General features: G+C 36.8%; 2 protein-coding genes across 7 annotated transcripts; one reads left to right on the top strand and one right to left on the bottom strand.

The window, feature by feature from the left end:
- Nucleotides 1–39,398: 39,398 nt before the first annotated feature.
- FBXO8 (F-box protein 8) lies at nt 39,399–53,890 on the bottom strand. 2 transcript variants are annotated; one of them, XM_008933107.3, is made up of 6 exons: nt 53,762–53,890; nt 52,114–52,447; nt 49,848–49,974; nt 42,549–42,667; nt 40,944–41,140; nt 39,399–40,155 (listed from the first exon to the last, which is right to left on the bottom strand). In XM_008933107.3, the coding sequence occupies exons 2-6, from the start codon at nt 52,437–52,439 to the stop codon at nt 39,968–39,970; spliced, it is 957 nt and encodes a 318-aa protein (XP_008931355.1). In that variant the 5' UTR covers nt 52,440–52,447; nt 53,762–53,890; the 3' UTR covers nt 39,399–39,967. The 2 variants fall into 2 exon arrangements, with proteins under 2 accessions (XP_008931355.1, XP_017926304.1); XM_018070815.2 differs by having other exon boundaries at nt 52,114–52,450; nt 53,762–53,875.
- Nucleotides 53,891–55,373: 1,483 nt separating this feature from the next.
- Nucleotides 55,374–68,839, top strand: CEP44 (centrosomal protein 44). 5 transcript variants are annotated; one of them, XM_029962156.1, is made up of 11 exons: nt 55,377–55,554; nt 57,551–57,694; nt 58,297–58,444; nt 59,441–59,587; nt 60,347–60,454; nt 61,909–62,040; nt 62,430–62,639; nt 65,390–65,459; nt 67,415–67,542; nt 67,801–67,838; nt 68,637–68,839. In XM_029962156.1, exons 2-11 carry the CDS (start codon nt 57,606–57,608, stop codon nt 68,743–68,745), a joined length of 1,179 nt encoding a protein of 392 aa, XP_029818016.1. In that variant the 5' UTR covers nt 55,377–55,554; nt 57,551–57,605; the 3' UTR covers nt 68,746–68,839. The 5 variants fall into 5 exon arrangements, with proteins under 5 accessions (XP_029818027.1, XP_029818021.1, XP_029818024.1 ...); XM_029962161.1 differs by having other exon boundaries at nt 55,375–57,694; nt 61,912–62,040; XM_018070799.2 differs by having other exon boundaries at nt 55,377–57,694; nt 58,371–58,444.
- The last annotated feature ends 3,250 nt before the right edge of the window (nt 68,840–72,089 follow it).

The following is a 72,089-nucleotide window of genomic DNA, read 5'->3' as shown; positions in this document are numbered from 1 at the left end:
TCTGATGACACACAGTTCATTTCCTGACTTCTGGAGAGAAGACAGGGGAAAAAAATTAGAAAGAAAGAAAACAACTCTTAATGCTAAAGAAAGAACATGTAGTTCAACTTGAAATATAGGGAAGACAGTCTTTCAAAAGTTGTAGCTGTATTTAGCATCAGAGTTCATGAGATCCACATGTCCCATCTTCTTTTTCTAAAAATCCCAGAGGGGAAAAAAAAATTTATTCTGATAGCCTGGAAAGAAAAAAAAATGTCTGTTCATCAATTTCCCCCTTTTTTAAGAGATAACCACTGACTCTACCCATATGTTATCTTTATCCTGAGGCAGCAAATTTATCATAATTTATTCTGTTATATTCTAAATTTACCATGTTGATTACCACTGTATAAACAACGTCTGGCATTTGCCTCAGTCGAAGAATTGAGGCTGGCGCTGATTTGGAGTAGAGATCTGTGGAAAAGCTTCAATTTACTGAAGTGGCTGTAATATCAGTACAAACACCAGAGATATATAGCTAAGGATATGGTAGTTTTAAAAGGAAAAAAGTAAGGTTTCTTGTCCTATGTGATGCTAATGAGCCACTTACTGAAATGTATCTGTTTGGAAAGGGAAGTCCAAATGACACAAGGTTAAAAAACATTAGAAAGTGGTCTGCAAGTACAGCTGACTGGACTCTCTCATGGAAAAGTTGCTCTTAATCCTTCTTAGGGATCATTGGGTAAGGGTTAAGGAAATCTTTATGTAATTACTGCATACAAATACAAGTAACATGAAAGGATTCTCATAAGGTTGGACTAAAACCAGTCCTAATCTTTGGGGGCTAAAAAAGGATTTAAAAGGAAGACTAAAAAAAAAAGGGAGAGAGTGCCTTAACTAGAGGTAAGTTTCTAGTTAGAAGGAAAAAAAAGAATTATTTGATCAATGTCCAAACTGTATATTTACTGAAAAAAACCTGAGACCCCCATGCAAGCAAGTAGAAGGAGCAAATTTTATGTCTGTTTGCTGACACGATTCCTTTCTTCACAGCTTTTTTACAGCTCTTCAACCATAATTCTAATTTACCTAGCAAATTCTGAAATTAAAGTAAATTTATGTACCAAATTTATAAATAACATGATGAGTTCTTTCATGAATTTCTTTTTATCATTCTTGAAATCATGTTTCTCTGTTGTTCTGTGCATCATACTTATTCTAGAACACCACTTTAGCATTAAGATTGTGAGTGAAGTGCTCCTGACGTAAATGAGATTGGAAAAGCCTGATTGACTTCCATGGCCAACTTTTTACTCTGGTCTTCTTTTCTTCTGTGAGACATACTCAGAGAAGGTATAATGTATATCTATATATTTATTTTATTAACTAAAAGTATAAAAGCTTTAATTACAATATTCAATAGTTTATTCCTGTTTCAATGATATGTCTTCTCTTCTTAAAACAACAACAACAACAACAAAAAAACCAGACACCAACTTGTCATTTTGGATCTCCAGCTTGTGTGTTAGCTGATTAAAATGAAAAATTAGCTTCTATGATGTGTGAAGTCTGCACTGTCATGATCTGTGTAATCATGAGAGCTTTTGGGCAAGAAGTGTGTGTACAAGCTTAGTGAATGCATCTTTGGAAGCATCTTAGAAAGTCTGTCTCTAATATTCTGTGGTTTTGTTTGGAATTTTTTATCTTTGCTTAATACTGTTAAGAAAATCCAGACATAAACTATGTTTCTGATTTTCTGAACTAAGCTAGAAAGATAATTTCAAATTGTTTTCTTCCAACTTGGCACTTTCTACTGATTCTGCTGTACTCTGCTCTTCTTCCCTGGCAGAGATTGCTTAAATTTAGTATCCAAATACAATTCTTTGCTAAAAAACAGCAAAGGAAATGGGTGAGGTTATTTACAGGGACATTAATAAATGTACTTTCTTCTGTTTTCAAAGACACAGTGCATTCCAAGAGGAATGTGGATGATAAATGTAACTTCTACACAAGAGATGTGGTGTCAGAAAATTCCATTTCCCCTTAGACCACAATTGCTCTGAGCTTATGTGTAAGTTCACTTACTTCCTAAACTCATGACATTGGTTACTTTGTGGATGAAACTGGATTGAATAAAATCTTGCAGGAATAAATATTGGAATCTATTTTTTATACCTCAACACTCATCATGGCTAGGCTTCGCAAAGTTGTGTCATTTCAGCTCCATTCAGCACCTTTGATTCATGCTACACACACAGAAGCAACACAGGTGTGTCTTCTAAATAAGAAGAGTAGGAAAACATGGGGATCTGTGTGTAAATAAAATCACATTCAACACAATTCCAAAGTCTCTTTTGTGGCAGTTACCATATGAATAGCAAACTCAAAGGCTTGACCCAGCTAAGTGGGAGCATGCACTGATGTTTGAGCATGTCACCTCACCTGCAACATTACATTCTTGTAGGTATACACTCTGTTTCAACATTTTACTTTGTTGGAGTGTATAACGTATGGTGGCTTTCCATATTAAATCCAAAGAAAGTTGCTACATTTGGTCTTTGCTCTTTACAGGGTTGTATTCTGATATGGAGCATTCTGCATGACACAGAAGTAGTATGAAATCTGATTTTTAAATTTTTTTTCACAACCTGTCAACCAGAAAATGAGATTGTTGTAAGAGCAGATGATTTTTTTTAAAAACTGTGAATTATTTGATGGTATGCTGAAAGAAAGCTATAAAGCCCTATAACTGCAGGTCAGATCAGCCTTCCACCTCTATGCATAGGCAAGGTAGGAAAGAAAACAAGAATGTCAGGACCTCACATTGGCTGTGGAGACTCCTTGGCCTCCTCTAGCACAGATTTAAACATCTTCATCTGCAGCAGGACAGAAGACACTTGGGACAGCCAAAGGCAGCCATGGGAGATGTTCCTTAATCAATCTGTGTAACCTTCTGGAGAGGATTTACCTGTGCAGCAGTCTGTGCAGCAACAGTATGACTGTGATCTTTAGCCTGTGTGTTTGAAGCACAGATAAAAATGAGGATGTATCTCTGCAAAGGTAGTTGCTTTATCCAGCCAAATAAAAAATATTTTTACTTTAAAGTGACAATAAACATCTTGCACTCAGCAGATGTTGCAACACTTGATAGGCCATATCAGGCTGGGCACAGAGTGGCTTGAGCGTAGCCAGGCAGAAAAGAACCTGGGAGTTTGGATTGACAGGAAGCTGAACGTGAGCCAGCAGTGTGCCCAGGTGGCCAAGAAGGCCAATGGCATCCTGGCCTGGATCAGGAACAGTGTGTCCAGCAAGTCCAGGGAAAAGATTCTTCCCCTGTACTCAATGCTGATGAGGCCACACCTTGAGTACTGTGTCCAGTTCTGGGCCCCTCAGTTCAGGAATGATATTGAGGTGCTGGAGCAGGTCCACAGAAGAGCAACAAGGTTGGTGAAGGGAATCAAGCACAAGTCCTGTGAGGAGAGGCTGAAGGAGCTGGGGTTGTTTAGCCTGGAGAAGAGAAGGCTCAGGGAAGACCTCATCACTCTCTACAACTCCCTGAAAGGAGGTTGTAGCCAGGTGAGGGTTGGTCTCTTGTCCCAGGCAACCAGCAGTAGGACAAGAGGGCATGGTCTTAAGCTGTGCCGGGGAGATTTAGGTTGGATATTAGGAAGAAATTCTTTACGGAGAGGGTAATCAGGCATTGGAATGGGCTGCCCGGGGAAGTGGTGGATTCTCCATCCCTGGAGGTTTTTAATATGAGGCTGGATGTGGCACTTAGTGCCATGGTCTAGTAACCATGGTGGTGTTGGATCAAGGGTTGGACTTGATGATCTCAGAGGTCTTTTCCAACCCAGCTGATTCTATGATGCTATGATTCTATGTCTGTGATCTCTGCTGAGGTAGAGGCACTGTCTCAGCCCATTCTGGAGCTCAGAGCAGCAACCTATGTACCACAGATTTGGGAGCACGCTGGTACACCATGTGTGCCTTGAGGCCCACGCTGCTGAAACCTGTGAAGATCAAAGAAATTAACAACCAGAAAAAAATCACTACTTCTCAGGGTTTACAGATTTCTGTCCAGCACTGTCTAACATTTCCACTGATAATAAACAGTGTATCCAAAGTATAGGATGAGACCTTTGAGATGGTAAGGTTTTTCTTGCTGATGAAATTTGGATCTTTTTCTCTTTTGCTTTTATATTTGTCTCTGTCTTTTTGCTCTTATATTTGTCCTTTGGGAGTTTTGAATTAAAAGTTTCTCTCTACAAGTGAGCCCATCGATTATTCGGACTGGATATTAAGTTATCATTAAATTTAGCACACCACAAGGTTGAAGTTCAGATATTACTTCTTGAGCACAGACACTATGTGGCACTTACACAGAACACTCCTACAGTCATTTTATTATATTGGACAGCATAGAGCTTTCCATTTGAGATACAGGAGAGAGAAAATCTGAGTTAAAAGTATGAACATAAGTCTCCAAGAACGCACAAAATTATAGGATGGGGACAGCTTTTCATATGCGTTTTCCTGTCCCACAAGAAAGTCAGTGTTGGATAGTTGTTACAAAAATTCCCTTAAAGCTTTCTTCTCATTCACTATTATATTATTTTCTCCATGACTATTGCAGTCCATAACAATCAAACTAATAGAACTTAGAGTTCATTGACACTTGGTATAGTAGGTAGCCTCGGTCCTGTCTTTCCATCAACAGAAAGTATAAAAATAATAGTAGAGAAACCATTATTTGAAAAAGCCTAGGTCAGTGCAATTTACAGAGAATCACAGAATTAAATCATTAATAAAACATTCTTTATTTTATAAAATTTTGATACTGAACTTTTCTTGCTCTGTTTTGATTGTAAGTCATCCAAGGAAAGAATGAAGAAGGAATTTAGTGTTTGCTTGTAAAAGCACTGGAAACAGAAACCTGAGCCAACTGAAGTCTTACAGTAAAAAAATTTACTCACTACCACATTGCTACTGTTTAATTGTTTATTACTTTGAAAATGTAGTCCCAATAGTAACATTAAAATCTGGTTCTAGGCCAACGCAGGCACACAAGGTAGAGCTGGAAAAGATCCAGTTAGTTTACAGCATTACATTTTGCAGTGTCAAAGCAGCAAAAGTTTACTTTTGGTTCAAAGACATCATAATATCTTGTTTCAATTAAATGCTGAAAACATAAACAGACTGAGATAATTCTTTCTCCTTTTTTTATGTTTAGACTCATCATAGTGGAAATAGCTTGCAATATATGGATAAAACTAGACAGATATAGTGATATTATTCTGGGAAACAAAGCTCTTCAAGAACCTATGTCTGCCCTGGTGAGCCAGTTGAGAAGTTCATCTGCTTAAACTTCTGTGACCAAATTTGAAGAAAAGCTTCCAAAAAGATAAGTCAGCAATGCAAAACAGGTGTGGGGAAACTTCTACTTTCACATAAAGAGCAATTTTCACAGGAAATGTAGGCTGTTCAGCTGCCAATTCTATTTATGGCATCTTCAGGTTTCTCCCCTCTCCATTCATACTAAAAGTACCCAGATTAGAATTTGGATGCCCAAATCAACTCCATGCCATTTTGGAATGTAGTAAAGCAGTCTCCTAGGAGACAGCTGTGACTTTTCTTTCAGATCTTGATCTAGTTACTATAACTCTAGTTACACACAGAGATGATGTTTCTTGCCTATGGCAACAATTTCTTCCCCAAGAAACTGATATTACCACCTCCACCATTTTCACTACTATGCATCAGAGCATGGTGGTTTGCATTCTGTATGCAGAAAGAGTTCTTTGAGTAATATCACTTTCTTCGGTGTATTTCATTCAACACATATTCTGCAACACATTCCCTAGTATTTTCATTGAGCTATGCCTTCAGTTAATTCTCAAGAGGCTGCTTTAGTCAGCTCCTCACTCTTCCTCTCCACCCTAGAAAAAAATCCCAATACAATACCAAAATAAATGCACAATCACTCGACAGCATTATTGCTCTTTTTCCTGACATATTATCACACAGCTGAGATGTTGACTGGTGCCCTCCTGGGAGGGGACAGTGCCATCCCCCAAAGGTGACCATGAGTCCGCATGAAAAATTGGGCCATAGCATCTCACTCAAATTCGCAGAGCAATGCAAATGAAGCAGCATGATCCATACTGCAAATAGCCATGATCTGCTCTGCAGCAATGGTCACCACTTGCATCTCTTCCAGCCCTATGTGCTCCTGTAGCAAGCAGTGTCTCCTACCTAGTCTCTGCGTCTCTAAGTTATTATGTAACCTTATCAAAAGCAATGAGTCTATTTCTGGTTTATACCTTAAATTTGCTAATGTACCTCTTTTCTCTGTTTTGTTAGCCTGTCTCCTAGCTTGAAATCTGTGAAGAGAAACAGAGTATATTCTTTTGTAGAAGGCTAGCACATTTTTATAGTAATTACTAAATTACAAGACAATATTAAATGTATTTTTAGGCTATATTATATTTTGTGAAAAAACTTTAGCTTTTCCCTCATGGTATTACTAGAAAAATGGTAGTATATGAAATGGAATGTAAATACCTGCTATTATTTTATGCATATTGTTTTTAACCATACCATTCTGAATGATCAAACTGCTTTTCAAACTCATGTACAAATAACATGGTTTAGCTGCTAAAGCCACAGAAGAAACTGCTATACCACAGAATGGATTAGCACAGTTGTTTTTTTTTCCTGGCAGAGTGTTTGTTCTGTCCTTTCAATAAAATATTGTATTTCACAATAAAGAACACATTAGCAAAGACTTAGTCTCTGTCTTGCAGCCAAAAAGCCCTCAAAACCATTCAGAAGGTGGTATTTTTCCTTGGTTACCCTGAACATGATATTTAAGAAGAGTATTATATAAGAGGTATCAAGTAGGAACAAAGGTCTCTGTCTTCAAGTCCCAGAAGACTAAGATGGCATAAAGAGAAATTCAGCATTTCAAACTGCTCTGTCAAAATCAATTCCTGTAAACATATACCTAACATTATAAGAAGTGGATATTTGAGGCTGTATAAAGAAACCACTCAGAACAGAACAAAGGACTGGCAGAAAGATTCTTCACAGCAACTACTGGCTTTACAGAAAACCAAGTTGAAGATTCAAGGAATAGAGAAAGAGGGCAAAAGAATCACAGTAGAATCATAGCATCATAGAATCAGCTGGGTTGGAAAAGACCTCTGAGATCATCAAGTCCAACCCTTGATCAAACACCACCATGGTTACTAGACCATGGCACTAAGTGCCACATCCAGCCTCATCTTAAAAATCTCCAGGGATGGAGAATCCACCACTTCCCTGGGCAGCCCATTCCAACGCCTGATTACCCTCTCCGTAAAGAATTTCTTCCTAATATCCAACCTAAATCTCCCCGGCACAGCTTAAGACCACGCCCTCTTGTCCTACTGCTGGTTGCCTGGGACAAGAGACCAACCCTCACCTGGCTACAACCTCCTTTCAGGGAGTTGTAGAGAGTGATGAGGTCTCCCCTGAGCCTCCTCTTCTCCAGGCTGAACAACCCCAGCTCCCTCAGCCTCTCCTCATAGGACTTGTGCTTGATTCCCTTCACCAACCTTGTTGCTCTTCTCTGGACCTGCTCCAGTACCTCAATATCCTTCCTGAACTGAGGGGCCCAGAACTGGACACAGTACTCAAGGTGTGGCCTCACCAGCACTAAATGCAGTGGAAGAATATATAGCTGCTTTCAGGTGTCCTCCTGTAATTACAGCACTGGTGAATATTACGCAAGGTATTTTGTTTCCTGTTCTAACCCTTTCTTACACTTGATCCAGTGCCACAAACTTTCAGTAAGCTTCATTCTTGCGCAGATGAAATAAAGCAACGCACATCCTTTTAAAACTGAGATCAAGACTGTCCCACAGGTAAAAATGGTATAAGATAATCCAGGAAGCCCTTTCCCTCCTCACTTCTAAGTAGGCCTTTTTTTTATGTACTTCTTTCCCAAACATTTTTTCAAAGCATCCAGCTCTAGTGTTACATTTTAAATCCTTGCGCAGTTGATGTTCTTTCCACTGACTTTAAAGAGCTTTGGATCAGGTCCTAAGTAAATAATGACAATTTGTTCCACCTTAATTTATGTTTAATTTCCAAACTAAGCAGTTACGTCTTTCATTTTTATTCTTTATATTTTTTCGTGTTTCTTCTTGTTATTTTAACGAAGTGGTAATATATACAGCATCTATATACACAGACTGCAATATAAGTATAGTCTCTGAAATCTAGTGGATTGTCTTAGTGAAGGAATATAACTATAAGAAGCTCTTTAGAGTTCATCCAAAATACATGGTTGCTTGTTACATTGTAGCCTGGATTCAGTCAAAGGTATATTTAATAATAATTTAAGATTTTTTTTTTTTTTACCAGTGCAAACCATGATAAATGGTTTAGAAAAGATGCATATTCTGGGAGAACAAAAGCACTCTGTTAGTATCCAGCTTGCTGCTTAAGCCTGCAAATATAAGGAAATGTAAATACATGTTCAATAGCAAGTTAAAAAATAAAGCCAGTTATCTTGTCTACTGCCCAATGCAAAGTTGTTCCCAACTGTACATTTTCTAGTGTTCAGACCCAAAACTAAGTGTTTTTAATTCCATTCCTGTGCATGTGTGCATTTATGTGAGGGCCTTTCAGTACAAAATCACATCACACTAGAAATATTGGCTTCTCCCTTCCAGTTTTCAAATTAACTGTTGTCTACAAATGATATCATCACTGGCATGCTGTCTGTTGGCTGTTTTTGTCATGACATGAAGTGGTTTGCATCATACTGTACATTTGATCACACGCTAGCTTTCATGTTCATTTCTTAGTAGAAGGATAAATATTGTCTTTGGAAAGAGTGGCAGCAGAGGAAAGAGAGCACCACACATCAGAGATTATTGTGGTTGTCGTGCCTCAGCAAAGAGTCCTGTGAGATGTCAGTCTGGATGCACCTCACTGCCCCATAAAGGTGGAAATTAAGTCCTTCATTTGAAGTAACCTTAGTTGAGACAATGTTACCTTAACTTTGAGCCTCACGACTGATAGAAATCTCCAGAGGCAAAATTGTGTTCCAGATGCCTATCCCCACTGCTGGTGGAGAGGGTAACAGATACCTCAGGGCCTATGGTTAGCTGATGTTTTGGCAAGGTTGGATGTATCAGAATTTTGTGTTACTGAGAGGAGCAATAACAATTTCAGGGAAAAAATAGTATTTAACTATCATCCATGTAAATGTGACCAAAGCATATTTAGGGGATACATATGAGAATCAGAGGAGGGACTGTTACTTTGGTACATAAAATCTTAAGTATATAGATCTTTTGACTATAAGGCTTAATGCTTTCTTTCACTTCTGTACTAAATTTACTTTTGGAATAAATTAGGACAACTTGTTAGCCTTTCCACTTCTTTTGATGACATGCTGAAGTGGTACTTGATATCCTTTTTCAGAATGTTGTTTGGTTGAGTTCTCTTCAACTCATAAATATTTTAATAACATTTTATTATGCCGCTTATGTGTTTTCCTAGTACCAGCAAAGCAAATAAGAAGATCAAGGGCTGGAAAATCCAGAGGACACAGGAACAAATGATTGTTGGAATACGTTCTTTGGATTTGAAATATGGATCTTTGGGAGAGGAATAGCAGGAAAGAGAAAATACTGCCGAGTGTACCAACTCTCTAGAAAGTAGGAAAGAGGGGGTATTAGCTTTTTAATTTAATTAGTATTAGCTTTTAACATGAGATCTGTACTGTCTGCTCATATGCTATCCTCTTTGTACAGACCTCAAGAATTCAAATTGAGTCACTTGGGGTTTATTTAAGAAAGGAATGAGACAAAAAAATCCCTCCTGGATTTGTAAGAAAGTGTTTAACTTTAACAATCTTTGATTTAAAATAAGGAGCAGAGGAAGCAACCAGAACAAAAAACCCTGATAGATACTCTGAATCAAGAGTGCACAGCAGCCTCTCTCCAGATGTGCCACTGTGCAGAACCAGACTGGAAAAAAAACTCCATTTGAATCCTCTTTGGTCAGTTTTGGGCTACAATTTTATTTCAAAAATAAACCAAATTAACAGGCGACTCTGCTCAAACACCCAGTGTTTAAATATTCCCCTTCAAATTTCACTGTGGTCTTTCTATGGGTAGGCTTCATGGCTTTTTTGTTCACTTAAGAACACTAGTGAGTGAATAGTTTCAGTTTGTGCATGAATTGACTGGGAAATACTTTGTTGCTACTGCAGCAACTACCTGTTCTCATGGTCCTGCTGAAATACAGACTTAATTCTATGCAGCTGTTGTTGTAGGCCAATATGCACTTTTGAAACAGTCCTTGTCCTGTGGCTCAAATGAGTTTCCAGTATTTGCTTTTCTGCTGATAGTACTTTACTAAGACATCTCATTTAACCAACCAGTGAACATATCCACATCATGCTATTAAGTTCTGGCTAGCTATAACTGTATAAACAATTCTTTATGCAAAATAATTGAAAATTAACACGGCCAGTGACTTAGTGAGAACATCCAGGCATCAGGTTTGAACTGCAAAAGAATTCAGTTAATCTGTTTCCATGCAGAATATTTATTAATCTACTTTTTTTTCTGTTATAAACCCAGAAGCTGGTGTGGCCTTCAGATTCAATATGTGTATGTCCATTTCTGATCATTCAGTGAAAGTAACTGAAAAATAGCAGACACTGTAAACAGTTATTTGAGATTTGTCCGAACATTAAACTGTAGCTAACTTTTTTAGACAATAGAGACATAGATCCTTGAAGTCATGCCCTATAGTATCTATTTCTTTTATTCAGTATAAAAGATAACCAGACAACAGCTTTGATGCAAATGTAACTGTGAACACATAACAAGTATTTAAATCTGATCAGACAAATCCCTTCTGGATAAGTTAAATTAATAAAATACAACACACGAGCAACATTTTTTGTTGTAACAAGGAATCTGAGTGAGAGGGTTTATGTGTTATTTTAAAACTGAAGAATTATAGATGATTTGAGGTAATGAGCTTCAGGTGGAAAGTATCTTGTCTGCAGGATAGCAAAACAGCAAGGATTAATTTGTCATGCCCCAAGAACAGACATGTTTGGGTTTCTGGAGCGTATACCTGTAGCTGCCAAAAATGAATTTTGCTGATGGGTGGAGTCACTAGAAGAATGTTTCCTATCCTTTTATTTGAACTGTTGCTGGACATGTAGGTAACTGCCTGTAACTCAGGTATGGGTCAGCAAAAAAGACTTCATAATTATTAATAGTAAGGTCTAAATAAATCTGCAAAGTACTCCATTAAGCTGAATGTGAGTGAGGCAGGTGAAATTGGGTATAAAAACATGAAATTCATAGCTTTGCATTCAAAGCTGGGCTGGAAAACCTGCCTCTGTCTAATGCTTGAGCATACAATCAATGCAGAAGACAAAAAATGCAGTATTATGATTTCACCAAATAATATAGGAGTTCTGTTGCAAATCTAATGCAGGATCATAGAACTAAAGTTGCATAAAAGTGCTCTTGCATGAAGAGGTAGCTAATGTGGGTAGATCACATGACTTCAGGCAATATTATTCTGGCATTTCCAAACAAGCCACCAGCCTTTGTATTTGTTAGGTATCCTCTGTATTTGTTAGGTATACCGTGTTTACTCATTTTGTACAAAGTGTTGTGAAGAGTTGGCTTTGCTTTTACCTATAATAGTTTGAATATTTAGATTCAGGAAAGGAAGGGTGATTTCAAGTAGAAGCTGATGCACATGATAAGAACTCCATCATTCCTTGGCATCCTTTGGTTATAATTAATCATTTTGCAGTTCCGTTAGAGATTATCTGCATCTAAATGCATAAAATATTTGTTAATGTTGAAATGTATGATACTACTATTAACACTCATTGAACAAATGTATAGACCTTTGAAATATTTAACTATCCTTGTATTGTACTAGGCCAAAAACTCATAATATACTGTTTGGGTCCTTTAAATTCCACTTTTGCACAGACTAGATACTGAATCTGAGACATTTGATACTAATAGGAAATAAACGGCAAAGCCTGAATCAGGAAAGCATCTGAGTGTCTCTGAAAGCCAACTCCAACCACATTCTAGCTTCTTTTGAAAGAAGGATCCTCCCAGTCCCTCTTACTTCTGTGACCTAGGAAGGGAAAACCCATACACAGAATTCAGATGAGAGCTACATCTTCCTTCTAGTCTTCCCTTTCAGATGAACAGGGGGACCTTACTGTCCCACATACTGCTCTAAACATATGTTACTATATCTGGTGTGACTCTTGTGAAATCTTGTAAAGGAAATTAGGGAAATTGTTTGTTTCCTATTTACCAGAATAAATGATTAATAGTCCATATGCACAGGGGAGGTGCGTTGTTCTTTATTTGTATTCTTGTAGTGCCTTAATTCTAAATGTTGGCCATGAGACATTGCAAAAGAGGATACTGTGTAAAACTACAGCACTTGAGCCAACTAATATACTATGAACTTGAAAATTATGTGGTTTCTTTGAGGTTGCACTTTTGAGAGTGATGCTTAAGTTCTTCCCTACAGAAAATTTAGCAATTCATTTTGTCACTTTAGAAATACCATATTTGCATAGAGAAAAGATTGAATTACTCTGAAATGTGCACGAAGTGCTTTCCAGCATGTGGTTTTGGCACATGATATGGTAAGTAAGTATAACACTACTGTTGTCTTGATTCTGTATCCTGGTGAAGTCAATAGAAAGTTTTTATAGTTACACAGTGCCTCAGGATTTGTATCAAAGTTTTCAAAATTTATCTTAAGAAAATTAAATATATGGGCGTACAAATAAAACATAGAGAACTGTGGATAGCAATATCTGGGTAAATCCAGACTGTGTTTCACCTCTTTCAGTTTCATTTCCATGCACAGTGTACACAGTATACTCCTTGGTAGTCACATACATAGTGGCCTCTTAAATTTACTGGTATCATTTTTACTTTCTCATAAACATGAGTTTTTTTCATGAAAGTAATTAATGAAAGTGAGATTACTTTGCAGAATCTTAGCTGGCAAAGAGATAAGAAAAAGGCTGCAAGATAAATATGTCAATATCATTCCTGAAGCAGAACAAAAATCTGAACTTCGGCAATGTCAACAAAAACATGTTTCTCTTCAGATTTAATTTCCATGAGAAACTATGTTAAATTAAAACCTTCTAGTGCAGTGTCCTTCCATTTTTCGCATTTTTACTACCTAGAGATCAAACAGTTTGACACAGCAAAAATTCTAGTGAGTTAGGAAGAAATGCTGATTGGTTTGTTGGCTGGTAGCCGGGGGAATGTTATGACCGAGTAATTATGTGTTCTGGACAGATGTATTAACCAGGCTTCGAGCTGGAGCCACTGGATATTATTTTAGTCATAAGACTAGAGGAACTGAATCATTTTCAAAGAGTTGGCTGGCTGACACTGCTTTAGTGATGCCTGTTCCAATGATTCTTTGGCAACAACTTCCAATGCTGCACTTATGACACAGTAAACAAAAACTACATTAAAGGTTTGTTTTTTAATCAGAGAGAAGTTGAACATTTCCACTGAGCTTTTTTTGCTATTTATCAAGAAGCACTGAAGGTTATTGTAAAGCTCCCATCCTTGTTTCTCTTACCAAAGAAGGGGAGCCATTTAGCAAAACTGTTTTAGATTTGGTGATAGTAAGAATACTTCAAAATGCAAGGTTTTTATCAATTAGTTGTCTTCTTATCTCTAAACCTGCTGTGTCATGTTCGTTAAATCACTCACTTTGTGAGGTGAGTAACAATGGAGGTTTTTTTATTGGACTGATGGGAGTAGGATGAGGGAGGCTTTCATTGTCAGCCTCAAGTTAAGAGATGGTGAGATTTCTCCTGTTCTGGTAAGTAATAACATTATTTTGCAAGATCCTGGAGTATTATATTGATAGATGAAAAAAGAAATTGGAAGGAAAAGAAATCTGTACTAAATGCAGTCTTTGACGAAAAAAAAAAGTAACTTCGACAAATAAAAAAAGGCATAATGTGTGCATATATCAATATTTAATATGTTCTAAATGTGATTTGAGATACTTCAGCCAGATTTGTCACCTGATAACCAAGTATTAAAAGGCCTTTGAGTATTGGAGAAAAATTGTTTTATCAATTTTTAAGCCACTTGATTTTTGCATTTTGTAAATGCGCATTGCCAAGATGCAACTAATTTGCAAATGCACATTGTCAAGGGGTTTTCTGGAGGCGGGGGTGTTCTGTGTTTTTCGTAGTTCTAAACTGACTTCATTACTGCTTCTTTCCCAAGGACACAACATAGAACAAGAGCAGCTCTTCATAATGAAGCGGGAAAGAGTCTGTTGTTTTGATTTCCCTGTGCAGTGATGGATTATGAATGTAAACTGTTATGTAAGGTCATTTTGAACATTGCCCTGGAGGCAGTATGTCAAAGAAAGCACAGCAAACAAGTCAAAGATTCTCTTTCTTGGAATTGCAATGGATTTAAATGAAGAAGGCTCTTTTCTGCCCTCAGATTCTAAGGGCACAATATGTGACTGGGAAAACACAGATCTCTACCTAGAGCCCGAGAAGCTGCCTTGAGAAGAAGTTTTATTTTTAGGTCTCCTACTTGCTCCTTTGACTGTAGTAAATGGCAGACTCTCTGTGTTTTCAGGTTCACCTTTTGTAAAGCACAGGTGATAAATGACAGCTAGCATAGTACTAAATGTGTGAGGCTTGTGCTTTGTTTGGTTTGGGGCTGCTATGAATAAATGAATAGTAAAAAAAACATGACAGAAAGTGTGCGCTATGGCAAAATGTAAAAGAGAGATCAAAACTCTCCCTTCAGATTTGTGCGGGGGTAAATTAACCCTGTCCCTGGTGATTCATGGTGTCTTTTAGTGGTGTGTGCATGCTGGAGTGCCTTATAATTTGTATACCCTGACAATTACTAAGGATCAAGTTGGTCTGCATGTTTTTCTTACTCCCAACTCCTGTTGGCAAAAGAGGGGCTTGTCTGCAAACTTCCTTCCCATATACCTCAGCTGCCAACACTCCAGAGTCAGCTTGCTAAGCTGACTGAAAACGTATTTGTTCTCTTTCTTCATCCGAGCAGTACAATGTTTCAGAAAAGCATGTTTCTCCATGAAAAAATACAAAAGAGGGAAAGATACAGTAACTGGGCTCCTGTACAAACACATGTTCTATAGTTGTTTTGTTTTCTTAATATTTTAATAAGCCATAACTTGCTGCTAGTGCAACATCAAATATTGCAAATTTCTATGGATTTTCTAGCTTGATAGAAACTTAACAAACAGCAGACAAACAGATGCTTCTTTAACATGTAACCACTGAAGGAAGACTCAAGGGATATCTACATACTTCCATTTCATTGTCAGTTCAGTCATGAATTCGGTCATTGCTCTGATTTGGGTCTCTGAAGAATCTTTTTTGTCCTGAGACTTGAAAGAAAGCAAATATTTTTTTCCTTTTCAGGGTCATAAAAGGGAATCAGAAAAGCATACACTTGATTTTCTAAGTAAGTCTTCATGCTCTACATCTTTGTGTATGTATGCGCATCTGTCTAGGTGTGTGCATAAATGATTCAGATGATAATCTGAAAGCCATTCAGTGGAAGACTAACAGAAAAAAATTAAAGCCTAAAGTGGCATTTAAACTTTGTTCAAAATTCCCAGTGTGCCTGGATCTGCCCGAGACAAAGTCTGAAAAGGTCTTCAAGACCTGTTTTCTTCAATAAGCCAAACCCAAAACACCTTAAGCCAATAGGAGACTCTCCCTTTGCTTTTGTCTGATTTGGAATGGGCCCAATGGATCCAGCAGGTTGATGTAATGAGAAGCTAAGTGATTGTATATGCAATAAATAAAATCCTACTGTTTTACGTGTCTAAATTATGCTAATTTAAATCCCCAGAATGCATCTGAGTGCTCAACAGTTATTAATTCCTTTTCCACCATAATGAGCTTAAATTGTGAGCTGAGGTCCCTGGAAGATTTATGCAAGTTTCTTGTTTTCCTTAATTGGAAGAATTTGGCTTTTTTTTTTTTTTTTTTTTAAGAGTAAAAATAAAACAAATCTTTCTGATTTAGTCATGATTTGTTTTCTTTTAGTTACATCCAAGATGTTAACACTAAAGTGTACAGTCCAGACACTGAAGTCTCATGAGGCAAATATGGTAATGGTTTATAGATTACAATAGTTATTACCCCATTTACTCTGGGAACAAGCTATGAGATCCAAAAAATGAACAGCATAATGAATAAATATACTGTAACCTAGACCGAAAGTTGTTTTCTAAAGATGAAAAGTGGAAGGTCACGGGACTTCAGGCTGGCACTATTTTAATAATTCGTGATGACAATTGTGTCAGTTTGCTATAATCCTTAGACTATACTACGCATTATCGTACAAATTGCTGTAAATGGAAATAAACAATGGTGCTCAGGGGGACTGGCTTAGCCTACGCAGAGTAAAATAACCCACTGACACTGCAAGAGAAGATCATAACTTTTTTCCTTCAATTAAATGCTTTAAAGTGTGTGTATACTACTAAGTCTATGAAAAAAAAAATTGAAATGTATTCTCCATTGGATATATGGGTGCACACACAGAAATGCCCTCAAGGATTAGGACCAGAAATCCTTGATTGTTGTGATTTTGAATGGTAAATGGTCCACTGGCATAATTCTAGGAGCTGAGAACCAACAGAATATTTAGAGAGTGTTTACCAAGAAGTGACATTTCACTGCTTCTTTGATATTTGGAAGTCAGCAGGAAGGAAAAAATGCTACCTTGAGAGAAATTAAATCCTGCTCATCTGCAAGTTGGTGATGTCTTTATTCCTTCAATCACAGCAACTCCTGAATCCTGGTTGGCTTATGATTTTAGTTTAAAAAATGTAATAAATACAACATTCAATACCAGCCTTAAAAGCCAAAGCATTTTCATCCTGTGCACAACACACAGCTGAAGCCAAGTGCCACCTCTGCTTGCCCTGCTGTGTGCTCTAGCTGTAACACACGTTAGTCTGGCTCTGGGCTGCTGCGTTGCTTTTGAGGGATTGGACTAAGTGTGTGATTTAGAGGCTGATTTGCTTTGCCCTGCTATCTTACAAACTAAAACACTTTTTTTGGTGTACTGGCAAAACTCCTGATACAGGTATGTTATGGATACAAAGGAAAGCAGACTGTGAATGAAGATGTTTTGTTTTCAAAACAAAGAAAAAATATGAATCTTGGTGCTAGTGGTTTAGGGATGAGGATGTTTACAGGGTAATTTGAGTGGGGACTAAAATAAAAGGAATGTTTTCATCCTTTTTGATTAATAGATGTTTGTACAGCACCATGAAGATGAGAGGCATGTTAAGTGTTATTAATTAATATTATTTCAATATATTTATAAAATATTTATAATATTTATGTATTTATGACAACAAAAACATTTCAATATCAAAGTGAATTATCCCAGAAAAAATGCCAAGCTTTTGATCTGCTTATACATAAGGTCACTGCAAACCTTTTCCTTTCAACCTAGAGTTACATTCAAAAGCAGAAAGATATACAGCTGACGTTTCAAACTGAACGACACTACGATAAACTAGGGTTTCTCTAGAAGATAAAATACATCATAAATCGGCGTAACACTTACCTCATTTTAAATATTACTGTCTCCTTTTATCAGGTAACACTATATAACCTCCCTTTACCTCCTTTCTTCCCATATTTTATTTGGTATATTAATTCTGAACAATGATCACAACCAGAATTTTTTTTTAATTAAAATCAAATATATGGCTTTGGAGGCTTAGGTTATCTGATAAAAATATTTTAATTAAAAAGATACCAATTCTTTTGGCTCCCTGATGAATTGATAATAATTGAAATGTACAGTGTTAATTTTAATCTGCAGCCAGTTGTTCAAAGAAATAATTCTTACTCTTTTTCAAAGTCAAAAATAAATAAGTGAAAAGAAATCCCTTAAGGGGAAAAGGAAACTCTTGGTCTTTTTATTGCAGACTGTCAAAAAATTACCCATCATTGGATAGAGCTTATTACATTTACTTATAAAGTTATTTTATTTTATTTTATTTAGTTATTTAGTTATTTATTTTAATTTTCTAAGGATAAAGACATAGTTATCTGACTACAGTTACCGAGTTGTTTCCACTTTCATTTCACTCTACCTCTAGAGGAGCTTTATATGTCTTGCAAATATACTTTCTTTACAAAATGATGATTCCATCATGATCAACTGGGAAAGATACTTCACTGAAGATTCACCCCTGGGCCTTGCCCCAAGGAGTATGCATGTAGCAAAGGACAAATTCCAAACTGAGAAAACTATCTGTATGTCAGGAACGTGGATATTGTGTAGCAGCTCTGCAATATCCGATTAGAGAAATGTGGTTTGACGATAGGAAATAGCATTCTAACACTCAAAGAAAAAATCAAGGTCATATAAAAACCAAGACAGAGAAAGGAAATGTTGATTTTAAAATATTTTTTATTTATTTATTTATTTATTTATACTGTAAACTGCTATCAGAACAACTTTTTTCAGGTATTTTTGGGAACTTCTGGGTCAAAATTCTATATGAAAATTGATTCTAGTACAAGCTTTTTAAGGTGGACCAGAAGTTTAGAAGTGGTTAATTACTATTTTAAGTGGACATAGAGTGCAACATGAATCCGAAAGTTGGGACTGAAGCAAAAATATAGATCTTGATTGGCAGCTACTATACAAGAGTCTCTATACAAGAAAAGTTGGAAAGGACGGATACATGTGCATAAGTAACTAAAGTTTTTTCTTTCCTTTTGAGATTGTTGAACTTAATTAGATATTAATTCCGGGTGGTATGTTTCCTGGAATTCTTTCATTTACAATGATTGATTTTTAAGATCTAATCCATTTTTATAAATCATTGTATGAGCATGACTCCATTCAGAACAGTGATTTAATTCTGTTGTGACTGTTCTGACCTTAGATATTAAGCTAATATGGGATAGTCAGTAAAAGCTATTATGGAATATTCTTTTAAATAAACAAATAAAATAATTTAAATTTTTACGGAAATTTCAAGTGTCTTTATTTTCTAAGGCTGCTGCTGATTACTCAAAATCAACTAACCACAATCAAAGTCAACTTAATCCAAATAAGCTATCATGTTTAGTTTAGGTTTCTAATGTATCAACTTAGGTTGATCTACACATTAAAATGAAACAATAATAATAAAAGTCTTGGAAACAGAGAGAATCTGTGTATGCCACTGAATACCACAGAAGAATGAAAACTGTTATGGGGTTACCCACAGAAATAATAGCATCAACTATTCACAGTAGCAGACCAAGTACAATGAAAGTGTGTGTGCAAGTATCAGGATATGGGGGGTTACTTTCTCCATTTATTGTGCCTTCTGCCTAATCAAGCTCCTTATTTAGGCAGTTTAATAAGTATTGCAATTTTCAGAAGTGTGGGACACTTTCCACTAATAGTAGTGGGAGTTGTTGACCAGACTTCATTAGGGGGCTAAATAAGATCCTGAGGGTCCAATCGTGGGCATATATCTCTAACGATTTTGTTCTGCAGCTTTAACTTTTAAAATTTAGTCATCTCTGTGTAGTTGATTACTGTCATTCTTTCCAGGTCTTGCAAATATCCCTGGAGTCAAGCTTATTCATGTGAGTTCAGTAGATAGCAGTTAAATATTTTCTCATGTATCAGTTTTCACTTTGCACATGTTTTGCCGTGATCCTGTAGTAGAGAAAGGAGGAAGATTTTTTTATGCATTGTATGGCTTATTTATATGGTATTTCTGCAAAAGTTTCATATGTTTTAATAAGATTTGTAATTTTTTAATATTTCCTGAACATGTAAGAGTAGTGTATGAGAGAGGATGAAACTTGAGTTGGTAAATCAATGAAATCAGAAAAGAGAATTTTAAAAACAGGTAACCAACTGATTTTAATTCCTTGACATTAAACTAAAAACTCTAGGTTTCTGAAGTGGTTGTGTTGTTTTCTCATCATTTAATGTTACAACTTGACACTTTTGCCTTCCTTACATATACCTAACTACCATTAGGTAACCATAATAATGGAATTAAGGAGGCATTCTGCATAGATCTTTTAAATCAACACTAATCCTTGGTGAATGGTATTCTTTCTTTGGGGTAAAATGCATTTGCTATCAGCTCTTCAAAAAGCATATTCAGTTGGTGCTTTTTAGTCCTTTTTATCTCTGTAGTAGGAACAAATAAATGCAAATCAGTGTAGAAAGCTTGCCTCCGCTAGGTCAAAGGCATGATTTAGAAACAGGTTTGTGGCAACCAGATATCAAATGGCTTTTACTTGTTTTTTATCTCATGTCTATACTGTTTGCTCCGTAAGACAACAGTAACAGACAATATGAAGAAATGTGGGCAGCTTAAATGTTATGTCAGCCTGTGCTTTTCTTGAGTAGCTTAAAACAACACATTTTTTCTCTCCTCTGGTTTTTTGTTTTTTTTCCTTTTTAAAGAATCAATCTTTTATTATCTTCCTTCACAGAAGGGTAACATTTGTTTCTTTATTTTTGTATATGAATTTACTACAACAGATAACAGGATATTGCAGTCTTTGTGATGATTTAGAAGCAAGGGGGGGTTCTTTCTTTTTCCTTTTTTTTTATGTGCTGTTTCTTTACCTCCTTTGCTTTTGGTTTTGCTCATGTTGGATTGACCTGCACATGTGCCGTAGACAGTCTTCTGGCTTGCATGCATGCACGCACATGTGGTGCATATACCAATAGGACCCACCATGAGAGTCTGCATGTATTCCTGCAATAATAACTGCTCTCTTTTGAAAAGAGGGCTTATTGACACGTGTCACTACAAACAAACAAAAAAACCACCAACCTCAAATTCAGCATATCCTGAGAGAAGAATGCTCAAAAGCAATGCTAATATCTGGGAGAGAGGTCTGGTTTTGTGACTGCTTTTCACTTCCTGTTTCTCTACAGGAGAAATCCTAGTACTGTGTGGGATAGTCTTCCAGCTTTGAAAAACACAGTGATCGCACCCTCAATACGTGCTTACTGCATATTTTGATGATGAATCAATACGTGTTGTTAAGACCTTTTTTGGTTTTCTGATATAGAAGCAGAAATAATCATATGGATCAGAGAAAAACAGTATTTCTAAAAATTTACATATTCACCAGTTAAAATGGCAGTGGAATAGTCTGCTAAATGAGTACATTGGACTGTTTATTCTTAATTTCTGTACATCCTTTTATTGTATTGGAAAAATGTCTTAAAAATTTCAGAAGAAAATAATACGAATTCTTTTGAGATAACATTGATCTTATGTAGGTTATATGTAGAAAAAAATGAAAACTCATTAAGTTATGCCTGAGTAAATATTTTGTTCAGAAATTAGTTGAACTAATGAAATAGTCTTTTTCTTAAGTAGGAAAAAAAGAACCCTTAAATACTACAAATATTGCCACCAAGCTTTGCATTCTGTAAGTCTCTATCTTTCTTTACATAATTTTACTCCCTCATCAAAAAAACAAAAAAAAAAGATCCACTTCTACCGTGCTTTACTCCTAAAGGTAAGAATTTTTTTTAAAAAAGAAGTATAGCATCAATTTACTGTTAAATGTATTACAGAAGCAAAATGTTGAAATGGTGCAATGGTATGTTGGAAGCATTTAATTTTGATAGGCATGATGTATAGCTAGGGAAGTAAATGTACTCAAATAATTATGTTGTCTTTGAAAGACTAGGTAATTTAAAAGTAGATTATCCAATGAGACTGAAGTAGTAGTTTTCAAATTTTCAGGAAGTAATTAAACAAGCAGAGGGTCTCTCTTTTTTACTGGCCGTTTCTGGATTACATAGGGATTATGAAGAGAGACAAGAAAAATGACAGAGCAGGCTAAATAGCACATCAAACTTCCCTTGAAGAAAGCTTTTTTTTTTTTTTCCCCTTAGTGGCTTTCTGAATCACAAATAAGCTAGGTAATGTTTTGTGATATTTTTGGTGCAGGTATCTGAGAAAACATGCCCTTTAGAAAAGCAGGAGACACCATAGGTAACTTATTTTTTTAATACCTCTCAATGAAATGTGTTACCTCAAAAGACTACTTCCCTGTTTAGAGTTTAGGATTTTTTTTTCCCCCTTTTTGTTGTTGTTGTTGGTGGTTTGATTTCGTTTACTCTAAGGTTTTTGTTTAGACTTCGGCTCCTCTGTTTGGCTGCCACCTGGCACTCTGCCTTTTCTTTCCAAAGGTAGGGCCATGATTGCTTCTCCAGGTGCTTTTGATATTACCTGAGACTTCAGACAGCTCCACACCCCTCACAGAGCACCTCAGTCTTTGTCTAATGAGCCCCACTTCATAATGCTCTGTTTTTTTCAATTTGCATACTGCAACATGAAATAGCTACCTCTGGGTTTCTCAGCAATAATATGTGAGGTAATGAGCTTCGGTCTCAGTTTCCCTGGCTAAGATATTTCAGTGTCTGCCCTTTGGAGCAGAAAGAAAGAGTCTGGAGTGGGGATGCAGTTAGATGACCAAAAAACACCCACGGGACAGTGGAAACAGGGAGGGCAGGGCTGTGTCTTTTTGTTTTGTAAATTCTTATGTAGCCATCTTAGGAATCAGCCCTCTAGTATCTAGGTAATAAGTGCTGTATCAAATCAAGAGGTTTTCTGACTTCAGGAAGTTGAGAAAAATGAGTGTCCAGCCATTAAAATGGCTTTCATGCTTATTCTCAAATTTTCGTCTGTCTTTCTCTAAGTATTTCAGTAGAACAAATACAAGAGGAGAAATCACAACAGTAGCATCCCAGAAAGTGAGAAAGTAGATCAGATCACTGCAGCAGGTTTCTTGGAGAAATAGGCAGTAAAAACCACTCCTGACCTTGCATGAGACTTTGGGAAACCTCCTGTAGTGCCCTGTGTCCAGATTCACCAACACAAAGCAGTAAGGGACCACCTGGGACCACTTGAGGTCAATCTGACTGACTCTCAGAAAAATGGGAGAGAAATCTAAGTATTTTGCATAGCCAGACTGACACTACAATTGCCTACAAGTAGTCACTTCTCTCTTGACTTTTTCCTGAGGCATGAAATTTCTCCTGTGAGCATTCTGCTGACCTTGCCCTTTTCAGTTGCCTAAAGAGTTAATTCTCACCCACACCAATCAGTGTTTCAGCCACTGTTTCCCCTAGTGCTAGGGCTAGTGTGGAAACTTTCCATATTGACAACAGAGTCATAATGCAAGATTTCTCTCTAAGACATAAGGATTTATATGTGTTTACCTTCCCCGTTCACTGCTTTAAACTGCAGGATGTAGACTCCTGATTAATGTTGCTAATTACTGAACAACTGCTGCTGTGCTCCCTTAGGAGGACTGAAAGTCACTGTTGGGATCTCTCAGAGTCTACAGTTGCCTGTGCAGCAAATAATCTGATAGCATTTCCATAACTAAACTTTATAAGTTAACTGTAAATTAAATTTACACTTTCATTTTAAAAGTGAGAATTTGAGAAATTGAGTAAGAATAATATTTTTTCAGGTTTTTTTAACAGTCACCTTAAATATTTTTGGCTCCACACCTCATGAATGGTTACATTTTTATTTAAATTACCTTTTTTATTATTATTTTATCAGCTTTGTATTTCTACATGCAAACCGCATTTTCAGAACACTGTATCTGGAGCTGGAAAATGGAGATAGTAGGAAATTATGACAATAGATGAATGTGATAGTTATTTTTCTTAAGACTCTACAGTCACAGATGCAATGGCCTGGAGTAATCTGAGACGCCATTGCTTTTCTGCAGTTGCTCTGTCTGATTAGCAGGGTATGCATGACACTAAATAGTGTTGATGACACTAAACAGGGCCTTTTCAATCTCTCCATTCCTGGTAAAACCAGATATGCACCTGCACATCGAGAATATTGCACACCAGTTTTAAGACACTTCTGACTGCATCCATAATGTACAGGACAGGTATTAGAAAAAGTACTGATATTTGTTAGATATGTGCATATATGTGCACATTAATTGAGCTTTAGGACAGATCTGTTATAACAGACTGCTTTTTTTTCTTAACTGAAACATTTGAATGGAAATGACTGTACTCTCTTTGGAGTTATCAGACAGATGGTTTTTGGGGAAATGATGCTGGAATCAGTGTCCAGTGAGAGGCCGACTTGTGAAGAGGCTGAATTGTTGCAAAAGGGTTTGGGACCAGTGGGGAAAGTATCCTCTTGATATCCTGGAGAGGGGTACCTGAAAGGTCACGTTTGAAAAAAGAAATGGTTGAGAGTTGTTCTGCATATAGTAGTAACACTGAAAACTGCATACTGTAGATAATCAGTACACTTTCATGTGGAAAGCACTATAAGACATTAAATTGAAGTTGTTAATCGCAGTTGTTATTAGTTACTGTGGGTGAACAAAGAATAAGGTTGATTTGCAGTCTGAAAGCATGTGTCCAGAGTGCCCATTGGTACTATGCACTTTCTCAAGTAAAAAAGACCTAATTTCTTCAAACAAGTGCAGTGTGAGTAAGTTCACAGTTCCAAGATGCATTATCCTCTACATTTGGGGAATTATTGGGCACGATTATAAATGTAGGGGGAAAGCTTGTGGGCATATGTGAGACACCAAAAAGCCTTCTCTTGAGATTCGTTTTCAGTTCATTCTCATATTAGGTCAGACTCACAAAGTATCAGATTTGTCCCCAAATAATTAAATATAACTGATTTTGGAGGCCACATTCGATCCTTTGGCTTCTAGGTACAGAAACGTGTACGAATACCCTTGCAGAGTCACTTAGTTTTAAAAAAAAATCCAAAACGCAAAACCCCATCAAACTATTTTTTTAGCCCGCTAAAAAGCTGTGTTCCTTCGTTAGTCCCGTTGCATTCCTGGAGCAGCACAGACTATTTGCAGATGGAAGGGGCGTCGAAAAGTGTTATTTCTTGTCATTGTGTTTTATTTACACCTTTCCAGCCTTGTTGCCCGTTTGCCACTGGTGCTGCAGGAGCCGCCCGCTCCCAAGCCTCCTCACCGCCACAGGTAATCCCCAGCTTCACTCCCCGCAGCGGGGGCAACTCTCCGTGCCGCTCAGCCTGTCTCCCCTGTTACTGGGCTTCTTTTTTTTTTTTTTTTTTCCCCCAGAGGAGACGGCCGGGTAAAGGTAAATCTCCCGTCGCCAGCAGGGGCAAGAGGAGCCCCTGAGCTCCCCCCGTGTTCTGGCTTTCCTCTTCGTGAAGCCCTGTGTACACAAAGGGCTCGCTTCTGCCTTTCAATTAGGTAACCGAGATTTATTTACTTTTACTCTTTCTCCCATCCCTACATGTATTTAGTGTCTGTAACTCCTGTCAGCTTCAGGATTGGGTGTTCTTTTAAATTTTTTTTTCCCCTCCTCCCTATTAAGTTATTTATTTGCATTTCCCCGGAGGCAGATTTAAATCAAACGTCCGTGTGAGGGAGGACTCCATCCAGCCTGAATCCTACATCCAGGAGACAGACGGGGCCGGCCGCAGTGTGCGGGCGGCGGGCAGCTGAGCACTCCGGCTGAGCGCCTGGGGCTCCCGCGGCTCTGGAGGTTCCCGAGGAGCCCCAGCTGGGTGGGAGGCTTCTTCTCAGCACGTCTGAGGGGCTCGCTGAGATCAACCTCAGTGCATACTCTCAGGGAAAAAAACAACAACCAAAAAACCCCAACACCACAGAACACAAAAAAACCACTAGGGTTTTGCTGAAGAAGGAGGGTTTCCCCGTGCTTAAGGACTAAACTGGCCGGGACAGCGCTTGGCACTGGCGGGTCCTGCGGAGCTTTCCCGAAGCGCCTTATATGGCGGGGGGAGGAGGGCGCCCCGGGTACGGCTGCGAGCGCCGATCCCAAACCCAGGGGAGCGTGTGCGTGGGGGGTCCGCTTGTGTTACACACGCTTGTGTCATTCTAGGGAACAGAGGGAGAGGCCGCCGGAGGAGACGGGGGATCTCCCAGGATAGACAGTCCCGCCAGAAGGAAGAGCGATAGCATCCTTTCCGGCCACAACAGGTAAATCGTATTTGGCCACTACAGGTTGAAGTTGTGTTGTTGTTGTTGGTTTGAGCTTTTTGTTTGGATTTATGGTTTGTTTTGGGGTGGGTTTTTTGGTGTCTTTGTGGGAGGTTTTAGTACAATTTTTTTTCATTCTCCCTCTTTTTCCCTCCTCTCGGCGTTTTCTGAATGGCATGGACCTGACCAAGGGGAGGCGGCTATTGGCAGCCCGGGGAGCGCCGCCGCCCTGTCCCCGAGCCAGCTGTCTGTCCCACAGCGGGGGGACGGAGATAACCCGGACACGCGGAGTGCGCGTCCCGCCCGCTGCCCCTCCCTCGTCCTTCGCGCAGCTCTGCGCAGCCCCGCGGAACTCTGCGGGCCCTTCGCTGCCAGCCACCGCGGGAAATGCCACGGGAGAAGACACTTCCCCTCTGAAGCAATGTGCGCGACTTCCATGAAGAAATGCAAGGGAGTAAAGCCGAGGGTTTGTCTATTTGGCACTAAAACGGGGGGAAAAAACCCCGCGCGGTTCGGTCACCTGCTCCGCGCCAGGACCGCATGAGAGCTGAGCCCGGCCCGTCCCTGGGGCGCGGCGGCGCGGCCCCGAGCGAGGCCTGCGGGAGCTTTTATTGCTCATAAAGAGTACTGGGGGAACGGCCAGTAATGCGATCAGGAAGGGAGGTATTAGGCAGAACAGCGCTCAGGCACTAAAAGCGCCCAAAAGCGTGCTCTCAAAGGACGCTTCGGGCCGAGCAGCAGTAAAGGTTTTATTGGTAACTGAGAAGCGCCTCGCAGCCGCAGGTTTGCCATTAATGACCGCTTCGGTGGGTAAGAATTACACTGCCGGGCTGATGGCGAGACCCAGCGGGCAAAGGGCACTACGCGGTAATAGCAAGTATTTACTAAAGGAGTTACTGCCAAATGAATGCCGGGATTCAGGCTTCGACTTGCCGGATAAACTTTTTAGTAACTATGAAAGGAGGCCAATAACATTTATAGAGGAAAGAAAAATATTTGAAGTCAGAAACTTCTCTAGTAGCTGAAAATTAACTTCCGACAACAAGCTGGATTCCCCTCCTCGTTAAATCTAAGAAACTCTGTCCTTAAATTTCACCCTAAAAGATCTACTATTTTAAAAATAACAGCACCCCGCTAGGCAGTTTTCCAGCTGTAGAAGAACCTTTAAAACCAAACCAAGTGCTGCCTGTGGGCAGACGTGTATGCTTAGAGCAGTGAGAGCCGAGCATCCACAATATTTTTGTTAGGATTTTCAGGTATGCAGGGAGCACACAAATGTTATATTTTCTTTTTGATCTGCTTGTTGTCAAGTAATCAGTAAAAGGAATTACCCGCTCTGGTGCTGTGCCTTCGGGTAGCAAAGGCATTAGAACTTCAAACTTCGCGTTTTCTGAAAGTCTCTGGCTAGACTGCCTCCTCCTTCAGCACCAGTCCCTTCAGGGGGGGTTAAAATTTTAATTCAGTTCGTTGTGATTATGAAGGGGTGGGTTATGTCGCTGTCTCTGCCCATTTGAAGTTAATGGACTGATTCCAGTGACTTTGCTTCTCCGGGCAAAGGCGGGGGGAGAACTTTGTGGAGAAGCGCCTGCTCTGTCCCCCCCGCTGCCTCCCGGCCAGCTCTGCGGCAGGGCTGGCGCGTATCGTGACACAGGTAGATAAATCAGATGGGGCGACAATCAGCGCAGCCTCCACTGACTTTGGGAAGGCTATCTCCTTTTGTCTTCGAAAATCTGCCACGCGAATTTCCCCCGTGGACTCCTGTATTTTAATATGCTCTGTACTGTTAACTCTACCTTAAAAAAACCAACAACAACAACAACAAAAAAACCCAACCAAAAAAAAAACCAAAACAAAGCAAACAAAAAGAACCCCAACAAAAAACAAAGGGAGAGAAGACGGCGAAGGCGCTTGTAATTAACTAATCCTTTTACCTTTTCTCAAACACGGATTTAAGCTCTAAATTTTATCCGTGCAAACGAAAACAGTAAATATTGAGGTACAGGTTCATAAAGATACCTAAATGAACACATAACTTTAGTGTGTGCATATGTATATAAGCAGTTTCGTCATTTGTTCAGTGCACTTTCATTGAAAAAGAAGAGAGGCTGATGAAATGATTATCCTTTCATCAGATTAAAGTCCGTCTGTTATTTTTAAATCTTTAAATCCTTTCGTCAGGACTATGGCTTTATTCGAAATGATGAAATAGAGGATTTTTGCTTGTAATAGGAAAAAAACAACGAATAAAGAAACAAACTACCCCATCCCCAAAAGATTTTCTCCACCTTCCCACCTCCAAAACAACAACAAAACACCAGAGCATCCGAGAATTCTTTAGTTTTATTTTGCTTGTATATTCAACGCAGAGACTTAACAATTACAGGCTAGAAAACCCATTTGAAAACAGTAGGGCCACGTTACGACAAAGGTCTGGCCAGCATTAAACTGTTTGGAAAACAGTTGACAGCTGCGAAGGTTTCCCCCTTTCCTTCCTTTCCTTTAAAAATAAACCCCTTCAAATCCCAGACCCCATCTCGGTTTCTCTGGGTAGAGTCCCTTCTCTCTCTTTCCAGTTGCATGAAGGGGTGAATTGAAAAATCATTTAATTATTTTCATTCTAATCGCCTTAATCCCCCTTATACTAGGAGCAAATGATGATAATGGGATCCACATGGAAAAGACCCCCGGGAGAGGGGGATTAGGGTAGAATATTCTCCCGGCCCTGCACCCCGGCAGGTGGAGACCGGTGGGGCGGGGCTCGCCACGGCACGGCTCGCTTCGGCTCGGCTCGGCTCGGCTCGGCTCGGCTCGGCTCGGCTCGACTCCGGCGGGGTTGGGGGTTTTAACATGCAAAAAAATGTTGGAGTAAGCCTTCTCAATCTGTGGGTAGCTTGTTTTTTATTATTTCGTTTTTGCTTCAGGTGACACAGCTGTAAAGTGACTCGGTTGTCACCCTGGGGAGACAGGGGACTCTCCTGAAACAGGGGAAGAAAAAACAAGACGCCGCTCCTCCCCCCCTCCCGCGATCCCCCCGCCTCTTCGGAGCCTGAGCAACGACAAACTGATTAATCTTCCCAGGTCGCCCTCGCAATCCCCGAGGGCCGCTCCGCTTAGCCGCCATCCGCGGTCCGCGAACGTGCAAATCCCCCGACTGCGGGGGCTCCGCTGTAGCCCAGGGAGGAGGAAGGGCAGGTCGCCGGCGGCACTATTTAGAACCACCGCCGCAACACTACTCCCATTGGAGGCTGCAGGAACAGAGCCAAGAGGGAGATCACCGGGCTCTTGGTTTTCTTTGGGTGTTTTCAGATCTGTACAAACACTGGGCCTGCCGGTTTTTATAAACAACTTTTGGGACGCAGTCAATCAATCATACTGGCAAGCAAACAGACCAGGAGCCTAGGATATATACAAGGCATAAACATATACATATAAATTTGTCTTCTTTGGAGTAGTTAGATTTTTGTTTTTTCTATAAGCCTTTCTAAGATAAACCCTATCTATAAAGATTCTGACAAAGTCAGGAAATCACAGTGAAAAAGTAGGAGGTATTGTTAGGCAGTTATGTTACATTGTATGCTTTAATACCAGCAAGGAAAATATTGGAAAAGAGAAAGAAAAAAGCATCTAACCAACTTGAAAACTTAAAAAAAAAATTATGCTTACAGTCAGAGAGACAATTTCAAGAGTACGTGGCTGAAAAACATGAAACGTGGTCATTTTAAAATACAATGCAATCGATACATCTGGAAAAGACATGAGTTTACCAGATTTGCTAGTCAGCAAAGTATTCTTTATGTTGCAGTCATTTCTAGCCTTACTTTTTAATTTGAAACATATTTGTATCCAGGGATAGGTTCTTGGGAATGCACTGTGTTGTTTTGGTTTGGTTTTTTAAATGATCTTTTGATAATAAGAGCCCTGTACAGCACGGAGTTTGTGCCCTCTCTTTCTGAGTCTTTCGCTTGCAAAAGGATACGAGTGAACGAGGAGTCCATAGCACAAAGAATGCAACAGGTCTAAACATCCCAGTAATGCAGAAAGAATAGTTAGGGGAGGAAAAGCTGATCAAGTGCCAGGACTTAAAAGAGAAGAGCTTATTCTGTGCTGGTGTAAATTAGGAGATTAACAGATATAGAGGACTGGTTGGTGCTGCAGAAACAGTGTGTTGTTCTTAATCTACCCTGCCATGATCTGAAACTGTGGCCCTTTCTGGATAGTGAGATTGAGGAAAGCCTAGGGAATGATGCTCAGAGAGGAGAAGCTGTGCTCTGGCAGAGAGCATCAAGAGAAGCTTTTCCCAGCTGGTGAAACCTTCCAAACAAGCTTGTATAATCGAGGACCGGTGTTGGATTTGCTTAGAAAAGACCTTGTGACTGCATCGCTTCTATGGAACCATCGAAAAGAATAATTTTCTCTTTTTGAACTTATTGCATTTGTTGTGCAAGTTTTCCTACCAAGAATAAACTTGGTGTTTGGTAATTTCACTCCATGGTTGTCATCTGTTAAAACAAATCCTATAAGGAGCCTAAGCCAAATACTACTCATGTCAGGAAAGTGGGTTTTGGTGCTGTCCTTCCAAGCTGACTGGGTCTTAGAGACAAAAATAGTAGGGGAGTTGTTTCATTGGCTTCTCAGAAAGATGTGTATGGTCAGCAGAATAGGGACTTACATCTAAGATCCCCCTTTTAACGACCTGTGTTTAAAACGGATTGGATTACTTGCTTGCTTAAAGGCAGTTCCATTTTCATATAACAATTTATACTTATCATCATGTAAGTGAAAGCTTTAGCAATCAAAGCTTTATTCTTGCGGACCTGAGGTATTATTTTCCACAGAAATGTATTATGGAGTCCTTTCACAGAAACTTGTCTTGATTTGTGATGTATAAGACTGACACAATGAGTGATAAATGTATTAAATGACAATTTCCAGTTAAAATAGCACATGAAATACATAGTCATTAAAACAGTATCTGAAGACTCAGCAAATACCTAATAATTTTGATGTAAGTGATTTTAATGTTATGGAAAAACTGAAAGCTCATATACATTTTTATCCTCGAAGATTCAGTCTTTCCCCCTCTTCCCCCAAGAGAAATTATTATTAAGACTGATATAAGCAAGCTTTTCTGGAAAGAAAGAAAATGAAAAAGGAGGAAAGGGGAGAGAATTATACAATACACATACCTAACAGTATAAACAACTCCACCCCTCATCCTCCAACCTGGCTTTCTTCAGCCTTTTTAGCATTTTTTCTAAAATTTATGATATGGCAAGTGACAAATGTCTTTCTGGAAGATCTGAAAACGCTACTGACTCACCAAAGACTGTTTGTGAGAAGTGCTGGCCAGAGCAGACAGGTTACTATTCATCAGCCTCTTAAAACACAAATTCTCCTTTGCTACATTATGTGGTACATCTATACACTGAAAACTGGCTATGAAGGGAGTGAAACCAAATGGACACTTCAATCATTGCTTGAGAAGATTAGATTTTACTAAAACTGAGACACCTTTTCTTTTAGATCAATATTCTGCCATACCTATAGAGGTGGGACTCTGCTTTTTGTTTTACAGATCTCCTATGCATCACGGGCATTGAATTTTACAATTTCTCTTTTTTCTGAGGTTAAATGCTTTCTGGCACTACTTGTATTAAGTATGACTTACACTACTTGTAGTAAGCATAAACACTCCAAAGAGTCAACCTGCTTTTGCTTCTCTTCTTTATTGAGAATAATTATCCCAAAAGATTTGAGAATACCGCTATGTTTCAATTGATAACACAGTGACGTTTATCAGCTTAAACAGTGTGTTGAGACAATGGATCTGTGAGAAGGTGAGGCATTAAAGATAATTCTAAGCTTTTGCTTCTTCCAAATCTCAATAACATCCTGACTCTACTCCTCTGAGTTACTGATTTGCTTTTGACAGCAGTGGGACAACAATTTTACTAGGGTGTAACTTGTTAGCTGTCTTGTAAGGATAAGGCAGATAAGCTTCTCCAAGTATTATCTCATATTCTGTGTAAAATTCTTCTTAGTTCAAGTATGTAGCGAACAACTTCTAAAATAGACTAAAGATCATCAATCGGCATTCATTAAATTAGTTTGAGGATGATTTTGGAATGGATTGACATAAAACTATGATTGGCAATACGACGAATTAGTTGGAGGGGGAACCTTCAGGCCCTGGGTGCCAGCCTGGAAGGTGAATGCTCTTTTCCCCTGCCCCGCCACATGGCCTGGCAACCCCGTAAGGAGCTCACACAGACCACCAGGGAGGGATGGACAAAAAAAGGAAGTTTATTGTGGGATAGGGGTTTATAAGGCTTTTAGGAGGGTCAAAAGGGGACCAATTACAGGTTCAGGGTCATACAGAAAAAACCAATCAGGTAAGGATTTAACAGCCAATAGGAAGGGGTTAACAAAGACCAATGAGAAACACCTCAGGACATCTTCCCAGGACACTCCTGTATGGGAGACAATAGTCCTTCACAGGGAGTGTTGGGAAGAAGGGGCAATGACTTTGCAGAAAAGCAAAAGCCATTTTAAAACCTGTTTAAACCACCTTAAAACCTTCTGTTTCTATAACATTTGAGCTGTTTTCTTCTTTTTCTTCACTAGTCCATCTCTGACAGGACTTCTGCCATCCTACATATGGCAAATCCATTGCCACATGGTAACATGGGCCTCCTTTTCTGTTCCTTTTGTATAATAGAACAACTGTCTGTTCTTAGAAAATATTGATACTGAGAATACATTTTAACTGCTAATTTCTCTTTTGTCCATTATTTAACCACTGTTAAGAAATTAAGAAATTACTAATTTGGTGGAAGAGGAGTAGACTGCAATGGAAGACTGCTCAGCCTCCCTGTGGACAGTTGTGGAGAGGTGAAGAGGTGTTGGGCAGGGCAGGAAGGCTGTTATGTTACTGCAGGAAAGAGGGAGGATGAGGTCTGAACAAGTCTGGGACCGGGTATCCTCTTACAAAAACCACTAATCTCACCTCTTTAAAACGTCTGTCTTCATCTGCATTAAAACCAACAACATTTTAGTTTTAATGAAAAATCTTATCAAAGAACATTTCTTCCCTTGGCTCTTTCCGTTTTACTAACTTGAATCTTTAGACTCAGATCATAAATCTTGATTTATGTTCGACAATTTATGATTTTAAATGAAATCTACCTTATATAGGAAATCAGAACGTCAGTCTATGTACCATTTAAAACTCCAAATTAGGCTTGTAAGTGCTGTGATTTTCAGTATATGTCATGCAGCACTATGTACACTGTGAACACTTAATAGCAAGAAAGGGAAATCATATACTAATGTATTTACTTTTAAAAAGTTGAAAAAGAATTTAACAAAAGCTGATTACTAATCATGTGACTTCCATATTTTATTACATATCTAAACCTTATATATAGGGAAAAAAGATTCAAGCATTTTTATTATATTTTTGCAGTGATAAATGAACGTTGAGTATTTATTCTAAATTTCTCTGCTATGCCAAGGGAAAAACCAAACCAAACCAAAAAAAGTCCAGCTTTTGCTAGTACAAAATCAGAAATGGCACTGTCAGACTTGACAGCATGGAGTAGTAGCAAATACATTTATTGATATAAATTCCTAAGTGGAATATAGAAACAAGAATTACACTTAAATGTAAAAAAATACATCATCTTGATTTTGACTAAGAAGCACACTGAGAGATGCACTTCGCCAGCACTGCTAATGCAGTTCTGTGATTTTCTTGCTTGTTTTTTTACGCAGGTGATTTATGCTGCCTGAAGGCAAGTAAACTTCAGAAGTTCTCCAGTTATAAAAATATGTTTCAATTCAATTGTGTTGCATGTAATGAAGACAATTAGTCTGAATTCTGGATAGGAAGACAGGGAAACTGCAGTTGTGAAAACAGTTTTTTTAACACACAAGAAATAGCTAAGATAAAAGTCATGCAAAGAATAAGTGTGCCATTGTGGCTCATAAGGAATATGTTCTGCCTAGTGTAGTAGAGCAGTACTAAGTCTTTTTCACCATCTACATCACTGTGAAGCCTCACAGGATTTTTGGCCCGCTGAGTTAATTGATAGAACTGGTGTATAAAGGGGTCCTCAGGAGTGAAGGCAAGGTCAGTTTGTTGATACAGCGTTATGTGACTGCAGAAAGACTTTTGCAGCACAGGCAGGAATGTGTTTCCTTGGAAGGGGAAGGCTGCTTTTGAAATTAAAATAGTCTTTTCAGTTTTTGTGTATTTCATGTGTTAAGGAGAACATAATGCTCAAGCTGTAGACCAACAGAACAAATTTCCACAAGGAAAGCAAAAAAGGCAAATTGTAAATAATTTTCAATATCTACCTTACATTTCAAAATAATTACTCATTTTCTTATGTTATGGTCCTGTATGAAAAGTATTGTGAACTTTTCAGATTCTGGTACACACGTGAACACAGATGCATTTGCCTTGAGTCCAATAGAGCATTCCTAGCAACCTATTGGCGTGTGTAGTGCTCAAAGGATGAGATTCTCCTAATGAAATGTAGATGGTCTTTCTCCAGAAAAACTTAGCTAAACAAGTTTTGATATATATTTTTCACTGTTAAAGAATTTCTCCTCTGCATGGATTATAGTATTTTCCATAAGGTTAATAATAAAGGCTGTGCTTGCTCTGAAAACTTCAGTTTACACTGGTATTCACTGTCAAAAACAGACTATTGGAGTAATGAATGAGGTTCACTTCCTCAGAATGTGTAAATGTCCCAACTTACAGTTAAACTTTCAACAGCTGAAAGACAATACCATTGACATGTATCTGGCACTAGTTACTCAGGTTTATTTTTTCCTGGAAAGCAGTTTAGGGCGACAGAGTGGCGTCCGGGTTTCCCAGGTTGTTGTGCTGACAAACTGCAGTGGTGGTAAAGGCAGGGAGTCTGACAAAATCTCATTAATCATTTTAAATTAAATCCAACATTCCTCTCCAACACTGCCAAGAAGAAAGCTAACTTTTACAAATGAATACTCTCTCTGAAAAGAACTGTTATCCTGACCATGTTGCTTTCACATAAATAAGCTTGATTTTTTTTAGGTACACATACTCTATTAATAAGCAGCATTTTTAATCTTAAAAAATAATGCATTTGTTGCATTTTTAGGAATCTGAAAAATACTTTTTGCTCTTTTTCTGTATTAGATACTATGAGTGAACCACATAGCTGAAAATTAGAGCCTCTTCCTTCTTTCAATGAATTGCAGTTTTTTGCTTTTGTAAAATTGTAAATACAGAAAGTTCCTTTTTAATTTAAGTAAATTTCACATATGAAACGGAAATATTCTGTGTAAAGATTTTCTAATCCATCTTTTCTCTAAGCCTATTTATATGAATAAGAAAGGAAAACTGCAAATCTACTAACATTACGCCAGCAAAAACAGAGGTGATGAAGGAGCAATGTGATCTCTTTAAAGTTTTTTACATACACATTTCTGAAACCAATCCTAGCTATTTGGGTATGATTTAATTGTGCATATTGTATTGCAAGTCTGAACTTTAACATCTGATAAATAATATCAGAATATCATCTAAAACTTTATCCTATTAAAATCATTATTACATGTAGATTATAAAAGTTTGGATATTATTTCTCTTTAAGGCAAAATGAAACCATAACGTGCCTATGGGAGACACAGGAAATACTTTAAGTCTGTTCTTTTTCCATTTTAATAGTGCTTTTGAGCTTTGTTACTCAAAAGGGCAGATCTTACAATGGCAGAGAACAAGTCATCAGCCTTAACGTTTATGAGATCTGATACAACCATGAAATACTTGAAAAAAATCCCCATCCAATAGAAGTCAAGTAAATTCGACTTTTCTAAATACTTATTATTGTTATTTTGACATTTTAACATGATCAAGTAGGTATACCTCAATTTTGTTTAAGTACTTAAAATAATTTAATACTTGTTTTCCAAAAACAGAAATATAAACAAATAGTGAACAATGACATCCTTACACAGAAAACAAAATTATTACCACTTCAAAAAAGAGCAATTCCTGTTGGCAATTTTTATCTAAAGAACATTAATAAACTGCAGAATACTGAAGAAGAAACACTAACATTTATTTGCCCAGCTAGTCAGTTTATTTTCCTAAAGCTGTATTTTTGAACTGTTTATAGTTTTTCTTTTTCCAATGTGGAGGGTGAAAGGGAAAGTTGAACAGAACAAATAGAAACTTTTTTCCTGAATGTGATATTCTTGCTCACTTCAAAATTGACAGACATATCTCTAACTTACATTTGTTTGGGCTTTTGTATGTAGAAGTTTAAATTTAATTTAAATTTTAAAAAGTCAAAGCTGTATAAACGTGTTGTTTTGAGTTTGAATGGAAAGTATTCTAGACCCAAATAGAGTCTGAGAAAATGTATAATATCAGATACTGCCTATAACTACCATATGAATATGCAATATATGCCGTATTCCTTCAATAAATGCAATGAGAGTCTGAGAATTTAATACATGCAACAATGTGACACTTTACATGGACACAGGTAGACACACTTCCCCTACATGAACACAGAACAGTCGTCCTTCTGTCACATCTGTATATATTGAAGTTAGCAAAATTTCAGAAATGGTTATTCAGAACGATTCCAGTGTCTTTTAGGACCAGAATAGCCAGTGTTTGCAGGGCAATGGGCTGCAGGCTAATTTCTTCCTTCGGTGCTGTGTACAGTCTGTACACTTAGCATTAAGGCCACACCACATGGCCAAAGTTCAAAGGACATGCAGTGGTGGAATCACAATAGCTTGGGAATCTTTGCAGTTATAGGTTGATCGTGCTCATGTAACCAGGCTTGGAATCCTCTACCTAAGTCTTCTGAAGTGCTTGATCAAGTAGCTATTTCCGTATCAAATCATTTAGTGACATCTGGATCAATTAAGTATCTATCATTATTTTCTTTTGCAATGTGCATTGAAGAAGACACTGCCCAAAACTCAGTTTTGTAAAGGGTTTTTGGAGGATGACTAAGAGAATTTTTCTCACTTTGCAAGAGTACTATTACACCTGCTTATGACTATTTTTTCCTTTTAAGACAGAAAATTGCCTAATTTCACATAAAGTCCAGATTATTAAAATGCAAAAAATTACTTCTGAGTCACTCTGGAAAAAGACTCAAACTGGAAAGAAAAAAAAAAGGACAGAAGAAATATCTATATTCATTCTTTGTTTCTTGGTTGCCTCTGAGGGAATTCACACTTTGCATGTTGTGTTTGCTACTTCCTGTTCAGCTCTGAGCTAGAAACATAATGTACAACATGAGTTGGGCACTAATCATCTAACACTGTTCGAAATCCTATTGGGAAGATCAGATGTGGTTATCTGTATGCCATTACGGTTTTGTTTCCTTTTCCCTTGGACTTGTCCTATGAAAATTTTAATCATACCATCCTGTTTCTAATTTATCTTCTTGGCTGCTACACTGGCCTTGAAGCTTTCTAAACCTTGCTAATAGACGCATTCATCTACTCCAGAAAAAAAACATGTTCTATCTACCTGGAGGCTTTGTTTTGTATCAGGGTAAATGGAAATTAAGAGAAATGCAGACTAACAATTCATGCTCTCTTATCAGTGCAAAATCAAAACCAGTATCACTAATGCCAACTTAAATACAAGTCAGAAGAGAATTAAGCCTTCCTCTGCATTTATGGTTTGAGAAGAAAACACTTCCTAATAAGAATAGTTCTAACTTCAAAATTCACTGCATTCTTCCTATTACATGTATAACTTCTGCGGAGTGTTTTCTAGAAAGCTGTATTCTGCAGTGTTCACTTAAGATCACTTTAATGAACCCAGGAGACACTTGTCCTTTATTTTTGGCTTTACAGGTTATGTTAAAAGTTTTCCCACTTGTTTAATTTTTTTTTAATTTATTTGTCTAATACAGGAGCAGAAAGCCGTGTCTTAAACAAAGCTCCCCACCAAACCACACACTCTTTATTTGTGTTTAAGATTAATTGACTGACCACTGCAGAACACATCCTTGGACTTCTTGAAATACATGAAACAAAACAGAGTGAAGAACAGTTATCCTGAGAGAGGCAAGTGATACTGTAAACCTGTCTGGAAGACAGCTGCTATACTGCTGGCTCCTGGCTTTGTGTGTGTATGCTACATAAATACAAATGGCATTTACACTTGATTAAAGGTAATATAATAAAAAAGTACAATTTTTTCTGTGTGCATTTTTATATGTGGACCAGAGCTATAAACAAAATGTACTAAACACTTGAAATAGCAGCAATAGCTACATTTTTTCTTCCTGTCATTTAGGCAGCCCTTATGTGGACTGTCATTGCCATGATTATTCTCACTTTTAAATAAAATATAACACTCCCTATGTACCAAATGGAAAGCAGCAGCGTAGGCAAAGTGTGTGCCTATGAGGAGTATGCATTCAGTTCCTGGCTCTGCCATGGGCTTTCTACATAGAAGATCAGATTAACCTGATTAATTAATGAACTAAGAATGCCTTCCCACCTCACCTCATGGTGTGGTAGGGAAAAAGAATAAATGTACTTGTTGCCATGATGAATCCAGATGCTACTGATAGCTGAATATTATGTAAACAAACCTAATGAAGAACAGCTCTTATTTTAACTATGTTATGTCAATTTAAGAAAAGCACTGCTCTGTGAGTTGTCTGAACAAAAACCAGGCAAAACCTCATTCAATTCCTGCACATGCACAGCAGTTGCACTGCTAATATTCTACATACTTCAGACACAACCTGTCCTAAATAATTTTTGAAGTATTTCCATAAATCCAGAACTGTCTAAAAAGCTAGCTATATGACTGATTTCAAAAGTAACTCAGTATCTGACTCTGAAAGGGCTCTTGAATTCTGCACAGTCACTGCTCTAATCTTGCACAGTCAGTTTTTAACAGCTTTAGCAATGAGTCATCTGGTATGTATTTGCCCAGGCATTTCCATCATTGACACTTCCAGACTGAGGGAACCAGCTGAAAGCAGCAACATGTTAGTAGCCCCTACTACTTTTCCTGTTTGGATTTTTCCTTGCTTACTGGGCTGAATAAGTGATTGTAGCTGCCCTGTTTCCCAAAAACTAGTGTCTGCAAAATAGGTTATATATGTAAATTATGTAAAACTCTCTGTACACTGCATTATTTCCCTTGGCAATCCCTGTATGACATCAGGGTTCATCTAAAATAGAGCCTGTAATCTTTAAAACTGAGTGAACAGCAGATTGGCAATATGCTAATTCAAGTTAGTAAATATAGTATAAAATACCAGCCTAGATATTTTACAAGTGTTGTCATCTCCTAGAATAAACTTTATTGTAGTACTCAGACTAATGTTTCTCTAAGTTATGCATCTGAGGTAGTCAGCATTGTAAAAAAAAAAAGCAAACAAAAGTACAACACTATTTTAAGAGATAAGAGGAGAAATTTTAGTTAAAATATTTCACAATAAAATAATTATGCTTATAAATCTCTTCAGTTAAATATATACACATTACACAGTATCCTAAAAAGAATGAACTTATTAAAGTTTCAAGCAGATCTAACGCACAAATTCACCACTTTGTCAGCTTAGACTGTAATGTCAGTTTAACATTCGTAAATGGCTGTGTCAGACTAATGGCATTGTTTTGTGCAAAACTGAAAAAAATTATGAAAACCAAGTCCTTCCATTCCCATAGTAAATAGATAGAAAAGGTAGTTTACACATACACACACTTACACACACAAACTTTGATTGCATACAGAGGTTAGAATGACCAGCACTAAAATAACCCCCATCTCTACAAAATAATTAATGTCTTGAATTGACGTAATATTTGAAAATTACAAATTTTAAGTGCTAGCAAATTGTGCTTTTAGGCAGCCACATGGCCAATAAGGTAGATGTTGTCATAAAGGTGCCCTACAAAATCTTCACTAATATTCTGTGCAGCTCGCCGCGTATTTCGGATGAATTCCCTCTTTGACATTTTGTTCTTCACGTGAGGGCTTGTTAGATCAATTGAAAGTAGAATCAAAGAGTAACACAGTACATAAACTGCATCTAGACAAGAGAGAATAAATAAAAAAAAGTTTAAAGAAGAAATTGTGATCATTAAAAGTATTGTTTCCTCTCTAAGAACCTTATGGTCTTCATCATCTGGGCTCATAATTTTGTTTACATATATGTATGTATATATATACATATATAACAACTCAAAGGGGTATCCCAGTGAAATGAAATTGAATACAGAAACTTTCAAAGTAATAATGTCAGCAGGTTGCCAAATGAGAATTCACAAATCTCTTAATATTTCTACATAATCCAAAACTCACTAAGGGCTTTATTCATGTTCATTTAAACAGCTTCTTGAAGATTTTGTGAACTAAAGCCAATATCCTGCAAAAGTTTATCTTTAAAAAAGTAAGCAGTTCCACTGCTGAAAACTGCTTCCCCCCAACAAATTAGAAATGCTTGTTAACTTCGATGAGGCCCAAAACTCCCTTTCATTTCTGTGAGACTATCCACAAGGTAAAATGCTAAGTGTGTAAGACTTTGCAAGAGGAAATTCAGAGACAGTAAAAAACTCAATTAAAAAGCTGAAGCACAGACAAAAGTGAAGGAAAGATAACATGGAAATAAACTCTATTAATCAGCTAAAAAAAGAATCTGTATATTTGGGTTTTATTTTTTTTTTTTTTAAACCCAACTGGAATTATGACTGTATACTGAACCATGTTTGTACTTTTAGAAATATGTGTTTAGGTGCTGATTTTAAAGCTATCAGAAACAGTAATATCATCCAGAAACAAAAAGACTGATCCACAAAATCAAAGCTCATTTTTGCTTACCAGGACTAAGGCCAAGTTCTCTCATCAAATCGGGATTACAAGCACAGAATCTGTGAGAGAACTTTGTTATGAGAGTTTCAAGGTACTCCCCACGCTCCTCAGGAGCATGAATGTGTCTGAAGAACTCTCTCAGTGCATTTGGCAAGAACTGATTTCTGAAGTTGTGCAGCGTCACAAGGTCATCCAAAACATCTCGCCTGGTAGAATGAAAACTCACATTATTAGAGAAGTTTCTTTTAACTGCGGAAATATGAAAATGTAGGTTTTAAAAAAAACCCTGAAAGCGTTAGAACAGTAGGATCTTTGTTTTCTGCTGAAAGGCAAAATGATCACTAACAGCACAAAGATAATATCTACACGTTTTTCACTTATATAGTAGTCAAATACTATAAAAATATACATTAATCAGAATTAAAAGTTTCTTTATATGTATATTCAATCAGTCTACATGGAGGTTTTGCTTCCTTTAAACTGTGACAAAGCCATTAAAAAAGACAGTAAAGGGAATAAATTCATGTGTCACACATTTGGGTGCCTAAGTAGAAGCTACTATAGGAGTGTCTTGTTAAAATCAGACTTCAGCTAGACCTTTCAGTACTAAGACGGGAGTTTCAACATTAGAAAACTGGTTTTTATTTTTAGTGTCTGAATACACTGTTTATGAAGGGAAGATGAATGGCAGTAGTTGCTAATATTAACTTGCAATCTCGTCCACTAAATGGTTTTGTGTATTTTCTATTGACTAAAAGATTGATAATCTGAAGTTTTACAGCACAGGACTGTCAGTAGTGATAACACTACAGAATAACTCCTTTTATTCCTTTAGTAGTAGAAGTTCAAGAGGATGACGAGCAGGAGGGGATTCCTGCTAGGACGAACAGAAGGACAGCAGCATTTCTATTTAGATGCCTTTATTATTTTCCTTCTCTTTAACTTCTGTTGAAAGTGCTGGTGCTCCTCTTTCCCCATACCATCCCACTTCAATCTGATGGCATAAGAAAGCACTGTAGAGACAGAACAGCACACTACAGCAAGGAGACTGTTCCTTACTGCAGCTCATGATGCCTCTAAGAGGATGCACCATTGCATCTTAGGAGGTGTTTGGGACTTGCAGTTGAGAAATATCAGACAATCAAATAATGGTTAGGTGATTCAAAATTAGTTAAAAATCTATCAACCCTTGGTAAAGTGATAACTAATTTGTCTGATTAATATCCATACTAGATAGGGGAAAAAAAACCCCTCAAATCAAAAAAAGCAGCAAAATATCTATAAAATCTGAATGTTAAACAGTGCAAAGACTATCCTGCGCAGTTTAAATGCTCACCATAACTTCAAAACAATTTATGCCCAGAACTGCAAAAATGCAGGAAAATCCCGAGATGTGAGACTAATTGTTATAGGTGGTATTTTTGAGGGTTCTTATAACGTGTTACAGTCACATAAATACTTAAACTGAATAACTGTTCAGATTTAGCAGCATCATTTAGTTGCATTTTCTTGCCTTTTTACACTTTAAAATTGCATCACTACAAACAAAATATTGTTGAATGGTGCTATACATTGAAAATTCATAGAAAATGTTTTAAGAGAAATTCAAATTACCTTTCATCAAGGTAGATTCTCAGCTTCTTCCAATTTAGTGTTCTCGTGCAAAAGATAAACTTAGCTATTTCTTTTGGTGAATCGTCTAATATGCCTTTGGACATAAAGTAGTTGACTCCCTGAGATAAAATACATGTACATATAAATTTGTTTAATCTTCATAATGTATTTGGGAACAAGTATTGTACTTTACAATGTAGGAATGTCATCCTACTAATTAGTTGGGTTGTTTTTCAGAATGATCCCTCCTCCTCTAAATCACATTTCAACATGCACAATACACTCTAAAATTATAAATCAAATGCAAAGAAACAATTTATTGTTATGGTTGAGATTTTACATTCAGTCTTAGTAGGAAATTTTAAATTATGAACCCTATAATGAGAATGATGGTTATTTAATAATTTCTTTACAGTGTAGATGAGTATTTTTATTTTCATACTTTGTAATAGTATTTAAAATGCTGCAGGGACCATAATGTTAATTTCATAACTTTTGTAAATAAGAAAATCTTAGCCATAATGTGTTTAGTCTTTAATATCTTTCATTAAAACAGTAATGTTCTCACATGTATACGATGTATCACATTCAAATAGATGCATTAAATGCATTTGTTTAAATGTGTAATAATGCAAATAAACACAAGCACGCTGATTTCAAAGCATAGGTAAATATCAACATATATAAATATGCATACACATAAATAAGAACACTATGCCTAACATAAAAATAGTTTAAAAACACAGAATTGTATATATTTCATATTCATATTATGATTTCCACAATTTTACACTTCCACAAGCACACATTTCTTGCAGAATAAACATGCCAAATTTAATTTTAAAGTATTTCAGTGATATTCAGGATTCTTTCTGGTCATTGAAATATCCCAAAGCATAAAAATATTTCCCTTATGATCTCTGAAACCAAAACCCAATTAATGGATTTAAAAAGCGTTCACATTTTTCAATAACAAAAATCTAAACCTGAGAATAACTAACCAACTTCTTCCAATTCAGTTTGGTAGGGGCTGAGAGCGGTTCTGAGCATTTGTTACAAGGCTTAAGTACAATATATCTTGACTGTAGAATAACATTGAAATGCAGAACATGTAGGACGGTGCATTTCTGCACAGAACAGTGTACCAAGGGCACAACTTAAATCATCTTTAAAATACTTCTGAAATATTTTTTCATAAACCCGCTGATATCAGGCTTCCAAATACTTTGCAAGTTTGCCCTTTTAGTTTACATTACATCTATAAAGACGTAGGGGCAACCTGTCATTCAGTGCGTAAGCTAAACTTCCCAGTACTCTTCAATGTTGTGTCAAAAAGAAATAAAGGACTGAATGCAGGTTTGGAGCATTTTAAGAAGCAGATTGGTAAGGCAAAGCCTCAGTTGCATCAAGCAAAAAAAAAAAAAAGTAATTAGAAAATATGTTTAAGAACAAAAGTGAAAAGCCAAGAAAAACCTGTAATATTAACTAGCTATTTTTACCAGTCCATAATTTTTGCTTATATATTTATAGAAAATATCTGTTAATTGGCATATATTTATTTCATTTAAAAAATGGTTTATAAAAATAAATCTTGCAATGTTAGGATCCAATTTTAAAAGAATCTGTATTTAGGACTGTAATGAAGCATGTATTGCACTATAAATTCACATTTCAGTCCAAATTAGATCATATTTTTGTCCATAACATGGATGGACAACATAACGTTAAGTACTCTTTTGAATTAGAGCTAAATAAGAAACTAAAAATGGGAGATTAAAATAAACAACTGTGTATTAATTCCTCAAGAATTTTGGCAATTTATGTAAGATGAGCAGCAGAACATCTTTACATATATCCCGACTTAATGAGATTTACACTTTTGCTTCAGTAATGGGTATTTGCTTAAGGTAGTACCAACTGAAGCCTGGCGAGGAAGTCTGAGTAGCATTCCTGCCACAACGAATAAACACTTCTGCAACACTTCCAGGAAATACCTGGCATGTCATAGATGAGGCAGAATGAAAATAACACCTTCTTTAAGACAGACAATGGGTTGGTTTCTCTGTGACAGTAAATGCTGCATCCTCTTTCTCGTGCACTAGATTGCAACTCAACATCCAATCTTCCCCTGATAGGCTACGAGGTGTTTGCACAGCATTTTTATTCCCTGTCTCTAGTTCCCTCCTTCTCCCCCCACCATACTTAATTCTTGATAATATCTTTCACTGTGAATGTAGTCTCATTCATTTTCCTCAACTCCTTCACAAGTAAACAGAGTATAAATGATATTTACCACATACCATCATTTTTAGTTGCTTTTTATTTCATTCTAAGCTATCAAAAACACTTTGCAACAGCAGAGACCTGATTTCTCTGTTAAGTTCTTAAATTTTGTCTCCCAGCAAATGAAGTTCATTTACAAGATTTACAGCATGTCATTGAATCTGCTTTTTGTAGCACTGTAAATACTGCCTGGAAACTTTCTCAGAAACCACGCTTCAAATAGATCTCTTTTGGTAGCTAGGGTGGTCAGTTGTGGCATACAGACTAGCTGAAATAAGTAGTTCTACACACTATTAAAACCTACACTAAGATTATTTATCAGTCAGCTGGCGATTCCCTTAGGAAACATCTGACTGCAGTCAGGTAGGCAGATCTGTGCCACTCTCTGCTGGGTCTGAAGAGGCCTTTTTAACACTTGGGAGACATTGAGGGATGAGCACATACAGTATGTTCTTTTAATTCTGATTCAGAGCACTATAATGTTCTTAGCATTAGAGAATTAGGAGAGATGCCTCAAGGATACCTTGCCTCTGTGGCAAGAATATTATCACCGAATTTCAGACAGCTCTGGATAAAATATCAACGTATGGAAGAGTTGATTTAAATTACATATGCAAATAACAATCATAATTATAGACTAATAGTAACAACAAAAGCCATTTGTTGTATTTCAGTATGTTATTTTTTACAGTTGCTCCTTTTTTTCCATGCACACAATGCTTGTTTTCCCAACTTATTCTACTACAGCACTGATGCTCCTTGCTTGCTTTTCTGCCTGTTTCCAAGAGCCTTTGCATTCGTTTATATCCATATAGGATACCTAAAATGGAAAACTTTTATTTTTCAGTATTGGTTTCATTTCTGCATTTATTTTCTTCGCTGCTAGGAGTACTTTCAAAACACTTCAGTACAGCAGTCAACATTAAAACTTTTGTAGTTGCTTTTGACACCTCTGTTTATATATGCATACAAAACAAACCAGACATATTCTAAGTTAATGGCACAGAAATTTTGGAATCAGTGTTTTTCTACATATATAAATAATTTCTCTTTTTCATATTCAAATGGAATTGTTTGCGAAGTCAGTCAGGAAACAATGAAGCTTTTTATCTAATGCCTACTTAAAGGTAGTGCAGGAAAATATATGACAAATACATTTGTCAATAAAGACAAATTTCACTTAATATTTCAAATTTCACATAAATGGCTTTACACATGCCGTATTTCTTTAGCTTAAGAGTTTTTAAAGGTGACTAAGGAAAACACTAGTAGCCTCTTTACATAAACATTTTTAGATGGTTTATATTACTGCAAGTTATAAGTTTTTACATTTTGGTAGGATTACAGAAGTATCAACAAAGTGCTCATTTCTTTCTAGTCTGTACTGTATTTAAAAAAGGTGATTTTGATCACCAACAAAATTAAAATGTTTTTAAAGAAAAACTGAGAAAATATATGAATTCAAGTTTAAATAATAGCTTAATTATTTACTTAAATTCTTTGGAGATAGTGACTGTCATTTTATTCTATATAGAGAGTATATAGCATAGTAGGGTGCCAATTTCTTATTGGGGATTCTAGGTAACAGTAACATTATTAGTAAATAATAATTAGACATGTATGGTATTATTGCTCCCATTTTTCTAGAGAAATGCAGTATCTTTATATAGTTCATGGTGCATCTTCTGGAAAATATGCACAGTACAGATGAGATATTTTCTACTAGAAATTTTTAAGATTCTTTTACTAAGTAATGAATCAAGTAATTTGGTGACAAACGTGGACACAATATATAACATACACCTCAGTGTCACTTTCACTGTATGTCTTTAAAATACAGTTTCAGTGATACAAACTTATGATGGCAGAAATTGCAAGTAGAACACAGAAATATTTTCCACATTACACAGAATCCATAACTAATAATTAACAAGATTAAACCTCTCTGACTTTAATGTAGAGTTTTCAAAAGGTTTGAGCTGTATGTTCCTTTCCAACTTTTTTGATAAATCACACAAAAGAACTTCTTCCCCTATAGCATACACATAATTCTGGTAGCCTTCAGACAGATAAATCAGTGCATCTAAAAACTGGCTTGCTTAGTAAATGATAATGAAATAGGATAAGTTTCAAAAAAACCTGCTTAGAAATATACAGCATTGTAAACATTCCACCATCTACACACTATAATTAAAGTCTGGTAAGGTAGCTATATACAAGTGGCAAATCATTTAAAATGAGGAAGAGGTCAGAAAAAACTGACCTCCCTGACAAAAACTAAGGGCAGTTGATAGTGAAGAAGACAATCAGAAGAGTGGAAAGCCAGGCTTAGCATAAGTACTCTTACTGAACTTTATCATTATGCTATATAAAGGAAATCACAACCTCATTAAAGACTGACAGGATGAAAAAAAAATAGATCTTTCCTGACCAAAAGATTTTATTTTGTACCCTCAGTTTCAATTTTAACTACATAGCATAGCTCCACATACTAAACAATATATTTTGTAGGGAGTTAGAAACTGGATAAAAAACAGTGGGAAATAACTTCTGGTTGCTTACAAATTCTGAGTCATAAGCACATGAGATGAAATGAGCACTGCATGAGAAATATTTCACATACACCATACACTCCCCTTAAAATAAAATACAGCAGAGACCATATAGGCAGATTAAACAACGTAATATTCATACTCATGTGTTAATACTGACACTAAATTCCCCCCTCTCCAAAGAAACAAAAAAAAACCGGGTTCCAAAATCTTGGCTACAATGGTGGCGCCATATGAAAAAAACCAACAAAACCAATCAACCAATCAACCAACCAAACAAAAAAAACCCCAACCCAAACATGCACTGGAGGGTTTTTTTATGTGTAATGTGATTAGGCACATCCTTTCAGCTGAATGTGAGCACTTGCTATGAATTATGCAAGCTCATGCACACAATCAACACACTAAATTACAGCAGATATCACAACACCATGCAAACAACAATGGCTAACCAGAGAATCCTACCACAAAGTGTGTAGATGCTCTTCCCTACCCCGTGAGCCACCGCTAGCTCTGGAGCTGTTGCTGTGGAGCCTGGTTACCCACTTTCATGACATGGGCGGTGTCCTTTGGAGAATCTTGCTCCTGTGGCTGTAAGTATTCCTATTTTTATAGTAATTTGATCAGGTCTGTTATCAAATGTAAAGCAGAGTTTGGCAGGAAATTCGGAGACACAATTTGTAATAGTGGAACCTCATATCATATAGTCCAGTCACAGTGTCCTTATAATAATAATTCTGCCAATATCACAATTGTAAACGATAAAAGCAATTGTTGAAACTCAGGCCCTGAATGGTTCCTACCAGGCTATGGTGCTCCACAGGGAGAGAGGAACAGAGCCCTTAGGAGATACCCTGAGGTTCTCATCTCTCATTGAAGCAGACTGTTTGTACTACTATTGTACAATAAAACCATAATGAACCCATAAGAAGCAAGAGGAGCATAATAAAGTTAATACCTAAATTAGGTATACTATAAGTTAGCTCTAATCTGCAGATCTTAATTTCCTTTAAAAATAATGGATTTTTTTATTAAGTGCCTTTTGTGAAGGCTCCAAATACTTTAAACATATGAAGATTACTTTATATACGGTTGAAATATAACAGCACATTATAAACTCACATAGTTAAGTGAAAAATTATGTTAAACTGAAATACAAAGAAAAATTTGGATGGACAAAGTTGCTACCAATTAAAACTTGATATATTATTGAAAAAATTTAAGTCACCTAAATACTGCATTTCATTTGAAAACCTTTATATTTTTTACTAAATTTACGAAAATTCTGCTGAAAATCAATATTAATCACTCAAGTGGCAAGGTGCTGATATCTCAACACTGTGTATCAGAATTCAAGGCAGAGTTGTATGGGAGAAATTACAAAATACTCCAATTTTTGATAAAAGTAGTGGTCTCTTGATCAAGCGGAATATGTGATAAAGCAAGAACTTAAGCACAATCACATTATTGTAATGATTTATACCACTGCTTTATTTATTTCACCCTGTGGTAACAAGTTCATGTTTTCTGTATCATATCTGCAGAGTGCAATTTGCTTCTAGAAGTATATCTTTTCATATCTCTTAGTCCTTTTCCTACTTTGGATTTATTCAATCACCACTTCCTTGCGTATGCAGAATTATATGCAGGAAGTTAATGCTACTTTTGTTCAGTATTGCACTGTGTACCCTCTTTTCCTACAAAACATTAAGCAGGAGTCTGGCTTTGTCACTTGGGCTCTAATTGCATATCTTCCAGGCAAAAGTTGTCTACTTTCATACTCTTTTCTTCTTTGAAAGGTGACGGACTGAAAGAAGAAACTGACTGTTCCAGTTAGTTACATGAATTAATAAATGCAAACCTTTCAATTTGACATGGGGTATTTTTTTTGAAGATAAATTTATGTTTTTCTATACTATAAAGATTATGCAATACAAACATCCACAGAAATCAAATCAAACTGAACTTCAGAATAGTTCAGCAGTATATCTTTCCCATAATACTTCAAGATTTGCCCTTGATAGTGGAAATTAAGTAAAAGTCGCTTACAACAAAACGTAATTGTCATAGAAGTAGTCAGACTTAATACCTCATTCTACTTTACCTGAAGTGGAACCAAACTCATACTCTGTAGGAGCATTTTAGTATTTTAATTTATAGAAGTGTATTATTATCCTTTAAAAATTCACCGCTGTCTCTTCAGTTAGGATATGTGCCTCGTGGTTATGGATTTCTGGCATCCATAGGTCAGACTGGTGTACAGAGTACTTAGGAGGCAAGTCATGTAAATGGTGTGCACAGCTACAATACTCAAAAACGACCAGAATAGGGCAGTAGCTTAGTATTAACCACCCCTACAGTAAAACAAACACTTATTAAAACTTGTTTTTTATATAGCTATAGTTATAAAAAAACAATCACAATTATTTTAACTGTGTATTACTGTCATCAACAGTTCACTTACCTCATCAGGGTTGGCATTAAAGGTGAGACTTCCCTCATCTAGCTGCATATACAATTTTCTAAAAGAAAATCCTAGAGGCGGATTCTTATTGTATATAGAACAGTGACCCCAAGTGGATTTGCACAACCTACGAAAACAGAATTAGTCTATTATAAAAATTCTTTTCTGAATTTCATATATTTTACAGAAGCAAAATGTAATCAACACTGCAAAGCTAAATACTCAAACTGTAGGAAAAGTTAGAAATAGGTTATTAATTCTTTCAGTTATTAATTCTTTTACATGTATGTTGCCACAATCTTCAATTATATGATCATTGTTTTCTTCTCACAGAGGTTTTGGTGTATTTGAGTGCAAACTCGAAACATATCCCAGTAGGTGGCATCATAAGGAAATCTACACAGTGGAGACCTCTGGCCCTGGTAGTATCTGAATGAGAACTGTGAGGAGTTGTCCTCCTGCAGTATTATGACAAATAAAACACTGTTTCTTTTCTTGTGCAGTGAAGGGGACACCACATCTGCACAAAATGATGCCATTAACTCACCACTTTCCCCACCTTTTCCACCAGAATCTTCTTTTTCATGTCTTGGCCAGTCCTAATTACTAGATCTAGCCCCATCCCTCTGTATCTTCTACAACTTCTCAGTTTCTTTCCCTTCCATCTCAGCTTGACTCTGTACCTCAGTTTCATTGGTTTCTGTCCTTCATCTCAGTCTCCTTGATGACACCATCTGAAACCCCCTTTAACTTTCATTTTCTATGCTCTCTAGATTCCTTATTGAACTGGTAGTTTTGCTTCAACACACCTGCTTTGTAACTAATTAGGCACAATGTTTAGGACCAGCAAGGAGGACATGGCACAGACTTTGTTTTCAGTTCAGACCTGGGACTTATTTGGACTGAGTTTGGAACTGCAGCCACAGGACTTGCCAAAGCTTAAATGCATCCAATACATGTGGAATGCTGAAGATCTGTAGATGTCTACAGAGATTATGCAAATTGAGATTCTTATTAATCTGCTAAATCAGGACACATTTTCATTACCAAAGGGCATACTTTGAATGTGACCATTATTTGGAAAGATTTCACTAGAAATGATCGAACTATTTCCAGAATGAACTTTGAGGAAAATACATTGGAGTTTTTTTGCCCCTGTATGTTAAGAATATATACTGCATACAACAAAGAAGCTCTAGTATCTTCAAGCTTGAGCCTAGGGAATTTATTTGTACTTAGGGTGGGTTTGGTACCAAGAAGTGAGCACAGTACAATGTGTACTGATAAACTTAGAAGGTTACTGGTATCCTTCACTGGAATTTCTATTTCCTGTCAATACAACAATCCCCAACAGCAGAACCATTGTGACTATGAAATTATATTGCATTATCCTATTGCTAGGTTCATAAAGCAGGATAGGAAGGGAAGCTGCTTAATTCAAACACAAAGGGGCAAGGAAATACACAAGGAAAGGAAGAGATGTAGAGCACAGTGAAAGCAAAAGAAATAACCTGAACAAAACCCTAACTTACAGATATAGGTAAGAAAATGTGAAAGAAGTTACAAGTTTTGCTAACCATCTACTCTGAAGATAAGTATGACTTCATGAGTCTTTCCTTGTGTTGTAAAACTTAAAATATCAAAGAAAATATTGTTAATTACCTTTTGATATTACGGTATTTTGTATGAAAGAATGTTCCTAGACATACAAGCTCTGCACATGTTTTACATAAATGTGTTTAAATCTAGACTGCAGACATTTCACTTGAGAAAAACCAGCCTTTTTTTCCCCACCTCCATAACTGTCTTCCAAAAAAACATATACTAAGTTGCTCTAAGACAAATATAGTAGATGAGTTATCCTGTCTTTTCATTTGGAAGTTTGTCTGAATAGCATTCCTCGCTCAAGCTAGACACTGGTTTGAAGTTCAGAGAAATAATACAAACATTTGAGATGTGCTTTGAGCTGATACCAAAGTGAAAACAAGTCCTGTTTATTTTCCCCATAATATGCCAAACAATAGGTGTGTAATAACACACTTGTGCCAAATACACTTGTGTACATAGTAATCTCAAAAAATACCCAATAGTAATTAGAAATCCAGAATAACACATTTTTAAACTACATATGCTTCCTCTATGTCAAAACTCATTTAAGTCAGGAATCCTTTGCTAAGGTCAGAGTGCCAAAAAGCACTTACTGAGATAAATTTAAAATCTAATTATTTTTATAATGTCCAGGTCACACTTTTTTGTTCATGCTTACCCTTGCCAGAGGAGCTCATCATTAGCAAGATCCTGCCAGACACATGAAGCTAGACAGAGGTCAGTTGCATTCAGGTATGACAAAATGGTAAAACTAAGCTCTGGTGGTAGCATTTCCAGGTTAATGAATCCTTCTTGTTCTTTAGATTTTCTTGTCTTCAACAGGTGGTAGATGTCAATGCCTCCTTGGGCTTGTTTGCGATGGCTTGTATTGGAAACGTTAGCAGCTACCCTCCTACCATGCTCTCTGGTAAGATAGCCTGGTCCACTGTATCCTTGCTGTTGCAATTGCTGGTTCCTAGCAACTCTCCAGAGTCCCTGACCCATCTGCGAGCCTGCTGGACATAAAATCCAAATTAAATGTTGACGGCTATTAATAAACGTTTGTAAGACAGACTCAGCACACACCGCAAAATAAAACTGTAGGACTGATCTGAATAGATAAAAAGTGAGTTTTGTCAAAATTATGGTGACCATGTCATCTGTCTTCATAAAGCAACTGAAAAAATACTGAAAACGAAACCCATAAAACAGCCTGGATTTTTTCGAAAATTTCCATGCTTGAAGAGTTACAAAATTAACAATAAGCTTCTGCAAAGAGTACCAAATATTATTTATATCCTATGCAAGTTAGGAAGCCTCAAGCTTCAGAACATTTGGAATCTTTAAACTTCCTTTAAAATTTAATAAAAATATCCTATTTAGCGTCAATGAAGCACTATAAAATACAAAGAAAAACAAAAATGCCCTGAGTATTGGGTAGCACACAAGATGAGGTTGTGACTGACATTGAAACAAAGTTTCATGACTTCAAGGATAATGCAGTAAGGATTTTGGGTGCTTAGAAACAAGAGAATGAGTATCTTTTCAAGCTTTCTTGCCTAGCGTCCTAACACAAATCCTTCAGAATAATGTACTCACATACTTAAAAAGAGGACATCACTGCAGAGATAGTATAAAAACCCTTTTTGTAATGTAAAAAAAAGACTAAAAAATACATTCGCTACTTTAAGGACCAACTGAAAAAATTTTAGAGAAGAAACAAAGTGAGACACAATTTAAACCATTCTAGAACCAGCTGCTGGAAATCCACAAGGCTCCAATATCCGTGTAGCTATTCAGCAGCTTATATGCTAGTTGTTAGAACACATATAATCTTCCTCATCATGTAATTACTTTCAGCTTTGTAGTAATTCAGGAAAAACGCTTTCAGAACTCACTCGTAACGCAAGATGAGCAATCCCATTGTTATAATAAAGTCTTTTAAGTAATGGTATCCAGAAATACATTTTTAAATTATTTTGAACATACATTTTCAATCTCCAGATTCAACAGGCTACTCATATGTATGTTTTCAAACTTCCAATGATGTAACTTCATCTAGGAATTTAAACCTTGATAGCTTGGCTGTAAAAACTATCACAGTAAAAATAACCAAGCTTGTTTCTAAATTGCTGATCTTTTCCGGCTCTGTCTGGTATCTATCAAAGGCTGATTTAAATTCTAATTGCGTCTTTTTCATGTTACTTTGCTACTACATAATAAATTCTTTAGCAGTGTTGACAAGCACGATAGGATACTAAAAGCAATCTTGATTAATGATGCATTAGCACCGGCTTCTACTTCGTTAAATAAAAACCAACACGCACTCTTGATCTAAATGCTCTCCGCTTTATGGCAACCGAGCCCTGTGGCTGCCGTTTTGCAGCCACAATCATCCCCACAGGAGAAGTTCCTTCTTCGTAAACCGAGGCCCGTAAACCGTGCGAGTCCCTAAAGGGCTTTAAACTAACTCGGGCAACCAGGCTTGGCGGGCGGAGGGCACAGCCGTCCCGCAGGCCAAAGCCGCCCGCGTCTCACAGGAGCTCGCAGCCGCGCTGCTCGCCGCCGCCGCGGGCCGCGCCCTCCCTCAACACAGGGCTTCCGGGATCCCGGCCGGGCCGGCAGGGCGGGCAGGGAAAGGCCGCTCCGCTCCCGGCTGGGTTGCCGGCCCGCCAGGGCCCCATGGGCCGCCCCCGAGGCCCCGCCTGTCCCATTGGCAGGCCTGCCCCGCCACGCCCCCCGGGGCACTCGCGGGCCGTACCTGAGCCACCCGGGTCCCACCAGCCGCCGCGAGAGCCCCGGCCTGGGCGCCCCGCCCCGGTCCGTGCGAGAGCGCGCGTGGCGGAAGGGGCTGCGCGGCCCGGGGAGAGGCGGGGGCAAGCGGAGGGGCGCAGGAGGGAGCCTGGGCTGGGAGGGAGCCTCGCAGGAGGACGCGCCCCGCGCCCCCGCGTTTCCCCACGGCCGCTCTGACGGCTGCTGTTGTTGCTGGAAGTGACGTCACCGGGGCGCAGGAAGCGGAAAAGTGGGCCGTTGGTTCCGCGCGGCAGATAGTGTGTGTCCCCGCTCGCTCCCAGGGGGAAAACAGCGGCGCTCCCGGCGGGACTGCGGGTTCCCACGGGGGGTGCGCCCTGGCGCGGGTGAGCGTCAGATCCTCTCCCGGGGAAGGGGTTTTGTCCAGCCGTGCGGGCCGACTCCAAGCGCAGGGTTCTGCCTCTCCCTGGGGCCGGCGAGCCCCAGGCGGGGAAGGCCCGGCCTCCGGCTTGTCCAAGAGTTAGGGAGGGCGGATGTGGAGCCGGCCCCAGTCCCACTCTGGCGAGTTTGCCTCAGCACGCTGCGCCGTGTCCTGGCGGGGCAGCCAATGACACGCAGTTCCTTGTGCGGTTCGCTCCTGTGCGAGTTGCCTGTGTGCTCCAAGTGCGACGGTGGTATCTGGCACGATAGCGAAATCCACTGTTTGTCGGTGACGTTTTTGCGTCTCTGCGTAATGGTGCTATTTCCCCTCAGTTCCCCACCCCATGCGAGAGGACTGGCTAGATAAAATTAGAAGAAATCACAAACCTATTTTGTTAGGCATTTCAAAGACAATGCTTACAGTGTTGAGATACTTGGTAACCTGCATGGGGTAGCTATTTTGGTTCTTTTTTGGTTTTGGTGTTTTGTTTTGTTAGTTTGTTTGTTTGTTTATTTGTTTGTTTTTATTTGTTTTTTATTTGTTTGGTTTTTATTTTTTTTTTGTTTGTTTTACATTGATTCTTTGAATACCATGTGCAGTTTTCAAGAATTGTTGTTTGATCCACTTGCAGTTCTGTGTTATCATATCTTAAAACTTTGTTGTACCGATTTTATTCTGGACAGCCAATGTTGTGTAGATGTTCCATCATGAGTTTCTACAGGCATAAGCTATGTGCCACTTTTTACTGTGTTGTAAGATTTTCTGCCAACTTCACTGTTATTTTTATGACCTCAAGCTATTTTGTTTTGTAGTAGTAATAGCAGTTTTTTTGTTTTATTGTAACAGTAGTTGCTTGTTTTACATCCAGAGGTCCAGTGTAAAAAGGATTGTAAATACTTTTGGGAAATGGCCTGTATGATTAGACAAATTCCTGTGAGAGTATCTTCTGTGAGTACTTGCGTTGCAGGTTAGAGCTCCATTTTTATATCAGGCTCTTTGAGACTTGTCTTAATATGTAGTTACACTGGCAAAACCATAGGATGGATCACTTTGTAAGGTAATGCAGGAAGAATAGCTACCTCAGTTTCCAAACAAATTGGTTAAATTGTCCCAAACATTCAACAGCAAGTGTTGTGTACTTACATTTAGCACAACTAATAACTGAGAACCTAATAATTAAATTGAAAGAACCCCATAATTAAATAGGAAGAAAATACTTTAAGAAGGGCAGAACACATGCAAAGAGCTTGATCTAGAGGATTGCTGATTAAACACCAGAGAAGCACAAGAAGAAAAACACCCTCAACAAACCCAGACCATTAATACAAGCCTTAACTGTCTCTTGAGACCGTTGCTTCGTTTGTAGGTTGTCTGTCAATGCCCCTTCACTGCTTGGACTGGTAGGCTTCAAAGTACTTGTTATCTGGCAAGAAAAGAAATTCAGTGGAGACAGTGGCAAGCAATTATCTCCCAGGTTCTAGCAGGAAGTTGAACAGTGATTTTCTATTCTAAGGCTTAATAACTGAAGTCATTACTCTTTAACTGAGGCTTTTGTGGCAAGTACTGTAGAGGATTAAGCCAGTCACAAGCAGATCTTGAGGATGTGAGGAAGGATGTTCTTTGAGAGGTGTCAGCTTTCAAATTTCAGATTTTAGGCTTTTTTTAATCTCCTCTAAACAATTCAAAAAACACTGACTTTAATAGTTTGCTGATAGGCTTTCTCAAGTTCTGTCAGTCTCTCCAGGTTGTTAAGATGCAAGCATTTGTTTTCAGTTGTGACTTTGGAGCTGGGCTATGATCCAGTCTGTGCTCTTAAACTTTTGTATTGGAGAAGAGCTAATACTGGTTACATATAAACAAATGGTTGCAAGGTACAGTATTTTTAGGCTGTCTCTAAATACAAATTTATTTTCAAGGATAGTTATTAGTACTGATACTTGAAGGTACTGCTTCAGGTGTTTCATTTTACTATATGCCAGCCAGGCAGAATTGCCAGTACTTTTAGATCTCTTATGGCAATTTTTAATTTTTTTTTTCTTGTTTTCTCCCCAGTCTTCTCTTCTTTCATTTGACAATTTATTAATCAGTTCTGTTTGGTACATACTAAAAGTGGGTGCTTCCTGTATTTAATTATGCCTTTGATAGATCTAAAAACTGATTTGGATGTTGGTGGTTTCATGCTTTGCTGATTCTCTTTTTTATTTTTTTTTTCAGTCTTCAGTTTCCTTGTGGGATAGTTCTCCAGGAAAAGAGCTTTTTGTAGTTTGCACCAAGTCCTTAGATTCTAAAGTCTCTTTCTTCTGCAAAGCAAAGCTTACAATAAATTAAAAGTGGATTCTCAAGTTGTATGTTACAATGTAGAAGTTAAACAAGGACTTTTTGGTTATCATCCCAATAAACTATTTTGCCTAAATATCTAACCACTCTGTTACCCCCTCCCCCCTAACAATTTTAAGTGTATTTAACAAATTGTCTAAATAGAGAAATATTATCTGATGAGTTGCTAGTCCTGTCTTCTGATGTCTACAAAGCCAAACATTGCTCTTTTGGCCAGTGATCTTAGGGCCAGGTGGAGAAAAGAAGCATTCTAAACTGAAGAATGCAGAAGCTTTTCACTACTTGTGGAACTTCTGCTCCTTTGAAACAGCCAAGAAACTTGTTTTCATTCAGTTTTAGTGGATTCAGCCAACACAAAATTCTTAATTCTTATGTTTTCAGATACCTTTAAAACTCTTTGGTAGTTGATCACATTGAGGATTACTGCTTGATCCTCTTTCGAATGAAAGAAGATAATGCCTGGTATTAATTGGTATTGAGCTGTAGTTCTGTGCTGTATTGTAATGCTTTGGAAATAGTAGTGTTTAGAAAGGGGAGCAAAACTCTTTGAATTTCAGTGGTAATTCTATTGCATTTCCTAATTTTTGTGTATATTATTTTTTTAAAGGGGATGTACTTTTTTACATTTATTCCATACTGAAAGAAGAATAGCATACAGAATAATGGCAACAGGAGACCTAAATGGAAGTTTAAGAAAAATGGAACAAGGACTTCGCTTGTTAAGTTATCCCAGAGATGTGGATTATACAGTGTAAGTGGCAGTGTGAAAATTTGAGCTAATACACGATGACAGCAAGATGTGTAAACAAGCTGTGTGTGAATATTAGCATTACACATAGTGATGAGTAAGCAGAGCATATGTCTGCGAGAAGCTGGGGTTTGGTGAATGGGAAGTGGAATACAAAAGGGTGCAATTTTCCTCCTCTGAGCAATCCTTAGAATAATCCTGAAGTATATCACTGTTTTGCTCTTCTGCTGTTCTCTTTTCTTCAGTTAATCTCTCACCTTTGTAATTTCTTTGTAAGTGCTTGCAAAACTTCATTCAGGAAGTTTCATCCTGTAAAGATTAAAAAAAGGTGTTGAATGTTGAGCTGAAAATGCTGGTGGGCTTTAGACCTGTCGATGTTTAAATTATAGGAAGATCACAAGAACTTTTTTTTTTTTGAGCATTATACAGATAACAGTAAAATCTACTGAATGAGATATGCCTGAACAAAAAAACCTTAAAATGAAAGAGAGACTTGGATATAACTTGCTGGCTATATTAATGCCTTTCAAGTTAAATGTTTGAATTCATGTAATGAAAGGCTTTTGTTATCTTCTGCTGTGTAAAATACTTTTGTTTCTTAATAGGTTAGTAAAGGGTGATCCAGCTGCATTTTTACCTATCATCAACTATTGTTTTACTTCTTTTTCAACCTGCATAGCAGAGCTTTTGGTAAAGTGTGATGTGGAACTGACAGCAAAGAGTGACTTGCGTTTTATTGAAGCTGTTTATAAGGTATCTGTCTTTGTGTTCTTTGCAGAAGAAATGCAGTTTTGAGTATAGTCTCACAAAAATTAAACATCTGCTATGAGTTTTATTAGAAAGTGAAAATTTTTGGCAACAAACGTGAACTGTAGCTCTGTTAGGAGTTAAAATGAGTAATAAGTCACTGTGTGGCAAGGGTTTAGGATTTCATGAAAATAAGGATGGGTGGTGTTAGCCAACGGTCTCTCTATTTTGAGATAGTTGCAGAAACAGTAATATGGTTTTTTGTTTTAAAGAATACCAAAATATTTATTACCTAACAAGGTTTATGGAAGTGACCTTGGAAGAAATCATACCACCAAAAAAATCCCCACATAAAACTTAAAAAACTGTAATGAAAGCACAATTAAGAAATATGGCTATTTTAAAACGCTATGCCATTTTAATCTATGAACTCAAATACTTAACACTTTATAAGTTGGAATCAAGTTCTTAACTGATTGAAAATAACTTTAAACTATCCTTAAAATATCCATAAGCATGTTTTTAGAAAAGGTGGCTTGATGTATTAACAAATGGTGGCTAGTTCAGACTAGTTTCCATCTGAGGAGCACAGAGACTGCTTTACAGAAAGGTTCTGGGGCAGCTTTACGTAGCCCTCTGACGCATTTGCTGAGATTGAAACAACTTTTTGTTGCACAGTCACTTTGGAAAATCTTTGTTTTAAATTTTTTAGTATTAATTACTACAGTAATTTATGTAATGAATCTTAAGACTGTGGGTTAAACTTTAGAAGAGTGATGCAAATGAAATGTTTCTAGAAGAGGAAGTATGTTTAAAGCCTAGTTAAAAGAAACAGCTATATATGCATTTATATATGTATAAATAATCAAATGAGAAAAGGTTTAACTGTTGAAGTGCAGAATGAAAGAAAAGATTGTAGTAAAACAAGAATATGACCATGCCAGTTCTACAGCAAATTGTGTGGTGATTTTGAAAGTGAAGTAAACTCCTGTTTTGTTGCAGTTTCTTCGAGATCAGTTTCAGTATAAACCAATTTTAACAAAAGAGCAATTTCTTCAGTTTGGCTTTGCGGAAAGAAAAATGCAGATTGTTTGTGACATTATCAACTCTGTGGTGAAAAAACATAAGGAATTGAGTAACTCTAATAAGGTACTGATTAAAAGGTTACCTTTATTATAAGTTTCTTTTGACATGCTTGATGTTGCAGGTAGAAGCCGAAGACCAGTTTGTTTAAGATGCAGCATCGCTGATGGACAAAACAATGGATAATTAGTATGAATTTCCATTGTTAGATGCTTGAATGCTATCATTCAAGACATGAAGTTGCCAATTCTTTGAAGTATAAATGGAAAAAATATTAGAATGAAGATATATCTAGTACTTGGTGTCTTTACAGTGATATATTCGTTTCTCAAATCTGAGTATTTTCATCAATGATACTTGTTTACATTGTTAAGGCATTATTTTTATCAGTGTATGTTGTGTATCAGTCTGTGCTTTAATGTAAAGAATTTTCAGTCTTCCTATTTTACAGGATTTTGTTTCCTTTGAGTTTATAACAGTCTTCAGAGCTTCTGTATACTTAATTTGCTACTTTTGGGAACATAACTACAATTTTTTCTATTTGTTCGCATTTCAACTCTGGTGCAAGTTGTCTTTTCTATTTTACAACCACCTTTGATGCAACTTTGCATAGGCATTAATGAGTGTATAAATATGGCATGCACTTGTGCATCTGTGTTCTCTGTAAATTTGGATAATTTTTTTTAGACATTATTGTACTACAGAGGTTTAAATTTTTTTGTGTGTGCGCACCATGAAATATTTCTGACTATTAGTGATGGTAAAAAGTGGGGTGTGTAATCCTGGAAAATTTTCCTATCTTATTTTCTTCTGTTCACTTTGGAGGTTAAATCCCAAACAAGGAAAAAACTCAAACCTTTTAAATATGAAATATGGTCAAATTGTGGTAAAGGCCTTGCTGATCCTGGTGGCAGCGCTCCGAATTCCAAACAGGTATGAAAATAACTTTTATGTTTTGTGTCTAAAGGTTAATCTCATTTGTAGCATTTCACACTCTGGATGGAATTTGTGCTTTTATTTAGATTTTAACACTTAATCAAACCAGTTTTGAGGTGACCTGGTGTTTGTTTGTTTGTTTTTCCCCGAAGTGTGGTTGACTGAAATAATGGCTGAAATACAGAGGATATTGCCTTTTTTACTGAGTAGCTGATCTCAAAGTCTTGGTGGTAATAATCTAGTGCTGTTGTTTGTCATTTGAATTGTATCAAATGGAGGGACAGCAATGAAAAAAAGGTAAAATCAGAAAAAGAAGCTACATTGTGTTTGGAGAATGAAGTGTACTTGGCCTAATGCATGTGTTGTCAACTCAGCTTTCAGACCACTTTTTGCTTTTTGTTTAAATCTGTTCAGCAAGGATTTCTTAATGTCTCCTGGCTTTGGTTTTACAAGAGTAAAATGATTATGATTTGAGTAAAAATGATTCTGCATTATGCTACTCTTGACATGTGGAGAGGAGGCAGCTTTCTTAATATTTTCTGCTAAAGGGGTGCAAAATAAAGTTTTACAAAACTTTTAGGACTATGACTGCCCAAAGTTGGTGATTTCTATTTAGAAGGAAAATACTGCTTTTATCAGTGTGGAAAACTTCACAAAGAAAGTATTTGAAATGGCTTGTCTTCTCTTCTGGTTGTTTAATGGTAGAAATGAGTGGGGATATATAGTGCATATTAAGAATTCCCTAGAAGAGGAGCATTTCAGCTTCACTAAAACATCTAGGAATCTGTATGTGTTAAGATGCTGCACAAAACTAGTACTTGTGCATTCTTAATGATTAAGAATTTTATTTTGTTTTGTGGCAGGATCAAAGGACTTAATCCACCTAGAAGGAATTGCAAAATTTTTCTCTTACTTTGTTTTCTCTAAGGGAAGCCTTCAAAGGAAACTAAATTTGTAGCTTGTAGGGCTATTTTGGTGACAGTTGTCAAGAAAGAGAGAATTCTGAGCTTCCTAGTTAAACTTTTGTTTGTTCTGAATCTTTTAGTCATGGTTTTGATGTTGGAACTGTCTATGAATCTCGCTAGATGTATTAACATACCTCCCAATCCACACTTAGAAATCTAACAACCCTTACATTATGAAAGGAGATTGCGTTTCATTCATTACTGTTTGTGGAAGGGAAACAAGGTACACAGTGTATATGATAAAGTGTTTGCATATTTGTTTTACAGTTCTTTCAAGTCTGTATGATTTTTTTTAAATCAAACTGCCTGCTCTTGCTTTCTGTATTTTGTAACCAGTTGGGATAAGATTGCCATATTTAAATAAATACTAAAATGATAGATCTTATGTGTCATTAGTTGGGTAATAAATTGAAGTGTTCTTGTAATGAATAACACCAGCAGTTTGTTGGGGTTTTTTCTTTGTTTGTTTTTTAACATACTCAAAAGAAGCCTCTAGTAGAGCGACACTCAGGAAATGAAGTTAGTGGTGACGTTCATCCACTACCCCTTCCAACACAGAGGGGTAACGAGGAGGAATTGTGCCTAGATCATGATATTGTGGAAGTTAAATGTGACCAAGTAAGAACTTTTATTTTAAGATGCTCTCTGCATGTATTCTTAATGTTTTTTACAGGGTTTTTCTGAAGGGATAAAGCTTTTTACATTATAGCTGGATGCTCCTTAAGTATAACTAATAGTTATACAATAAATATATTGAAAAAATTGGAAAAAAGAAAAGTCATTTAAATTGAACTGACCTTTCAAGAGACAGTTCTGTCAACAGTTTCTTTTAAAAGCTGAGTTCCATGGATAGGCATATTATGACAATTCTTAAAGGAAAATATTTTTCTAGTGTAACAGGATGCAGTTACTGAACTTGAGGAAGATTGCACTTAATTTGATTGATTAAATGATGAATTATATATGTTTTGAAATTAGAAATTAGATGTTCTTATCCATACTTTCAGGTCATAGAAGGTAATTCTGAGATTGAGTTTTTAAAGAGTCAGCTTGCTGATTGCCAGGAAAAGCTTCATAAGCTAGATTGGATAGAAGATAAACTACAAGTTTTAGAAGAGAAACTGCAAGGAAAGGTGATAATAGATGAGAAGGACTGGAATAACTTGTTGAATCGAGTTTTGCTTCTTGAAACAGAACTGTTGTTACAATCCAAAAAGGTATGTTAACTTCTATTTTAATGCTATAACAAAAATTGCCCAGACTCAGCATTGTTGGTCTGTTTCTACTCTTTCTGCCTCCTATATGTGCCTTTTACTGGTTTTAAAGACATAATTTGAATGGAAGTGCTGTTTATGGAGTTGATGGTGATTTTTTTTTTTGTTAAGTTCTGTTGTGCTATCATGCTCTATGAACAAAGCTCTCCATTGGGAACTGGGTTTGTGCAGGAATAGCTAAGCCCGTTTTCATTAGTTATGCTTTGGTGTGTTTTTATTTACTAGTGGAGTTATAGAAGGAAGTTTTTGAAGACTTCTGAATATGCAGTCTTCATTCTATACAACTGACATTGACAAAAATAGATGGCATGTGCAATGGAAAATGCAGGATTAATTAAAGAGTTAATTCTTATTTTAGTCTTTTTTTTTTTTAATTTGTGGCTCCTTGAAATTTCTAGTCTAATTGATGTTTTTTTACTCCTGTTTACACCCTCTTCCCCCACTTCCTATTTCTTGTCTATGATGTTTGTTGCAGTTTTAAATGTGTGAAAGTGCTACAGTTGTGATGTAGCTACATTTGGCACAGCAAATCAAATCTTATGTTGCATTAAGACTCTGGGTTATTTTTCATGCAGTTCAAAAGTCCTTGTGTGCACATTATATAATTTCATTTAAATACACATGTAAGTATTTCGAGATGCAGTGAACCATAGCATAAATTTTTTGATCACATGCTTAAATTCAAAGTGTATTTGCATATGCATCTCATCTGTATCCTTCACATACTGTCAGATGCTGTCCAGAAGTTGAAAACTCTTGTGGAAAATAGTTGGATTTTTCTCCACAGATGTAAAAATGCTGAATTTATTCGTAACTGGGAGCTTTGTGTGTGTTGCTGAACCCACAAATTTGAAAATGTTGCTAATATTTGTATACAAGACATTTTTTACTGTGTGCCTTGAAAGTGTGCTAGTTATGCAAAGTCTTGAAATGGGTAAGTGTTCAGACTGATCACAAGATTACTGCTAAAGGCTGTGGCTCAAATAGAAAGGATCGATGTTCTCAGTCACATTTTTAAACAGTTTCATGTCAGCAATGGCTCAGGTGATTTACCATCTGAAATCAGTTTCTTATGGATATTGGAATTTAATTATCAGTAGACATATGCCCATATAACACCACCAATGACAGTGTTTTCTTTTGCTAGCAGTCTCAGGAGGCCTTCAGGTGAACAGCCTGGTTCACCAAGGTTTTGGTCCTGTTTCAAATACATTCTTTTTAAGAGATTGTTGTAGCAGCCCAGGAAAGTTTGTGTTTCAGACTAGACTTGTTCTTTTTTTTCTGTAAATTTGGTTTATTATTACTTAAGTGACATGTTTATTGCAGTTGTTCCCATGGTTGGAATAGCGTTTGGAAAATACTCTCAAAAATATCACTGAAAAATTTTTGAGTGAGGTAATTATATTTCTATACTACATGTTACTGAAAGAATTCACCCTCAGGAACAAATCCAAATGTAGTTACTGTGTGACATTGTTGCTGGTCTTTTTTCAAAGCAAAATAAGCTAATTCTATATATATATGTAAGACCACATACATATATACATATATATACACATGTGTATGTGTATATGTATATATATGTATGTATGTATGTATGTATATCTATATTTATATAGTCTTCAAAACCCTATTTCCCAGTAGGCTTTTGAAAACTGCCAAGAAATAATCCTTTGGGTCACAGAATTGCTGCTTCCTTGTTTGATGAAATTGCATCCAAATTGTACTTCACATACACAGAAACAATTCAGAATTACTTCTTTAGTCTTATTCTTGCACTTTTTGGGGAATTTTTGGAATCTAGCCAACACAGCAGAAACACTCTAAGATCTGTCTTTTGCTGTTGCAAAAGTAGCAACAGCTGTGCATTTAGCTCTGGGAAAGTGTGAAAGATACCAAATCCATTTCAGTGAAAGGAATTAAACGTAGACAGTGGAGATATCTATTTTTGTATTTTTTTAAAAGAGATATCCATTATTACAGGTTTTTCCAGCATCTTCCCACACCATATGTACTATTTCTCACTCATTCACTTATTTGGGTATAATATTCCCCTGTTAACTGATATAGACTTCAGTATATAAAACAATATGTTTTAAAGGCTGAGATTTCAAATCATAATGATAACTCATTGGTAAAAAAATAGTCTAGATGTTGTTTGAGTGTTGTGTTTTTTAACTTTGAAATTAGAAAAGTGCACTCAAAAGCATTTAATGTTTCCTTGCTTATGAACAGCCTTTTTAAATTAGATTGACTTAAACTGAGAACCTTTCTTAAAAGAGCACTCTCTCATTTGAACTGCATTTCTGAATATCAACCAGCAGTGGAAGGTACACTTGCTTTGTTAAGCTAATGGCAACCAATGTCAAGATAAAATGATTAGCATGCTAAGAACTAAGGTTATTTGTTCCGCTCATACCTAAGTTATATGAACTATGTTTTAGCCTGTTTTTGTCCTGTTTACAAACAGCAATATTGATATTAAAAAAAACTCCATGAAATAGACTACTTTTTAAATGAAGTGTATGTATGGAAATGTTGGATTTTTTTAATCCTGTAAAGACATTTGTGCAGTGCCAACTTGACTGGATGGTGCAAATGCATACGTAGTAAGTACTTAAATATAATTTTCTTCAGTCAAAATATGATTTAAACAGGGTGTATGGCTAAAATGCAGTAAACTTGTATTTCAGAGAGACTTACCTACAGAATCCAGCAATGTAAGCTGGACATGTACTTCCAATAGCATTCCAGTTTCTCCTGGTGAGTATTAATGATTTTCCTTTTAATTAACATAAATATGCTAAACACTTCTTGCTGACCTTGACTAAAATACTCCTTTTAAGTAGATAATTGCAATTTAGTGACCTCTGAATTTAAATCCGTACTGCAGATTAGAATTTAACGTCCTCATCACTTCCTGTCTGTAATTGGTTCTTCAGAAGATTTATCTACTCTAGCTTAGTAATTAATAGTTACAAATAGCTACTCAAAATATTAATGATATAAATTTAATTGAGATGCTGTTGCTAAGGTAGTGAAAGACAATGTTATCTGGACTTTAAAGCAGTTACTGTGTTTTGAAAATACACTATTCATAAGCACAGAAGGAATTATTTTTGCTATCACTGGTTTTATGATGCTGTTTTCTAGTTTTATAATGGGACTCAAGATAAATCAGAGCCTTTTTATTCATAATCTGTGTTCTTTTTCAAACTACTGCTGAATGTTGTCTATATTTCATCCCTTTGAACCAGTTAACAACCATCTAACTGGCATTTTTGCTAAGATTTCTCATTTTAAGCAGGAAGGCAAAATCTTTTTCTTCCATTTTCATCTTAATTTTGATAACATACAAGAAGTAAATGAAAAAGCCTTAAGTGGGAAAGAAATTAAAAACATTGCCCAAGCCATAAGTAATTTTTCTGTCTTCCTCAATGATAACTCTTTATCCCTAAGCTTGCATCATTCACTTCATTGATTCGACCTTTTTCCCCTGTGGCAACTGTTATTCCTGCCACCAGTGTTAAGGAGGAAATGCTGTTTTCCATTTCTTCTAGTGTTGGCCTGTTGCATTGTAATTAAAAGGGAATCTCAGAAATTTCTATGGAAATGAGGAAGGCAGTTTCTTGGTTATGTCAAGGTTTGTTTTTATTTTGTAGTCTCAGAAATGGGACCCTCCTTTTACAGGAAAGCTTGCAACATGTATACTTCGTTTTGTTAGTTTAGTGGTTTGTTAGTGACACTTAAGGACTTCATATCAGTAAACAGATGGTCTTTCAAAGAGAATTTTCATATTTTCAAACTTCTTGAGTTCTTCTGATTTTGTTACTCCTGTTTTTCTAAAATTCAAGAAATTTTAGGCATACAAGTTATGGGACCAATCTTAACTTTTTTATCTGAGATGTACAGTGCAGGAATGCTTTCGTACTCTTTTTGGTTCTAGTGCTCTTCAGAAATCACAACTGTACAGAAGAAACAATTTTTAATTTTAATTGCTTAAAATTAGTTGATATGATTTTTAGACACAGTAGTGTAGCTAAGCATGTTCCAAAGGTATGATGCATTGATGGTGACCTTACTAAAAATAAGGACATGGGAACACTTTTTCCTAGATACTAAGTTCTCTTCCCTCACAAATTTTAGTAATCTGAAATTGCAAAGAATAACACAGCCTTCCCAATATAACAGAAAAAAAAAGTCTCTTTCTGCTGAATGGTTGCTACAGTTGTCCCAAGGGGAGGAAAGCCAGAAAACGGCAAGAGCGTGATACAAATTTTAAGCTAAGCAAGAAGGTGATAATTTTCTATAATGTTTCTGCTACTTATAAGACAGGTTACTTAGCACAAATTAAAGATGTGTTTGAACAGGCAGTTTACAATAAAAATAATGTAAACTATATGGAATTACTATTAAAAGTTGACACTGTAATCAGATGTTCGTAAGTTTTGATTTTGCTGGAATCAGGATAAAGTAATCTTCCTAGTAATCTTTTTGGAATTTGCTTTGTATATATTATACATAGTAATACTGCATTTATCTTGTTTTAAAAAGATTAGAAACCTATTTTGGACTCTTATAGTAGCTTTTCCTTTTCCCGCTCTAAACAATGCATTCTCTTCTGTTATTACATACTGTAAATCAAGTTTTTTGATAGCTGACCTTGCAAAAGGGAGCAAAAAGGCAAAGGTGACACAAAACCGAGTATTTCTCTATAGATACAGAGAGGAATGAGGAGATGCCAGAGAGTCATCTTCAGTCCTCTGGATGCAGTTCACTATTATCCACAAACCCATCTCCCAAAGCCATGACCATTAATTCTCATGATCTGACAGACATTTCAAAGGTAAGTAAAACTGGGGAATGCTTGGTTGATTTCCTTTCTGAGGTCAAGAGAACAAGTAAGCATTGGTTTTAGTTGTATATACTACTAGTGAAAAACAAGGAAACTAAGCAAAACTACATCTAGGTCTGTCTCATAAAAATACTTTTGATATGTAAACAGTGCTTAAAGTCACATTTTCTCTGAATCTTTAAGTTGAAAGTCCATCTGAAGAATGTCAGCTTTGAAGAGTTCACTAACTTTGTTGCTTTTAAATTGTAGGAGACAATAAGACAAAGAATGGAAAAGATAAGTAAAATGTAAGTAATAGGAAAGGGCAGCAGGAATTTATTTCCCAGGAGGGATTTGTATTGGACTAAGGCATATAGAGAATGTACATGTGTGTTCCAAACCTCAGAGGTCTCTACATCAGGTGTGGCATTTCCTTATGACTCCACTGGATAATAAATCCACTTACAGTTCTGTATTTGTGGGATGAGTCACTGTTTTGGTTTCTAAAAAGCAATAGAAAGCATTCTTAATAGTATTAAATAGAGATTAAAGAGTGTTTAGAATTTGGTTGACAAAAATTAGGAATAGTATTTATCTTCTGATAAGAATTCCCTGGTACTTGCAACTTTTCTCCTGAAAAATAACTACATATCTTAACTCTACTTTTTATTATTTAAGGAAAAGTAAAACTAATCTCAGCTTAAGAATTATGTTAACTTATTAAGATGTATTTGATACTGATCCTGAGATCTGTAATAAAATTGTTTGGTAAGAAATATTTTTATTATACTTGAAGAGAAATGCATTTTTGTATAATGTTTCTTTAGCAAGAGATTTCTGTAAGTGGCTGGCCTGTAAAAATGTCTAGCCTTTTCTGTGATTTTGATTGTGTTGCTTGGGTTGCCTCTTTCTTTATGTGTATGTAAGGTTTATGATATGTGGTAGGCATTTAAAATACAAACCAATTGCAGAGGAAAAGGGAGGATGAGAGAAAACTTTTGGTTTCGTGCTATATATTAGTATTTTGGATAATTAAAAAGTTAAAGGCAAGACAGTAATTTCTTACCTGATTATAATAAGCATATGTGAACAAAATTTATTTTCAGAATTGAAGAAACCTTCAAATTGTTGAAAACATCAAGCCCACCTCTGAGAATACCTGAAAGCACAGGTCGTGAGATCTGGTCTGTGCAGACTTATGGATACCAGGAGTAATATGTATGTTTATACAGCATTAAATTTTTAAAATATCGAATTTGTAATGATCACTAGTGCTTTTATTTCTTTGAATAAATATTTTTCTGATGTATCTGTGTATTGATTTCCCTTCCCCTGACCCCAATTTTTTGTTTTAAAAACTGCTCAAATAGCTTCTCCCACCCTCCCTGCACTTCTGTAAATTGAAGTCATTACAGGAGTGTATTCTTGTGTTGACATTTGTTAGCAGTGTGCTAAGTAATATGTTTTTTAAAGTGCAAGCTTGAGGACCGTGGTTTACATCCTGTTGGAAACATTCCAGCTGGAACTTGCATGTTACACCCAAGAGGCATTCTTACATACCATCTTACCATCTGTACTATTGAATAAATCTTAATAAAAAACTTATATACACAGTTTCAAATAGGTACCTTTTCTACTGGGTATTTTTTTTTAAATATAAGTTTTCATGCTGAGCTGGAGAGCACCAACACTTTATGACTTACATTAACACTGACAAAGTGGGGTTCAGTTTGATCCTAAACACTAAAATGTGAAAGTAAGCCACAGACTTTGACTGCAAGAGATGTGCTGAGTGTTTTAGTGCTTTTACCCAACACATTTTAAGACCAGCAGCACAGATGGAGACCAGCCAGTGTACAAAGAAACACAACATTTTCATTATTTGAAGCCATACTAAGATTTCTGTTTAGAGACATAAGTAGATGTAAGACTTCTATAAACATAATCAGACCAAAGATGTGTGAGGTTTGGTAAGATTTTTTTTTTTTGTTTATTACTCTTTGTAAATTGGTAGCCTATCATATCAAGGTTTCTTTGTACTTTAATATTTCACTTGAAAGGATTTTTGGAGTTTAATATTACAAAACCACAAATACTTTTTTTTTTTTTTGCAGAGTTTTCAGATAAAGACAGAAGCAGCTGTTTGACATGCTGTAAAAATGATTTATATGTTTTAACAATAGTAATTTTTTTTTTCTATAACCATTAGGAATATAAATTGACTTTATTTTATATACAAACAGAATAACTTAGTGATCCATTATGTTATAAAATGTAGTTCTGCAACTTTTTTGGTTGTTTAAAAAAGAAGAAATAAAAAAGATTGGAAATTAGATGATATGAATGTGTTTTGCTCCTTATTTGAAAACAGACCTTACAAATCACTCTTCATTATTCTAAAATGAAATTAAATGAAGTCTGCTAAATGTTAGAGCAGTTCATGTTTTTAAAATAGGACTACAGCACCATCTTGTGGAAATCTGTATACAAAGTAATTATCAAAGGAGTAAAAATTAATATTCCTACAGTAGTGATCAAATATTCTGAATTATTATCTCTCTTATTTTTCCTCTTTGCCTTGAAGTCAAAGGGGCTTTTATGTTAAGTAAGATATTTATTCTCTATGAGATTTGATAATATTTCTGGCAAGAACCAGAGGAATGAATCTGTTGTTTGTTGATGTCATGGCAAAAATGAGAAGTGGTAGTCGGTGTAATTGATTCAAGTTACAGTGATTTATCACTGAATGCCTCTGGGGAATGCAGCAAGTGCTAGGTCTTTCTGTATGTGTGCAATTCAATATCATCTCTGTTTAGTGCTACAGAATTGAAAATCCAGAGCTTCTTCCAGCAGCTTAAATGCTTAAACAGTAATGAAAAGCTGAAATCAAGAATATGGACAAAGTGAAGTTTGAGAAGTGCATTATTGTCTTGTAAAGGTTAATTTTTCTGAAAAAAATAAAAAATGGTAAAAATATGTGAGAAGCTACTGGTATTTGTGGAATTTATATAGTAACTTTTTATTAGAGATGCTTAAAATTCATTACTAATCATTAGTGAACAGGGTTTTAAAACAGCTTTTTCTATCAGCTGCTTGTTTTGACACCGGAAGTTAGCCATGATTTTGAACAGTCGCAGTTGTAATATATTCTACCTCAAAATTATTTATTTGTGAATTATTTACAGTTATCTTTCCAAACACTTTATGCCACCTGTAGTTCCTGTTCAGTTTTTTTCTAGGATCTTTAACTCTGTGGTGAAAATATCTTGGTTCAGTTATAACAGACAGCAAACTGTTTCTTCAGGAGAGGTCTTATATCTGCAAAAATTGTTTAGTGATAGTATGTTGCTTCTGTGTTATCTAGGCAGATTTCTGTGTGATAGAGGTCTGTGTTGTGGTCTTTGTAGGGTACTTAGGATGATGCACTCTGCCAGTGATGTCAGATGAGCAGTTAATACAAGGGTACTAACTAAAACACTTCTAACTTGACTGTTCCAAATGGGTAAAAGGAGTCATACCAAAACTATGATATGCCTTCACCTGAGCATCCTACAGCTTGTTTAATGAGGTGTAGTAAACTTAGTAGCTCTGTTTAGGCAATGTGACCTTATCTGAGAGAAAGATGCTGTACTGGTCATTGCAAGACTTATTCTTTATAGATTATCAAGAGCAGATGCTTGATTTGGAGGTAGTGAGGCTTTTTACTCTCTGGGAGCAAACTGCTCTAGTTATAGGTTAACAACAATTAGCAGTAGTGTAGAGTGCTGATGCTCTAATACAGCACTGTGTGTTGGGTTTCCCTTCACCTTTCCTTTTGCAGTTATTGTAAAGAAAACTTATGCTGTAAAGCAAAATCACTTGATGATAGGCTCCAGAATCAAGAGAAATATAATTTTGCTAATGTTAGATTTATAATGATTAATTTTTAGTATAAGCAATGTCAAGAATATCATGCCTCGGGATATTTGAATGAAAGATGCAATTATATTTCTAAAACATACTGCAAGGTTTTCATAAAGTTTCACGTTTGCCTGTCTGTTCTCTTCTTACCTAGTGTTGCTTCATTGCAGTGCATGTTGAAATATGAACTGGGATTAAGAAAACTGCAGTTAGAGAGCCTTGAATACTTTCCATGAATGCTGAGAATAGTTTCACAAAGCTGAAGTTTTTGGCAGCTTAGGGGATTTCCTCCCAGTGCTGCTCATTCCCATCTGTCTATGTTATGAACTGTGTTTTGTAACTGATGTGACTTAAGTATACACTTCTGAAAATACATAGCAAAGGGTATTGGTTGTTTTTTTGGGGTGGTCTTGGAGTTTTTTTGTTTTTGTTTTTGCTTTTTTTTTTCTGATTCACATCAGTTCCATGTTCCAGCTTATGACATTGCATACAAACATTTGTGCCTGAACTTTCGGTTGGAGCAGCACGCTGTGCTGTCAGCAAGTAATGGGGCAGCAGAAGAAAGAATGGGTCAAGTTGGTGTTTTACTGCTGAAGGGTTTTTTCTCTGACCCTGTAGCGAGCTAGAAGTGAAGTTGTTCCTATGCAAACTCCCAGTGT

The sequence above is a fragment of the Manacus vitellinus genome, unplaced genomic scaffold (assembly GCF_001715985.3).
Source record: "Manacus vitellinus isolate BGI_N305 unplaced genomic scaffold, ASM171598v3 scaffold_0_pilon, whole genome shotgun sequence".
NCBI classification, from domain to species: Eukaryota; Metazoa; Chordata; class Aves; order Passeriformes; family Pipridae; genus Manacus; species Manacus vitellinus.
The sequence above is the reverse complement of the archived record's forward strand: the minus strand, read 5'-3'. Positions and strand labels throughout refer to the sequence as shown.

Coding starts and splice junctions, on each gene's coding strand:
- CEP44 (XM_029962156.1), top strand. CDS start 57,606: ATGGCAACAGGAGACCTAAATGGAAGTTTAAGAAAAATGGAACAAGGA. Junction 62,041..62,429: donor TGGAAGTTAAATGTGACCAA/GTAAGAACTTTT, acceptor CCATACTTTCAG/GTCATAGAAGGTAATTCTGA. Junction 67,839..68,636: donor ATGGAAAAGATAAGTAAAAT/GTAAGTAATAGG, acceptor ATTTATTTTCAG/AATTGAAGAAACCTTCAAAT.
- FBXO8 (XM_008933107.3), bottom strand. CDS start 52,439: ATGGGTCAGGGACTCTGGAGAGTTGCTAGGAACCAGCAATTGCAACAG. Junction 42,668..49,847: donor TTAATGCCAACCCTGATGAG/GTAAGTGAACTG, acceptor ATTTTATCTCAG/GGAGTCAACTACTTTATGTC. Junction 41,141..42,548: donor AGAATCTACCTTGATGAAAG/GTAATTTGAATT, acceptor TCATTCTACCAG/GCGAGATGTTTTGGATGACC.